Source organism: Anser cygnoides, chromosome 4 (genome assembly GCF_040182565.1).
Source record: "Anser cygnoides isolate HZ-2024a breed goose chromosome 4, Taihu_goose_T2T_genome, whole genome shotgun sequence".
NCBI lineage: Eukaryota > Metazoa > Chordata > Aves > Anseriformes > Anatidae > Anser > Anser cygnoides.
Genome location: NC_089876.1, coordinates 59,084,778 through 59,136,489, shown reverse-complemented (window position 1 = coordinate 59,136,489; position 51,712 = coordinate 59,084,778). Strand labels below are relative to the sequence as shown.

General features: G+C 37.8%; 2 protein-coding genes across 5 annotated transcripts; one reads left to right on the top strand and one right to left on the bottom strand.

Annotated features, from left to right (window-relative positions):
* Window positions 1–936: 936 nt before the first annotated feature.
* On the bottom strand, window positions 937–25,298 carry TRAPPC11 (trafficking protein particle complex subunit 11). 2 transcript variants are annotated; one of them, XM_048078241.2, is made up of 29 exons: window positions 24,958–25,296; window positions 24,338–24,507; window positions 23,859–23,929; window positions 22,798–22,912; window positions 20,632–20,731; window positions 19,796–19,869; window positions 19,490–19,586; window positions 18,587–18,720; window positions 18,098–18,245; window positions 17,437–17,530; window positions 16,183–16,262; window positions 16,019–16,097; window positions 15,867–15,921; window positions 14,267–14,412; window positions 13,052–13,113; window positions 12,815–12,947; window positions 12,002–12,132; window positions 11,321–11,476; window positions 10,639–10,826; window positions 9,824–9,972; window positions 8,191–8,312; window positions 7,621–7,740; window positions 7,188–7,253; window positions 6,948–7,104; window positions 5,311–5,419; window positions 4,539–4,630; window positions 3,513–3,646; window positions 2,965–3,132; window positions 937–1,908 (listed from the first exon to the last, which is right to left on the bottom strand). In XM_048078241.2, the coding sequence occupies exons 1-29, from the start codon at window positions 25,159–25,161 to the stop codon at window positions 1,864–1,866; spliced, it is 3,399 nt and encodes a 1,132-aa protein (XP_047934198.2). In that variant the 5' UTR covers window positions 25,162–25,296; the 3' UTR covers window positions 937–1,863. The 2 variants fall into 2 exon arrangements, 1 of the variants encoding a protein (XP_047934198.2); XR_007168823.2 differs by lacking the exons at window positions 937–1,908; window positions 2,965–3,132; window positions 3,513–3,646 and having other exon boundaries at window positions 5,311–5,408; window positions 24,958–25,298.
* A 91-nt stretch (window positions 25,299–25,389) lies between these two features.
* On the top strand, window positions 25,390–42,830 carry RWDD4 (RWD domain containing 4). Of its 3 annotated transcripts, none has more exons than XM_066996208.1 (7): window positions 25,390–25,515; window positions 25,697–25,777; window positions 27,871–27,980; window positions 28,091–28,235; window positions 29,064–29,178; window positions 30,016–30,065; window positions 32,227–35,862. In XM_066996208.1, exons 1-7 carry the CDS (start codon window positions 25,492–25,494, stop codon window positions 32,623–32,625), a joined length of 924 nt encoding a protein of 307 aa, XP_066852309.1. In that variant the 5' UTR covers window positions 25,390–25,491; the 3' UTR covers window positions 32,626–35,862. The 3 variants fall into 3 exon arrangements, with proteins under 3 accessions (XP_066852309.1, XP_066852310.1, XP_066852311.1); XM_066996209.1 differs by lacking the exon at window positions 32,227–35,862 and adding an exon at window positions 40,405–42,830 and having other exon boundaries at window positions 25,391–25,515; XM_066996210.1 differs by lacking the exon at window positions 32,227–35,862 and adding an exon at window positions 30,232–32,099 and having other exon boundaries at window positions 25,391–25,515.
* The last annotated feature ends 8,882 nt before the right edge of the window (window positions 42,831–51,712 follow it).

The following is a 51,712-nucleotide window of genomic DNA, read 5'->3' as shown; positions in this document are numbered from 1 at the left end:
GCATGTTTTCATTCACATCAGTCATTTACATAGCATAAAAGGCGTGCCTAGTACTTTACAGACAACTAAGAAAAATCTTTGCTTTGTAGTGTTCTCAGCTACACTAAGATCACAACAAAAACCAAGAAAAGATTATCTTCGCAAATGGAAAAAGAATAGGAATTACAATTATAGCAGAGTATTAATTTTTCCTCCATGGGGTAAGGTAAGTTTGCATTTCTGCGTTATTTTTATGCAGCTCCTATTTCTATTACTCATGATTTAAAATAAAAATCTATTTATGCAATTCACTCAAGGCTTTACTATCACTGTAACCATGAAAGCATTTATGCCCTCCCCTTTCTCGAAGGAATGCACATTACCGTTTTGCTGTTAAGCTGTTTCAGGAGGTGACGAAAAAGGCACCCTATTTCTCCACTAAGTTCTCTACTGTACACTGACATCACTTGCATCAACACGTCTTTTATGAAAGAGCAGCAAAGATTGCAGCAACTCTAGCACCTAATTGGTTACCTGAAACCAAAAAAAACACTTCTGGAAATGAAATACTTTTTCCATTCTTGTCTTTTCAATAGAGATAAGATGCCTATTCCACGACCGCCACTTCAGCAAAGAATAAGGAAGGTTTCGTATGTTCTTCCCAGCACGGTTTGTCAGTCTTCTTTTCCTCTTCTACACTAATGCTTAACCACCTCATAACACAGCTACATCTGTACTCTACAGAAAAGCTATATATGCTCGTGCATATTTTCTCAGGACTGCCAATGAGCCTGCAGTCTTTTCACTGTGTGTCCTGTGTCCACACTTCTCCCATGCTTTTGTCTTAGAGCTGTTATTTTAGACTTCAGTGCCATAAATGTATGTCAGCGCACAAGACAGATCAAAGTTATGACGACAGCTGTGGAAACAATACAGTTAAGGACACTGTTTCAGAAGTACTCTGTTACAAGCTGTTTATTAGAACTTCGCTTTGACAATAAATAAGGTATTTTCCAAGCAATCAAAATGTAATTATTCAGAAAGTTAAACAACTGAAGTTTTCTGTTTATTTTTAAATATATACATGATTTACTCTATTTTAAACACCAGTTCATCTGCAACTGTACAACAGTAGGACTTTTATTTTTAATTTTTTAAATTCACACACCAGGAGACTATCAAAACACATCTTTAATCTGGAAGCTGTGTGGGTAAAAATAATCCCAAACCACATCAAGTCGAGGTTGGATAGTCCACCTGTTATGAATGAATCTGTTCATCAGACTAGCTGTTGCTGAGTTCAAATCCAGATGTATGGCTTACCCAGAAGAAACAGTGCCTTTTAGATTTATGGTTTTAAATGACCAGTAAGCCACTCAATTCCAACAGTACGAGTTAATCATTTGTAGTTTACTATGCTACTGCATAACCTGCGTTCTGTCCTCAACACAAGTGGCACAGAACACATTTCTGTAAAGGATAATAATTTTCAATGTTGTAAATCTCAGTAAAAAGTGCAAACTTAGCACTTCAACTTACTGTTAATAATGAAGATGTATTTTGGTTTTGGTCAAATAAATTTGCCTTTCTCCACTTAAACATTCAAGACATTTAATACGCTTATAAAATAATACCTTTAAGAGTTTGACGTACAGTTAACTTCAAAAGAATGTTCCTGTTAAATAAAGCACCAATTTTTCTCTATGTTTCTTCCTTAGAGACAGCCTATGAAAGACTAGATTTTTTTAAACATTAGTTCTGTTAGGAGGTGTAATTTAAAAATAAAATTCTTACGGTTTGATCAAAGCCATGTTACCAAAGCAAGTTTTACATATTCTGTGCAGCTTCTCCTTTTCTTTAAGTGCAGAGGTACAAGTCTCGAAGTTACGCAGCTGCAATTGAGTTATCATCTGCTTGACGACCCTGAGGCTTTAAGAAAATAACGATAGAGATTTTTAGACTATGCAGAAGACTAAGGCTGTCATGAAACTCACTTTTCAATATATCACGTGGCTCCAATCTTTTACTTCTAATGCTTTCGAGTAGTAGTACAAACATGGAGGATACCCAACTGAAATATGAGTTTGGCCTAGTGAGTACCTGGTAAAGGGCTCAGCTCCTTACAGCTGTGCCGTTATATATCAAGAACTTCTCCATACACATTTGAGTTACTCAGCACAAGGCCTGGCTGATCAGAGTTCTGAGTATTATTGCAGTACAAAGAAGTTGTTAATCAATGCACAAAACAGGAATGAGACTGAAAGCTTCTTGTAAGAATTTTGAACAGAATCACTAGAGATGGGAGAGAGCAAGGAAGAAGTTTTAAAGAAAAAACATCATCCTTACAGAAAGGTTCTTTGAGGTCCTGACAATTTTAAGGCAAAAAAGCAAAGTATTCTGAATCCTGAGAGGTTCAACAGAAGCATTGAGAACACTACGCTTTTGCGGAAAAAAGCCTTTTGTATTGACTTATGAGGACATCTTGACAACCAATCTAGAAGAGCCACTGATTGACAGCATACATAAAAACTAAGTTCTGCCTATCTCTTCTGGCTGAAATAAAACTGAAAGAATGCCAGGCCTGTGTCCTGGAAGCAGGATTAAATGCGTCTGAACAAGTCCAATTCAAGTCATATAAACAAACTCTTCAGGTTCCTTGCTTGCTCAGAGTCTGACTAAGAAGTGAATGAAATATTCTGGAGACAGCAGCAGAAGAACAATAAAGCACTGTTTTGGTCAACTGGATTTAAATTATTCTAAAAAAAATTTAAAAAGGCACAAGATCTATTCATTGTGATATGATTGAACTGTCTTCAGATCCACACTACTTAAAAAAATCTAGACAGAGTGATTCACAGAGAGCATGTTTTTAGAAGTTATTTAGGGAGTTGTGGGATATTACAGTGTTTCTGAACCTAAACTCAAGAGATGTTCCTCAACCCCTATGACTTCAGCCTTTAAACACAAGACACTTCTCAGTCTTACCTTTACAAAAATGTGTGTAGGTATGAATCTTCTGAGCAGCTGATTAGTGAAGTTTGGGAATCGCAGCAAGTTAATATGAAGAGATGGTAACTGCTGATATCCAGCCATCAGAGGATAGAAGTTGTATAACACTTCCTGCTGTGTGCCAGGAAGGATTCTTAATCGGATCTTAGAAAAGAAAGTAAAAAAAAAAAGCCACAATCACAGACAAGTTCTGTGACCAACTGCAGATTCCTATTTACTTTCTATTTATATTCTTTTTACTTTGAGAAGTTGGAAATAATGTAACTACATTTTCTCTACTGGTTAAAACTATTAATTTATACTGAAACAGTGTGTTACCTACAAACAACATGACACATAGCTCCTAGGCAGGCTTCCATCTGACCCTTCTTCAAAGGGAATCTGCACGCATGTGTCCTTCCAGACAGAAATTACCATACATTTGCAAACAGTGAATTTGTCATCACTGCACATCAGTGCAAGTCTAATCAATACATTCTTCACTACCAGAGAAGCCAGGATTAGAAAATGTGACATTTTTGTACCTGCTTAAGGCCAGAGAACATGAAGGCATCACTGGGTTCCACTGACATCTCCACATCTTGGACTAAATTAGTCTTATTTTGCAGGTGATATCTGACAGGGAGGGATTCTCGGACTCGACCAAATGAGGGCAGATCTTTGGAAAGAAAGTAAGCCATCTCAAATAAATTGTGTTTTAAAGTTTCATAAATAAAGAAGCAAGTTCAACAAAGAGCACTAAAAAGTTTCAAGAAAAAAGTGACTACGTATTTAAAGCATTTCTGATGAGATTAAAAAGAGACTAAGGAACAGAACATAACTTCATTAAAGTTTTACAATTGTTTCCCTCCCTTTCCAGTTTTTCACTCATTCAATACCTAGTTACAAAACCCCTTGACTGTTCACAGTATGCAGGAAGCTACGAAATCACTTTGTTGCTGGGTATTCTCAGCTTGCCAGCATTTTCAGATATTGTGAGGAAGCTCCTCCAAAATATAACAGGAAAGGATGATGGAAGAATCTCAGTACAAGTGAAAACAAACTGAAGAAAGCATAGGAATTGTGTGTTCAGTGAGCTCTGCACTCCTACTCTGCTCTCGTGCAGGTGAAATGCTAGAAGAGAAACAGTTCACCTGCCCGCGAGCAGCTCCAGTTCTCCAGGCTGTTTCTTTCCTGGGATGTGGCCAGGGCGTGGGTGGATGGAACAATTCTTGCCATAGGCATCTAGAGAAACCTACTGGGAAGGCTGTGTCAGTAGAGGTAACCGTGGTCTCCATGCTGCCACACGCTAACACAGCTCAGTTGCTTTTAAGAGAACACATTCACATACCTACCTTCCAATTCTTTCTAGATCAGGGGAGTGGGAAGAGGGGCAAGGCAGTTTAAGTGATAATGCAGTTTCTTTCACTACCTCCATAATATCCAGCATTAATTTCCTGTCTTTTGTGACAGTAAATGTAAGATCCAGATGCTATAAAATTTATCAGCTATTTACTTTGGAAGATTTAAAAATTCTAGGCAGCACATACATGTAGCCTAACTAACATTACCTGTGTTAACGTGGAGGGGAATGGTCTCTACAACCACATGAGGCAGAGTGATGACTGTACTAACAACAGGTACACTTTCCACAGGTGAGCTTCTGCAGAAAAATATCATAAACATAGCACATTGAGAGTTGCACAGCATTAAGTGAGCATGCCAGAAGAACACCACTTATACGTGACTAAAATAAGATTACAGTAATTTCAATGGTGGGAAAAATTCCCTTATGTTTTTTGTTTGAAGTGAGCACAAAAAGTGTCATAGCACGGAGATAAAGCAGCAATAGGCATGTAAGAACATTAAACAGCTCTACATCACAATAAAAATAATTAAAAAAACGACACATCTGAGCATTTATTTTTGAAAACTGAGTGAATACATAAACCCGTAGCCTAGGGTGATAAAACATTAAGTTTTCCCCATTTTAAAAGTTTTTGTTTGTTTGTTTTTTGCTATCCTAAACTATTCCTTTGACTTGGCTTCAAGGGAAATGTTTTGTGGTTGGAGGAAACAAGAAGAAGGTAAGAGGACAGCTTTGTAACTGACCAAAGATCTTACAAAAAAGAAAGCTTCATGGAATGTTAAGACCATAGCCACATAACATTTACTAAGTAAAATATGTATTTGCTCAAAAGTCTAACCAAGTAATGACTATGATCCAAAGTCTAGACAGTCGTTGTTACAGGAAAACCCAACACCAAAAAAGTCAAAAAACACCATCAGCCCGAAACCAAACCAACTTATTTCCTCTCCCTCTTCAGGCCAAGAGCTGCCTACCTCTTCCATGAAATGACGTAACATCCAGTTGCCACTCCACTAGCATTAGTGACTGGAGGACATCGAAGGCAAAAGCACTCACTGGCACTCTCACCTGTCTGTAAAACAACTATCAGCAAAATTTTGTTTAAAATCAAAGCATAATCGTTACTGCAGAAGCCACCAAGTCTAAAAAGCCAATATTACACAGACACAAATGTTCCAACAGAAAGGTCTTGAAGTACTTTGCAAACTGTATCTACGTAGCACATGAATTCAATACAGACTGTGCGATATCCCAGTACTTGAAAATACAGTTTACTTTCTGAACAGCATTGTGAGGATCTTTCTTGTCTATATAGAACAAGCCATTGCAAATTTAGAGTTTGTATGCAAAAAAGGGCAAAATAACACCAAATCAAATTCTATACTTCTCTTCCACAGAAGATTCCAACACATCAGCACGTTTTAAATTTAAAATAAAATAAAAATTAAAGCCACCACCATGGACATTCCTCCTTTCCCACCCGAGTGGATGAGAGATGGGGAAGAGGGGGAACACAAGAAAGATCTACCATCTTTGAATTCTCACTTTTTATTTAAAGTTATTTCAGGTTTTAAAAAAAGCTAGTATTTTTTTTGATTAAAGAAGGATTTTTGAAGAAAACAGCACTAAGAAAATAATTGCTCAGTCATTCAAAATTAAAGTATCTTTAAGTCTTACAAGGAAAAAAAATTAAATTGACAAAAAAATGGGCAGCTGAATAGCTTGTATTTGAAGTGGTTCATACCTCCTGGCTGTTAGCTCTTTAGAAATAGCAACTGGAAGTCAAGAAGCACAAGGTGCTAAAGATGAAATCTCATACTTTGATGAAAGGACCTGGGAAATCATTGCTTTCTAGAACTATAGCCTTGCAATTCCTTGAATACATAAGGTGGACAGCTGCCCCACAGTCAGGGAGGCATGTCGGCTGCCTTCTTTATATTTCAAGTCTGAATAGAACACTTGTTTTCCTGTCTCTTAACTCAGCAAATACAAAGACAACATTTTGTTCAAAGATTTTGAATCAGATCTACTGTGAAGTACTCCATTTGACTTCAAAGCTGAAGTACTGAATGCAAAGTTTGAGACTTGTAAAATATATCTATTTTTTACATAAGTAATAACCTATTAAGCTTTGTTAATGTTTTAAAAAAACATGTTTACTTTTAATTGATCTTTTTAGCCTACTCTGTCTAGCTTCATATCTTTCAGTTTCATGAACGTGCTATCATGGACGTTCCTTCCATAAAGTGATAACTTGTTTGCAATCAACAAAATATACATAGTTCATAAATACTGGAAATATTGAGTAACTATTCACATGGATACCTAAAAAGCTGTAGGTCAGAAGTACTCTCAGCTGCTTTCCCTTACATCTGTTACATTTAGCATTTTGGTTACCACCTATCAGTCAAGTCTATTTGTTTGATATAGCAAAGCACAACTACATTTGTAGCCTGTTGTTCTAAATTCTGTTCTGGCAAGCAAATAAGGTGTCAAGCAGCTTGCTTCTACAGTTTGATAAGCAAATACCATTTAAAATGTCACCTGCTCTTACTCCCAAATTACACAAAAAGTATCCTCATGATAGAAAGCATAATGTAAGAAAACTCACCGTTCTCCACATAAGATTCCAGCTGATCTACTGGAGTCATGGAAGCCGACAGCTGTAGCTGGCTGGTTACAATAGTGAGGGGCCAAGGAGAGGCACTGAGGATGTCTGTCATCAGTAAAAACGGTATATCTACAAAGACTCTGTCCAAGTGCTCCAGCTGTCAAGACAGAGACAAAATCTGACTATTTCTAACTAAACAGGGTAAGATTATTGAAAGTAATAACTTTTCAAAACACATACCTTTGTGGAGACAAATTTGACAGCAACATCAAAAGGAAACACTGTTTCTATAGTCACAGTTTCATCCTGTATAGGTAATGAAAGGGGTGGGAGGAAGAGGGGAAAAAATTATATTCAGTTTCAGACCTGTCTACTGATGTCAAAGGTTACTAACATAACATTACTCTTAGTCATCATTTTAACTAAGTTCTTCCGAGAGCAGAATATATCTGTGGTTATTGTGTTTTTAAAAGAATAAATATTGAAAACTTTTCTTCCAATTATACTTATGAAGCTGCTCACCCAATATTAGACTATTGTACTGCTGATTTTGCATTTTTTTCTACCTACTAGAAATGCTTTTAAGAGACTTGAAATTACATTAATGAAATGCAAGAAATATTTTCAATCTAAAGGCTGCACCTCCAGCAATTGGTGCATCTTAGTATCTTACCCGGTGGCACTTGCAGAGAATTTCTTTCCCCTCAACAGTAGTGTTGATTAAGTAAGAAACATAGACCAGAAACATTCTTGCGCCAACCGTTCCACAACGAATGTATATTGGTTTTTCCATCTGCAAGATAAAGGAAACAATATGAATCAAGATAGACCTAGAATATATTAATTAGGTCTAGGACTGTCCAAAATCTTGTAGATAATCATCTTACTTGGACCAAGAAAGCGATAGTAGAATGGATATTATTTTGACCATAAACAATCTCCTGAACTGCATGATCTTAATCAAATAGTATAAGATTTTAACGAGAGTAGCACAGCCTTCTTATTTTATGTTTTCTGTCAGCTCTGTCATCAATACCAGAACGTGTCCTATTCCCTTGGCCAAAAAGGGGATCTAGCTGAAGGAATGCTAAACTTCAAGTAAACATTAGGCAAACTATACACCAAGCATTTCATTTAACAGTTCAGATACTGGAAACTAAATATAGGCCCTACTATGAGAGTCTTGTTAGTTGATCCCCATTTTCTTGACTGTGATACAGAAAGAAGGTTGTTAAGCTATTACCTTTTCCCCTGGTTGCAAGTCCCCTACAGGGATATCAGGAAGCAATGCAGGAAAGGAGTCATCACATGTGTCTGTTCCATGAAGAGTCACCTGAGTTTTCTGAGTCAGGTTGGCATCTTGCCCTAGGATTAAAGACAGTCTTTGTATCCACATAGGCTTATACTACCAAAGCATGTAAGCAATAACTAAAAATAATAAAATATTCATCTCAGAAAGCTATACGCTAGGAATTAACATTGTCATTTGGTTGAGAGATGCTTTCAAAAGCATAAGCAAGAAAACAGATTAAATAGCACCTGAAGTTTTCTAAACTGTAGGGGTCACGTGCTGCAGCTTTTTCACTTAATCTATTTAGGCCACAAGAATCTCAACAAGATTAGAAGTCCTATCTAGATATTCCCTACCATATAAAAAACACAATATTGATACACGATTCAAGTTTTTCTTGCTATTCTATGTGAAATAAAATGCAAATTTTACACTTCTGTGATTCTTATGTTCTCAAAAGCACAACTTAATGATTTTAAATCCTTTAAAAATTGTTCTTCCAATTTTCCAATCTTTGTGTTGAAAACAGGTGGAAAAAAAACGTGTAGATGTTAAATGACACTATTCTACAGTCAGGGGTTGACTAGGATAATGACTTTACTGCAATCGCATGGGATAGTTTTCAAAGGAAAACAAGTCACATCTTGCCAAAAAGTTGCAACTGTGGAAAATATATCATCTTTGCTATAAATGAAATGTCAAATTTCAATTGTTTTTACTGTAAAATCAGCAAGCCCAGAATGACCTTGCATATCAAGTGTTAGGACTCATGATCAAGTGGGAGAGGGAAAAAACAAAAACAAACCAACAAACCAAGACCAATTATTCCACACTACTTTAGGAGCTAAGCCCAAACATCCAACTAAAGTTTAAAGAACACTCAACTGACTTTAAATTAGCTGTACAACTGTATAAGAAATGTTGTTCTATTTCAGAGTACATGGCAAACATTGCATCCGATATGCTAGTCGCTTAAAAATATTTTTGCCTTTTAGGGTAATTGCTCCAAATATTATATTCAGTATGCCTATTTGTACTTCACATATGAAAACTGCTATTAATAGCTACATACAGTTAGTTAAAACATAAACTATGTATTTTCATTGTTTCCTTTTCATTCAAAGGAATGTTCTCTGTTCTTCATTGCTCTCCAAATTTCAAGCGGGGAAAATGGGGGGGAGGGGGGGGGAAGAGGGAGAAAACCCACATAAGATTATCCTTAGAACATGTTTATCAAGATCTGACTGATGCTTACAGTAAGAAAAGTAAATAGGTATATCTTTCGGGAAAAAAGTTTAGTTAATGTGCAAATTAAATAAAAGGTTAAGAAAGAATACAAAAGCTTCCAAGTTTTTTTTCACACTTGTAAACATAAATGTTACTGACAAACAGTGGCTAAGATGACAATAACTAAATGAGACTGTTAATTTCTGTTCTGATCACTACTATCCCATTATTCCCAACCTTCAGCCTTAGTTTGTCTCTTAACTACTGCAGCACAGCCATTTACTATAGTTTTCCTCATTGCATCAAAAACAAAGTCAATTAGGATACTGCTGGATTAAAAGAAAATAACCCCAAATACCTGGCTTTAAACCTGCTGTAAGCTTAACATCTTTGGCCACTGTCTCCTCATGTGACTCGACTGTCACAATCAAACAATACATTTCATTAGTCAGGGCAGGAGGTTCATGACGGAGCTGAACAGAAATGTTTGGCACTCTAGAAATAATCCTTTAAGAAAAAAAGACTCTGTTATTTTATGTTTCTTAATTAATGAGTTTAAATCTCCTTTAAACTGGACTTAGCTTACTGTTCAAAGAGTTCTGACAACAGCTGGGCCATTCAACTAGGAGAGGTGATATTCTTGAAAAGCAGCATGATGGCAACAACTCCAAAACTACTGTTTGGAAACCCACCAGTAAGCATTAACAGTTCAGATTTTCTGCCAGGAAAGAAAAAAGTGCCCCCACCAACAGCAATCGGATGTAATAATTTTGAATAGATCTAGTTAGCGTTAACCTACTTATTAATGATTATTTTCCAATACAGTTTCTTGGAGGGCGGGGGAGGGGGGGGGAAGTGGGGAGAGGTGGCTTTAACGAAAGAACAATAATACCTCCTAGTTTGCACAAAAATCTGGGAAAACTCTAACAGAGTTAGGTGAAGGGAAAAACTAAGGCATATTTGGCGTGTTTAGAGATCAGTGCAAGGATTTTCTGTACTTCTAGCTATCTGGAAGCTCAGAGGTCACAAAGAATTAAGAAAGGTAACATCTTACCCCAGTTATGGAAAGATATATAAAAACGTTCCTATTAAAGTAGTCCTAACATTGTTGTCTTTTAGACAGAGTGTTCAGGAGACTCAATACATCATACACATTTTCAAGTTTTTACTTACATAGTGCTTGCCTGAATAGCCAAGCTATCCCAATGAACTTCATTATCTGGAAGCTTAGGTCTTCGCCTGAAGGAACGTGAGGCCTGCAATGCTTCCTGAGACGAAGCAGCATCTCCACCTCCTCCACGCCAGTTCAGAATCACGCAACGGCCAGATTCACTTCCCAGGACCAAATCCACAGATGTGATCTGACAAAAAAATAATTTGAACACATACTGAGAACTTCTCATCTTGTGTCTTCAGATCACTCACAGTAAGAGCATAGCTTTCCAACATAAACATCTTTATTGTGCCTGTATATCACCCAAAACCCTCTGGCAGCTTCACAGACAGAAGTCACAACAACTCACTGCCACAGAATTTCATTTAAAACTGCACTGGAAAAAGGATCCAAGCTCGAGAGCATGCAATGCACTATTTTCTAGTTTTCTACTCTCCCATAGTGTTACACCATTTTTTAAAAATGTATCTCACATTTTAAAAAATTGAAGTAATGCAAGTTTTTGTGATAATTCTGAGCTTTGTTATTTTCAATGAAATTTTATGCTCGTTTTTGACATTGTTTCAAAAGTTCAAACATTTGGAACCACACTGTCATAACTGGTGCCAGATCAGAGGTAGCTTTGTAGTTTCAAGTTCTTCATAAACGTCAGTAAGAACGGCGTGAAACAAACTGACAAACCTCAATCTTCTTTCCTACATCTTCAGTTTTTGCAACAAATTTGAAAGTGAACTTTCTTGTTTTACCAGGGACTAAGCACATTGTTCCTTGTGATGACTGTTCTAGAATATCACTTTGTTGATAGGCTTCTTCTACCACACAGTATTGGTTGTAATCCTACAGTGGAAGAGTAGGGAAAAACATTGATAATTTCAGACTTAAGACATCTGTAGAGAGTAATTCTAGTATAACAAACGTTAAGGCTCTATGCTACTGGATCAAACTACATTGGTTCTTAATGCTTTTCACAGTAATGAAGCTAGACTTAGCTACATTACAATGAAATTTCTTCATAAAAATATCCATTATATTCACTAACATAACTTTATGCAAAAACATCCAGAGAAATAAGACATTAAAGTTTCAGAACATTTTCAGAACATTTCAGTGTACGGTATCTTTGTTCTTCTGTGGAGATCTCTGACTAATCAAACTGGATTTGGGAAGTTATCATAATATCAATACAGTTGTCAAAAGTGATAGATAATTCAAAAAGAAAGAACACCTTTCCAACTGAACTATTCACATAGTTTTTGGAAAAGAACTTTTGAACTATTTTTTTTTTTTGTTTGGAAAGGCTAACAGATACTATTCTACTCTTATTATAATCTTGTCACTACATCAGAAATAGAATGTGGTTACCTGATTATTGAAACTGATGCACAGCTTAGAAAACCTGATAGGATGAGGACAATCAGCTCTCAAGTATATATCAAATTGCACAGGAACATCAACATGAAAACTTGGAGAAAGAAATTTTGCTTTGCACTGCACTACAATTAAAAAAAAGTTAAATTACAATACTAAATTCCAGAAGCATTCTTCTCTAATAAGAACTATAAAAAAGAATTGTTCTGTGTATACACGCAAACACAAGTTAAAGAGTACGTGGGACACATTTGGCTACTGGCACTGTCACAGAAAGTTACTTTTCAGCACTTGGTTGAAACCTTTGCAAAGAGGATGAGAGGCAGACATTCAGCAGAGAAATAAAACCTGGACACTTAACTACACTTCTTCTGTAAGTAATGCTCACTTGTGCCCCCTTTCCAAGGGAGGTACTCCTTTGCATGCTCTGCCTTCTTTCCTCAGAGTTCTATTTCAAAGCACACCAGAGAAGAAGTTTGTCAAAAAACAAAAGTTTACTACTTCTACCATATTTAAAGGCACAGGTGGCCTCAGTAGAAGCCAGGAGGGATTTTTTTTTTTCCCTCAGATATAATGCTCAAATGATTCTTTTCCAGTAATCCACATTGGGGATAAGAGATCACTGGCTTCTCCCATGATTTCTTAGCAACTTAGATGAAGAACAGAGCTGTGCTTACACAACAGTTTGTGTTGCTGGCATTAACATATTCTACATTATATAATGTATATTTTCTCCTAATTATTTATTTGAAAGATACATCAAAATGTTTAGTTTTGTGTAAGTTTGCTTGAAGCTTTATTACTTACCAAATGGTATAAAATCTTGGACTTCTATTGTAAACACATTACTGCCTGCTAAGGAAACACGGTCAGCCCACAATTTTTGTGAAGCTTTCATAGCAGTAGCATCACAATCAGGCTCAGGATCAGGGCTCTCATTCTGTATCCAGATAGAAGGTTACAAACAAAAATAAGAAATAGATTATCAGACAACAACTCCTTCTGAAAAATATTTAAAGGGTAATAGGAGTTTTAGCCACTTACCATTAGAACTTTTATCAGATTTTTTTCTATTCGAGACTTCTGATCATCTTTAAGAGTAGATGCTAGCAAGCAGAAAAAAAGGATTACAACACAGAAACAAATCATTTTACTATTTCTTTTAAACTTAAAAATAGACCTTTCCTTTAGCTTGTATCTTTGAAAAAAACATTCTGACAAAAAACCACCTGATTTAACATCCCTCCGCCAATGAGAAAGTACTTCAACTTTTAGAAGTTCCTCCATTCTGTGTGTTCCCTCTTACTTTCACTGGAACCAAGTAAAATATTGTTTGGATAAGCAAGCATTTCATAACTTATCAGAGGAAAACCCTAAAAGAATGATGTCTCTAGCTTCTTGTTATTGCTGTTTAGAAACAGAAGAAACAGTAGAGAACAGAAAAAGTCTGGAACATGCAAAGAGGCAAACTTGGATAAGATTAGAAACAGCAGCTCAAAATGGTGAAAAGAAAAAAAAAAGACCAATTAAAATAAGAAGTCTTCTCTTGACAATGAAAGGCAGTTTTGTCTCATTGACTATTCCTTAACATAAAGCAGGATAGCCTGGTTAGCTAACAGAAGATGAGAAACCATTTTTACCACGCCTACCCTGAAAGAGGTATTATTTAGCAAATTAGGGTGTATAAGGATTATTTCTGCAACGTCAAGTAACAACCATTATGTAAACCAGAGTATTTGCATTTCTACTGTGCAGCTACCTTAAGTCACACTTTGTCTTTAAAAGATACTACTACATGTATATTTCATCAGCAGAGTTCTGGTAAGAAGTTTGAGCTAAGCATATTTGCTATTATAAAGCCTAGGAAAATAGGCATAGCTTAGTTACTTACTAGGAAAAACATCTTTCCTTTTAACTATACTAGATTTCTTCCCCCATCCCCAAAGCTCAAGAAATTGTTATATTATTTGAATATTATTATATGCATATTATTATATGCAACTTTCAGTCTGAAATGAAGCTCTGTGCCTCACATATTCTGACCCAGTCTATTTGAATTCAATGAATATTATAATAGGAGAGCATGAAAATTCAACTTCCTGCATGCAATAAGAACTCAGCACAGGCATACAGGGTCTTTTGTAGTCAACTCATACGCGGTACCATAAGCACCGTGGCTGATAATGGTATGTCACACTTCCAAATACACATTAATTTTTTCTACATAGGTTAACTGAGTATGTTTCCTGAAAAGAATACCTCTACCCAGTAGCTCTAAAGAATATGTTATATAATCCTTTATCTGGGCCATCAGATATGAACACTTGAGAGCTGTCGTCAATATGGAAGTGAGAAGAGTCCACCATCCTTCACTCCGATATTCACACATAACGTAATCCAACAGCCTGCAAAGTATGAAAATTGAGAGGAAAAACAAGTTACACACCCCAGTATTTTAAGAAGTTCACATTTTTTTGGTATCGTTAACACAAAAATTTATCTCAACTAAAACAAACACTAGATTAAAACCAAGTCAACTGCTTGTATGCATGTGCCCTATATTGGAATCACCAAGAAATTATTGTAAAGAAACATATTTATTCCATTAATTTGCTATTTCAGGCTAGAGAAACTTTCACAAGAAATCAGGGAAACTCACCTGTCTTTAGAGAAGTAAAACAACTGGACAGAAAAGTCTTAGTCCAGCACTTAATTAGAAATACGCTTTAGTGTTGAGTATGCTGCAAACTTCAAGGAAAAACTAGAAACCCACAAAAAAAGCCCCTTTCCAAAGTGAAGAATCTTAAGCATCTCAGAAGGGAAAAATGATGTTTTTTATGCTATCTCCTACCTCCTTTTCCCTTCAAGGGTTTCCAAGATCTACATCCAACATATGCAACCACCTATATCAGGGAAACCTGGGCACCTTATTGTGCTTTTTTACACTGAGCAATTTTCACTTAGTAGTAACAATGCACAGAATAATTTTTTCTTTTAAAGACAGCCTACCTAAATATAAGCAAGAAGCGCTTTTTTAAACTCATGCTTGTTCACATAAAAATTAGGCTTGATACGAATCGATCTGCTTATTCTACCCTATTTTCTTCTCTTTGTAGCTTCCAGTCAGATAACAGTAAATCTCTCTCCCAGCTCAAACATGCTGCCTTTAGAACATGTGATCATGGAAACCTAATTAAGCAGTAGTTCCACAATGTTTTCATTAACATGACCTTGACTCTGTTTCCCCTTAAAAAGACAAACTTAAAAAACTAAACACAGGACACCTCCTTCAGAGGAGACAGTAGCTGTACCTCAGGGCTAAACTTTCACAGCTCTGTAGCCATTAGTCATAGAAAACTGTATCAACGGAAGTAATTCCTTTCGCTAATTCCCTTGCAACATAAGTAAAAATTAATTCAGCTACATTTTTTTCCTTCTTTTCTGTCTGCTGCATTTATTTATTTATTTATTTATTTTAAGTTTTGTAACTTCAAAGTCTTTAATTCAATGTAATTATATTCTTACTGCAGTAGCAGGGAAGTTTCAGAAATCAATCTTGGGGAAGAGAGACAACACTCCACCAGTGAGCTAAAAATAAACAGTAAAGATCTGCCCAATAAAGTAATTTCCCACCATGACTTACATTGTAAAGTCTTCTTACTCTAATAACTGACTCATCATATCTGCTTTGCTTTCTTTAATAGAAATTGAATTGATACACTCCAGAGCTTGTACTTTGATTAAATCCAGGTACTAGGAGCACCTTAGATAAGCTTCCAACAGTATTCCATATCAGTAAGACAAGTGGTCTCAGTGAGAACAGTAGTGTGCAAAGGAAACAATCAGGGATGGCACTCACTTCAAAGCTTTGGCGTAATCCTTCGCAAAGTAATATTCTTCACCCATCTGAACCACTGATTTAACAAAAAATAACAAGAAAGATGTATCAGATTAATATTGAAAGTATTTGCAAAGTTAATTTTAAAGATGCATCTCATTATCCGTACTCACTCAGATGACTTTTCATTCTTGGACATTTGTATTTCTTGAACTGTGCAACAGCATTACTCAACAAAGTGATTATCAGCTCCTAACAGAAAAACAGTATTGATTTCATTATACATATAACATTAGGGCAATGTCAGAAAAGATTTTTTGTAGAAAAAAATACTTACTGAGTGAAGAACATTCTTCTCTTTCAACTGAAGGGATAAAATCCCCATCTTCTCCTTTTCAGGATCAGAAAGATCAAAGCCTGCATAAGACAGTGAAAAATCCATGACATTGGAATTTTGTCCATGCCCAAAGGGAACTAATTCTGTGCTGAAATACTGTAATACAAGCTCCAACTCAAGCACACTCAAATTCTTAAACATTCTGTTTCCTAGGAGATGGATACAACCCTTCAAAAACTCATCGGTCTGTTCTGGAAGACAAACTCTGGAACAAATGTTTCTCTAGCAGTTGAGAACACCAACATACGACGAACTGCATACAACTCTAAAAGATTATCTACTCTTGTCTGAACCCAGCTTCATAAACATCGTGACAGGCAGTTTTGCCTCTTTTTAAACTGTTCAACCTCGGGAGTAGATTCTAACTTATTTTAAAACTGTAACACTTGAAGATAAAACAGATGACTCCTGTATTTACAGCAAATGAAAGGAAGTCTTTAGAAGAGGACAGAGAGAAAGTTACAATGCTCAAAGGATATACAGAGAATAAAAAATGGGAGACCACATGGAGAGAGGGAAAGGGAAGAAAGTAAAAAAATCAGTCATCCACAAAGATCTCAGATCTCTATGCATATTCATATATATATTCTACAGCTCAGAGCTGTAGATTTTAAGTTCAAATTCCTGATAAAACATCTTTAACAGGAAAAACACAAAACTCCCTTCTTAGAAGAAAATCTAGTCATGGAAACCTCTCAAACCATTTCAAAATCCAAAAAGTTTTCTCAGAAAAATATCATGAGTTCCCATCTATAGCTGACAGGTATGGATGGAAGGATGAATGTATAGCAATTGCATTCAGGGACACTGTTACTTTTGCTGTGTCCAGTTCTCCAACCTCTCTTCCCAGGAATGCATTCACTGCAGCACAATGATTATAGGTAGCTCAGGCAGAAATAGAAATGAAGCAGCAGCAGCAGCGCTTCAGTATGGCCCGTGCACTTTGCTGAAGACCCGATTCTGCGTAGGCCAGATATTCCCTTTTCTATTTGTTATATAAGGACCAAACACACTTCCTGAGCTTCCGGCTGACACCTGTTCAAGTCCTATCACCAACTAACAACAGAGTAAGGTCTCAGCCCTGCATCTGGCTCTGGAAGACTGATTATATGCTTGTGCCTATGAAGTCAGCTGGCAGGGTCAGCAACTAAAAAATTTGTTCAAGCTCCACAAATACAAGACTCAGAAACATACTTAATGTTCCCTGCCGCCATGGTCTTTGCCCATAGAAGTCAAGCACTCCAGTCTGGGTTTCCAGGGGATCCGGATTGGGATATACCACAGAGGACTGTAAATTCAGCAAATATGGTCATAAAAAAGAGTTTATGTTTTATTTTAAACCATTAAAGTGATCTGATGCTCCAATATGCATGCACTCAAAAGAATGAATTTGCTTTAAATTTATAGCCTTTCAGGCCACCTGTATAAAAATAGTATAGTGCAAGTACAGAGAAACATAATGGAAAAATAAAACAGTAAGTTTTCAAGTACCCAGAGGCATAGAAAGTATGCTATTTTAAGAATTTTAAAAACATGTCAGAATTATTTGTAATAAAAAAGCGTTTGTTCAGGGCTAATCTTTTCAATATAAAGTATTACTTTGATTACTTTCAATATAAAGTATTACTTTTATTTCAATATAAAGTATCACTTAATATTGAAATTGTATTTAATATATATTTGAAATTATATTTAATATTTAATTATTAGCAAGCATCAAAAGACACATACTCTTTCCTTATTAATTATTATTTTTAAACATGTAGTAGGGATTTTTACACTACAATTTGAGAATGAAACATCAGCTAATGGTAACCTGGTAACCTGTAAAGCATTTTTTCCCCTCCCAACTTACATCATGGTTACAAAGCATACTTGCTAGTTGTTTCCGCTCCTGTGCGTAGTAGGCTGCTTGCTGGTAATAGAAACCTGGATTCTGAGTTTGAATTGCTGTCAAACCCAGCTTAATTGCTTCATCAAACAAGTCACCAAAAGCCTGAAACCTATAAAACAGGAAAACTTTTTCTGTAATTAAGATTAGATACAGAACAGCAATATGAACTGAAAGGGGCATTTCAGCTAAAATTTCTGATTATTCTTAAGACAGAAAATACTTTTACATTTAAGTTCTATGGCTGCATTTCTGTCATACCTTGTTCTTTCCGAGGGAAAAGGTAACAAAAAATCAACTTAAAACAGAATGACAGCATGCAGCTTTTAGGATCAAGTGCATCTTTTTCTCAAATAAAGAGCTCAAAATTTATCTTACTCAGATAAACAAAATAATGAGCTTCATAAAGCCATATGGGAGGTAAAACAGAAACAATACTAAGTAAAAACATACTGTTTAGACATCCAGGCAGCATGCTCAAAAGCCAGTTCTGCACTTCCTATTTTTTTCTTGCATAAGTCTATATGTTTCCTGAACTGAGCAATTGCATCCAGTGGAGTATTATGTTGAAAACAGAGGCGACAGATCTAGAATGAATCAAAAATAAAAGAAAACCCTCACTAACTTTACATACTTCTGAAAAGCTCAAATAGCATAGAAAATAGAAAAAAGGTGTAAAATGTTAATGCACTACCCTTGAAACCACGTGGTCCTCTGTTTCATCTAATGTTATTTTTCTTTTTTTCTCCCTCAAATAATTAATGCAAGAGTGTAACTCACAGCCAAATTCAGGTTGGAGCCGGAGAGCCACTAGACAGACCATTAACTTTGAAGCCTGCAGTCACTTCAAGAAGGACAATGGAATTTGATGAAGTCCAACTCTGGGATTATTTTAAATGGTACAATAGTATTGTCTCACCTGAAATCCCCCAGAACACCACAAAAGTATGGCCTCATTTTTGAAGCGTTACTTTTCTCCTCCAAACAAGCAGTAATTAAACTATTGTGACACACATTTATGACAAAAATATTCAAGGAACAAGCAACGCTTCTTTTCATTCCCCCTGCACAGAGCAAGAGTTAATGTGTTTAGTCTTCAAGATGACTGCATCTCAAGTTAACTCTAAACCTTCAAGATACACCTGAACTTCAGCTAAGGATCTTTGTGTGGAATTCAGAAGTCTTTTCAAGTCTGAGTGTAACTCGACCCCCATTGATGGCTGTACTAATCTATTTCCTTGAAAGCAAGGCAAAACAGAACATTTAAAACCTTCACACATTAAATATGCGTCAACTAATACATTTATTTACTTATTTTAAGTATATGCTGTCAAAGATAAGGAGCACACTTGTTACCTTGTAGTTTATAAATCCTGCCATTGTCTTGATTTCCAGCATGTTTGTTTCATGAGCCCTCAATTCATGTACAAGATTATACGCAGTTCTGTAATTTCTAGGTATAAACACTTAGAGTTAATACATACAAGATAAAATTTAAGAACAGAATTACTGACAGCAGAAAACAGTCTTCTAACTAGTGTACTTCCCAATTAGGAACACAACCCTTCCATATTCAAATAATTTTGCTTTCAGGAAAATATAATATTCTATGGCTTAGCAATAAATTGGGGTCAAGATGGTGGAAGTTTACACAAGTCTTACTTGAGAGCATTCTGCGTGTCCTGTTTCAGCTCACTGAAGAATGCTATTTTGAACTGGTGTCTAACAAATAAAAGCTGGAAAACAAAATCAGTACACATCATTTACAAACACCTGAACATGCCTGTTACCCTACAAAGCAGATACAGGTGATAATTTCAGAGCTTTACAGAACAGAGCAGTTGGCTTGTAAGACTGACTATGCAACTATTCTCTCCTAGTTCTCTCTGCCACCGTGACACAGCAGTGATCTTTGACAGACTGAATCTATTCCAAGCCCCTATGACAGGGGAAAGCCTTCGAAATACCCAAGAATTCCTACACCAACAGTGTTGGTTGCTGGTTCAGAGCTTGCCAGTTGGATTCCAGCTTCCAAAAGAGAGGGAAACTGGCAACTGCAACAGAATGTTGTGTGTCTGAGTAAATATTTAATAAATTGAAAAGCAAAAGCTAAGAGTCAAATCAAGTTCAAGTTCAAAGCTTGTAAAAGAAGAACTTCTCATAGCCTATTAACATATTACATTCAAATAGGTCAATACATACAGATAAATAAATAAGAACTTCATTTTTGGGAGCTGTGGTTCTTCCTTCAAGATGTGAAGAAGGCAAACAAACTTTGATTGGTTTTGTTCTAAGTTACAGAAAATAAAAACAGATTTACTTTCTATAACAAGACAGAAGGAATCTCAAGTTGGATGGGGGCAGCAATAAAATTATAAAATAAATAAGACAAATATATATAAATAAATGGAATAAATTTAAGCAACAAACAACCCTTATTTTCATGTTTCAACGTGAACTGTAACTTGCAAAGTATTTCAAAAATGAAGTAACATTACCTGATGAGTGGTTTTGTTCAAAAATTCCTTGTGAGATTTGACTCTTCGTATTTCTGTATAATAGTACGTCTGTGCATGCTCATAGAATGCATTTTCCAACCTGCAACAAAGTTTAACCAAGTTTCCCTCAAACAAGGAATCTGAATAACTTCAGAATAAGTTACTTTTAATCATGCTTATTTTAAGGTTGGCAAAAATAGCTTGAAATATTACTGAAGTCTTCTGTAAGCTACTATACATGGCAAGAGCATGCAGATGAAAACACACAAAGCCTGATGTAGGGGTAGCACAAAGTAGGTTCAAGAGCATTAAGCATTGATTTCTCATACAGCAAACTAATATTTAACTTGAAGTCCAAGGATAAGCTGTCAGAATTTTGCAAGGCAATAGAAAATGCAGGTGCCTCAGTCAAAGCAAGCAAACCTTGCAGAGGCTCCTGGGATGAGTCTGAACAGGTCAAAATTTTATTTGCCAGGGCTAGGCCGGGGAGGGAGGAGTAGAAAGGAAACAGTTGTAATAAGTAAGATGCAAGATTACAAGAGCACAGACTAGGTTTCATCATTCTGCCCAAATATCAACAGCTACCTGGGTTATAGAAGTGACAGTCAAATTTGTGTTTGCAAGATAAATAGCCCAATGGCAAGTCACAGGAGAAGAAGAGAAAGAAAGAGGCCCAGAACACTGATTGCAGCATGAGGCTGAGGAGGATTTAAGTATATGCTGTACAATCAAGTTACAAAGAGTAAAATCAATTAGAGCAAGAAAAGACCAGAGAACAGGAGAGAAATGCATTCAACAGCACAGATGCACACAAAATAAAGGGTGAAGTACCAGTTCCGTGATTTGGCCAAGAAGGGATGACTACAGACTGACTAAGGGAGATCACAACTTGTGTCCTACTTACCCCACAACAGAGAGAATGGGGATAAAAACAAAGGAACAGAGCACTGAACAGCAGTTTTTAACTATGAGCTCAGACAGAGAAGGAAAACATGAGAAGTTCAATGTCCCTAGCATACTTATTTTAGCACTGTATCGCAACTGTATAAGAAAAGAGAAGCCAGTCCATTGAGGATAGGGGAGTGTTTAAAAATATATATATATTTTACTACTATGAAGTCTCAATTAAAAATGTCAAGACTAATATAAGAAATTCTGTACTTGAATATATGCTCAAACTTTTTTCTTTTAAGTGTGCATGAGCAGCTGTAAATCCCTAATGACACAGCCTTATCTACACAAAGTTGGAGACAGTCACAAAACCCATGCCACAATGCAACTATATGTGGTCTGCAAAGGCTTACAGCTGTTAATGTGCAGCAAACACTCTTCAGCATTAAGCATAAGATGAAAAACTGGAAGTAACAATTTATTTTGATCAATTCCAGTAGCTGTTTATGAGCAGCATGGACACAGTAACAGCACTGATTTTATCTTAAGATTTTTACTGTTTACATATAAATACAAGAGCAAGAGAAGGAAGAACTAGGCTCTCAGACCACGACACCCTCCTCCCCATGTTCAGTATGTCTGGAAAAATCAAAATTTATTTTAGTAAACCATGATTTGCCTTAGTTTGAGCCTGTCTTTTTAGCTCTGCACAAGACAGTCTCCCTCTGCTGTTTTTGAAAAGCCTTGCTAATTTATTTGAAGCTGTACTCCCTGTTACATATTAAAACAGAAATAACGTAAAAAGTGACAAGGACAGTATTTGCATCCAGATAAATGCCACTTAGCATAAATAGAAAGACATATCTCTACAGCCAGGAAGCGGAAGGAAAAAATAAGCAAAGACTTGCTAATACAGAGTTGCAGCACCTAACAAAACTTGCAGGGAAAAAATTAGAACCAGCACTGACAAAACCACTGTAGAGGTAGAAAAGCCCACTTTGCCCTTATCCGACTTGAGGAGGGGAACATCTTGGGATACCTAACACGTCTTAGAAAGCCCACATAGCAACATCTGTTATTGTAACTCAACCTCACACAGAACGGGCAGACGTAGGATTGCATCTGGTTGCCGAATAACCTGAAGAATTTCAGCCAACAGATGAAACATTCACTGTTGATCTACAGTGAGCATGCCGGACAGCTGTCATCTCAACCTACCAAATCTCACTATCTCCATTGGCACACAGAGCAAAACAGCGTTTTATGGTCACTTACCTTATAATATAACCAACAAGATGATCCGTGTGTGGAAGCACAAAGAGAGATTTTCCAGAAAGGTCACAAGCATTACATAAAGCTGCTGCCCTCTCCGATGCAATAACATCTTCCCCTAGCGAAGGCGAGAAAAGCACAAGTAAGCACTATGTGGTGCTGCAATGTCAAGCTAACTCCAACAGCTGGATCAGTAGGAGGTATGGACAAACTTAATACAAATAAAATTGAGACCACACTCCTTTTTCTTTCTGAATACTACACACTTCATCCAGCTGAACACAAAAGCAGAAAATAGGAGTGGTTTACCTGCCAGCAATGTGTTAGCATGACAATTTTTTTTTCTTTAAATTTCTGATTTCACACAGAATTAAATATCCTCCCATCTTGAAAAATAATACAGCATTCTGAAAAGACATATGTACACCCAATATGCAGAAAATAATAGTAAAAAAAATGGTTTGCCAGACACTAGAAAGTATGTACCTAGAGCTGACGCAGTGGTTCTAGAGAAAGGTAAGGTTAAAACAGATCACATTTCACAGCTCCACTTGACTCGTGTTTTTCCTCTACATTTCCTAATGAGGATCTTGCCACTAAAAGGTTTCTTCATTCCTTTATAAAGCATTTGCTTTATATAGCAAATATATATATAGCTTTATAAACATAAATTTTTTATTTATTAAAATAGAGTTAAGCTAAACAGTAAGTACAGGTACCCTTCCCTTTAAGTTCTTATTTCTTTTACAGTTTTTCTTCATCTCAACTAAGCTTTAAAATATAACTCACAAAAGGCGCATTATGGGTATTACACTAAGGTACCATTTGTGATGCACAGTATCAAAAAAAAAAAAGGACTGGACCCACGAGTATTTAGTTAAGGGTAAGTTTTAGATACTTAGGGTCGACTGCCCTTAGCACTCTTCTTGTGCAGCTATGACGTACTTTGTGTATGTAGATGACATTGTATTAAGAACTGCAGATAATGAGACAAAAAATAATCAGCTCAATCAGGTTTTCTGAAAAATGAGATCATCACAACTGCATACAAAGATTTCTAGTACCTGGAGGTAATGGTGTTTTTTTCTGAATCAAAACCACCGCGACTTTTGTATTTCTTCCCTGCAAACTTTGCCTAGAATAAAGATAACATGACACAGTGTAAAGATTTCACTTTGTGAATAATCAGAAGAAAATGACACTTCCGTGGAGATGGAAGCGATTAAAGTATAAGAAAATAAACTGAACACAACAATATGCTGTATCATCTACAGAATGCTGTGCTGTCTTTTTTAAAATGGGACTGAATTGTGTTGAGTTTGGCAACACCTCACAAGTGGTTTTCATTAAATGACTTTTCCAAATAAAGTATTCAAAAAAAGTTCCTCTACTGTCAGTTTTATGTTAAAAAACAAAATTCAAGTTCCCCTTTCATTTGTGTCTAAGATACACGTTTACTTATTTTATATGGCAGAAATGCCTCTACAACTTACATTTAACCATTAGCTTGGAGCCCCTAACAAAGCAAAGGGAACAAGGCTACCTGACAATCTCCACCCGAGTGGCACATTCCGACTGTTTCTCTTTCCACTGAGGCTCATCCCAGTCTAGTTCGTAGAACACCACCACAAGCGCGGGAACCAAGTTCAGGTGTTTGTTCATCCAACCAGTCTTCAGGATCCCTTTCGGAATATACCATTCATAGGAGGTCCTCTGAAAATATTGAAGTTGTTAAAGCAAGCTACTGCATCAGCTCACAGTCCTCTCGTGACAAAGGCTGCACGAAGGCGAACTGGCTGCCATGGGCAGGGACACCTCCCCCCAGCCCAGGCTGCCCACAGCCCCATCCAGCCTGGCCTTGAGCACCTCCAGGCATGGGGCATCCACAGCTTCTCTGGGCAGCCTGTGCCAGTGCCTCACCGCCCTCTGAGCGAAGAATTTCTTCCTTATGCCTAAATTAAACCTACCCTCTCAGTTTAAAGCCATTCCCTGTTGTCCTGCCACCACACCCCCTCACAGGGTCCCTCCCCATCACTCCCGCAGCCCCCATCAGGCACTGGAAGGCCACCATAAGGTGTCCCCGGAGCCTCCTCTTCCCCAGGCCGACCAGCCCCAGCCCCCCCAGCCTGCCCTCACCGCCCCGCAGCTGAAGCCCCCCGGTACCTTGGTGCGGCACTTGGGGTACTCGTGGTCGCCGGGCAGCACCTTGAAGGAGATGGGCACGCGGTCGGCGCGGCGGTTGGCGCAGAAGGCGTCCCACACGGCGCGGTGCACGGCGTTGTACACCACGTCCAGGCCCGTCAGCGTGACGAAGGCCATGGGGCGGCAGCACAGCTCCACCGGGAAGTCCCACTGGCTGGGGGTCATCCTGCGGGGCGGCTCAGCTCGGCGCGGCTCAGCTCGGCGCGGCTCCGCTCCCCCTCCCCCCCACCTGAGGCGCGGCACAGGCACCGGTGGGCACGGAGAACTGAAAGGGAGGGGCAGGAGCCGCCCCGGGTAAGAGGTGCCGGCCCTCCCTCTGACGGACGGCGGGAGGAGCCAATCGGCCGCCACGCTGCTGCCCGGCGGGCCAATCAGAGAGAGGCCCGCCCCCCGAGTCAGAGGGGTAGGGGGTCGGGCGGCGCGTGCGTGGCAGCCCCGGCTGAGGCAGGGGCGGGAGGGAGGCGGGGCGGGAGAGGTGCGCGCGTGGTACGCGCCATGGCGGCCAACGAGGACCAGGAGGTGAGGGAGATGGGGGGGGGGGAGGCTGCCCGCATGCCCCCAGCCGCCATCTTAGGGCCGGGGCACCCCCGTCCCGCCGGTCACCCTGAGGCGGGTGTGGGGAGATGGAGGAGGAGGAGGAGGAGGAAAGGGGGTTTGGGGGTGCTGTGGTCGGTAACGCCGTGCTCTGCCCGCCCCGCAGATGGAGCTGGAGGCGCTGCGCTCCATCTACGAAGGAGACGGCTGCTTCAGGGAGCTCAGCCCCGTGTCCTTCCAGTACCGGGTAAGGCAGCGCGGGGCTCGGGGTCTCCTCACAGCGCTTGTACTAGCGGGGCCGCGGGTGCGGCGGTGCTGGGGGCCGTGACAAGCAGCGGGCGGGTTACCGGTGTCCGCGGGAGCCGGCCCAAAGTGGCGGTAAGGCTCCCAGCCCAGCCCGGTGCTCCCTTACCAGGTGTCTGTCCCCTGCCCAGAGGTGGCTGACGTGCCTCGTCAAGCCACTACGGAGAAAACGCACTGAAAGCTTTGGGTGTCTGCTCAGGAGAGACGTACCGGGGGCTCTGAGCTTGAGATTTGCAGTTAGGTTCTGGCCAGCTTAGAATCATAGAACCATAGAATATCCTGAGCCGGAAGGGACCCATAAGGCTCATCGAGTCCAACTCCTGGACCCACACAGGACCGTTCAAAAATCAGTCCATGTGTCGGAGAGCATTGTCCAAATGCTCCTTGAACCCTGACAGGCTCAGTGCCATGACTGCTTCCCTGGGAAGCCTGCCCCACTGCCCAGCCACCCTCCCGGTGAAGAACCTCCTTCCAGCATCCAGCCTGAACCTCCCCTGTTGCAGCTTCATGCTGTTTAAAAATAGAAAACAGAAGTGCTAGATACCAAAATAAAAACTTAAAAATAATTGGACTTCATTTAGAGGAAATGTAGAACAATCTATTCCTATCTTAGAATTCTTCCTTACTAAAATCTCATGAGCTGTAAGGAAAAACCTTGGCATTATGTTGGTCAGGTATTCTGTTGATCAGATATTTACTGTTAGATGCCCTGGAGTACAAAACTCAAGTCCACGTAAATTGCCTTATGAGTATAAACTAATCTCTGGAAGACAACTCTAAAACAGCTTCTGTTTTAAAACAAATTATGTACTCAACTTTCTCAAATTTGAAAACCTGGAAGTTGTTCCGGGCAAGGACAGAGGCAGGTCTTTGTGCTGCCATGGAGCTTTACAGAGATGCCTGAAAATGCTCTGCATTTGTGCTTCCCACTGTAGGGGGGGAGAAAGCATCTAAAGTCACCTTTTTGCAACTCTCAAGTAAATTCAGAATGAAATTGGTAACTGTAGCAAGTTAGGTCGATCTAGTAAACAGCACCTGAATCCCGTTTTGTATAACTGCAGCATTCCTTCACTGATAGGACTGGTCTAAGTAAACTTAATTTTCTCAAAAGAGTGATTGTGACCTGCCTGCAAGTTTACAGGGTATCATTCTACATTTTGCTAGATTTATTTGTTAGTAATTTTTTTAAAAATGTCAAAAATTAGGAGAACTCAATTGAAATACCATAAAGCTTAGTGTCAGGTGAAGGCAGTAGCACATTCCCGTGAAAGAAAACTTGTGTTATGAAAAGGCATAGTGCAAGTAAATGCATGACAAGGTCAAAGAATTAATATGCCATTTTTCTGATCCTTATCTGTCTCAGATATGTCTCACACATAAAGGTGTTTTGTAATCAGTGTGCTAAGAAATTGAGATTAAAGAAAGACTTTTTCAAATACTGGGAAAATGTAGTTACATCATTTGAAGTAAGGCTACTCCGTTTTTAGGTTGTGTTGGCAGGAGGAGCATGAACATGCAGCTTTCTGCATGGATTTGCTCAGTGCGCAGACAGACCTTTCCTGAGAAAGGGAGAACTCTGTAAACCATACTACCGGTTTTCTTCTTGATACCAGTGGGAACTGGACAGCAACAGTGTAGGTGATGTCGTGATAAATGTTGCAGATGCCTGACTTAAAGTTTTATTTATTTCACCTCTAAAGTAGGTGCTGCAAAATGTCAATTTAGTTCATTCTGCTGGCACATACATGCGACTGAAATAACTTTAAAATACAGAGAGAGAGAGAGAGAGCGCGCACGCGCTAATTTGCTTTTCCTAGGGTAAAAACTGTAGGTTAGAGACTAATGTTCAAATCGTAAGTGTAATACTTTTTCTGGATGAAAGTTTTATTTTCTGACTGGTAACTTTATGAAAAGAGTTGTTACCTTAAATAATTCGGTTGGTCTTAGAGAAGTGAGAGACTTGTGTATTGGCATTGCAGTCTTTAATGAGTGACTGGAAACTGTTGATTTCTGAATTTTTTTTTCTTTTTCTTTCAGATAGGTGAAAATGGAGATCCGAAAGCCTTTCTAATAGAAGTTTCTTGGCCAGAAACATATCCACAAACAGCACCAATCTTATCAATGGATGCTTTTTTCAACAACACAATGTAAGTACTTACGACAGCTCCACTCCCTAGTCTTTTATGTGAGGGCTCTTTGGTTGATGAGCTTTTCTTCTTCTTTCTAGATCATCATTGAGTTTTATGATTTCTTTCAGATCTTCAGCTATTAAACAAAGCATATTGGATAAATTGATGGTAGAAGTTGAAGCTAATCTTGGAACTGCTATGACTTACACACTTTTTGAATATGCCAAAGATAATAAAGAGCTGTTCATGGAAAATCAGCCTGTTAACACTGTGGTGAGTAAATTTAGATTTTAATCTCTTGCTTTTAAAACTGCAAAAATGGTTATTCGAACTCTGAATGCTTCATTGCACTATCTTTTAAGGTGTTAGTACATCAGGTATAAACATGTTAGGGGATAAACAGTGGCACATAGTGTGGTACGGTGCCACAGTGCTCAGTGGTCATAATTGTTATGCTTAATTGTTACTTTGCTGTCGCAGCAAATGTGTATGAGCTGTAGTTCTGTCTTACAAAGTGACATAAAAATGGAGGCATGGAGCAGAAGGAAATCTAAAGAGAGCTGGAGCAGATGAAAGGTGTCCGCCTGGGGGCAAATTATTGAAAGCTTCCTGGGAAGTCATGGATTGCATAAAAGCACCTCTAGGGTCTTCAGTGAGTCAGGCTGAGTCTATTTGTGGCTTCTGTGTTTTCCTTCTCATATTGCTTCCTGATGTGTAAGGACATTATTTGCCATTGTGGTGCTGCAGACTTGCTTTGAGGAAGAAGGAATGGTTTTCCTATTTTGGAAATCTGAATCCATTCATATCAAGCTCCATCATCAAATTTACAAAGTGTAAGAAGTGCCCCTTGCAGCTGTGAAAGGGAATAATTCCAGTCTCCTCCACGTGGTTCTGACTGTCATGATTGTGTGTTGATTAAAAGCTGCTGACAGCGGATGGCATTGCTTCTTTTTTGACAGTCAAGACATTTCAGTATGTCAGATTCAGTAATTGCACACACACAGAGGAATCTGTGTTCTTACTCTGTATTATTACTGGCTTCTGAAGTATGATAAGTGAACTAACGTACAGAATACTAACAACAATTTTCATCCTTCTCAGACTTCAGTAAGCAATAGTATTGCAATTGGAACTCCCGATGTGCCAGCAAGTAAGAAAAAGGACAAAAAGGAGCAGTTGTCCAAAACACAGAAACGAAAGCTAGCTGACAAAACAGGTTTGTCTGCTATAGTATTGTTTTGTTTGAGCAGTATGAGAGTCCAAATTTTATAGCAGTGGCATCTTTGTAGAGTCAGAATCGGTATTTATTTGCATATAGGATTAACTGCTTTAAATCTGTGGTCTCTGTTTTGTTTGTTTTAGATTAATTATTCTTGCCCAAGATGTTTGTTCTGGGTAAAGCAACTTCCTCTACAGTAGGGACTTGAAGATGTTGTTGATTAATTTTATTTTTTATTTCAATTTGTGACAAAAGTGAAATTTTCAAATGTTTGCTTTGTAACTCAATATCTTTAGCTTGTTATCTTCAAAATAGAGGTGTTTTCTGCTTTCAGTGAAACTTTGCATTTCTGACAGAAAAATGTTTGGTATTTTGACAAGTCCTGCTGATGACTTTTATGTGTTCAAACTTAATTTTTGATAATGATTGGGATAATGTTATATTACTGCAGCAATAAATTATACCCCATGATAGTCATTTCTGTGTATCATTTACCTAATGTGAATGCATAATTGGCATTTTAAAAATTGACCTTATAAGGGAAGATCTTTGTAAAATTTTGTTCTTTTTCAGAACGTATCACCGGTAGTTAACCCAGCTCATTTTAGAGTTGCCTTATAAATCAGGTGGACTGCCTTGAGTCATTTTTATTTAAACAGAATTACTTTGAAAAGCAAGATATGTTCAAGACATTAACATGTTTTTTTTTGTCTTCATGGCTTTGTAATGGAGAAATTAAGATTTCTGGCTCTTTAGAATTTTGTGTTGATTTTAAAGAAAGACGAAGATTATCTTTAGCTTGTGTGTTGAAAATAAAACCTTCTTGTTCTGCAGATCACAAAGGGGAGCTTCCTCGAGGATGGAACTGGGTGGATGTAATTAAGGTAATGTGACTTTATGGTATGCAGTATTATGAAAATACTGCCTATGTATATTAAAAATTATGTATACTTATATCTGAAGAAAACTTATCTGATTTTTTTCTTGCTTTTCTTCATAACTTTGTTGGGATTTGACTGTGGTGTCTGATTTGTTTCTATATACATCCAGCATGTAAGTATTTTCAAGTTATCTTTTTAATATTAAAAAGATTTACAAGAAACAGTAAGAACTACTGCCCGTTTTAGGTTCTAATTCATGTATTTCTCATGCTCTATATTGGTTTTCCTTGTTCATTGGAAACCAGTGTAGCTTCTTGACAATTTTGATAACAAACTATTTTATTTCGTACAATTATAATTAATTGTCAGCATAAAGGCCTAACACCACTTCTAGTTGTTAAATAACATCGAGCAAATGATGATGGTGGTTTTAGGTAGAGTTCTCCCAAGTTAAAAGAGGCTATTTGTAGTGAGTGTTTTGGATTCCAGATACATTTCTCGATAGGTGCACTACATTTAGTAATTATAAACTTTGATTTAAAAAAAAAAAAGAAAAGTTTGCGTTTGTATTGTGCAAATCACCATATGGAATCTCTTCTGGAGATGCGTGGAGATACTTTTTCAGTTACTGCATCTGTTGTATTTTGGAGAAGAGATGACCAAGTCTTCAAAGTAAATAGATACAGTGCCCTAAAGCTTTTGTGTTGTGGTTTAGATTTTTTTTTTGTTTGGTGTGTGTTGGGTTTGTTTTTGTTTGTTTTTCTTTTAAATCACTTGCAGCACTTCATTTTGTATTTTTGGAAGTAATTTGCAAAATACACGAAGATAGTTTCAGGTTCAGGAAATAAGCTTATTTGGTGCTTAAGCTTAAGAAATAATTCGATGCATTTCAATCTCTTAATACAGTAGCACAATCAGTCTGTATTATTAATTAAAAATACATGTGGTCTATGTAAGGTGGAAATGTTCTTGTTTCCTAATAAATGGAATGGCAATCTAAACTTTGAACACTTTCTTTTTGTGTCTCTTTTATAGTTAAGCAAAACTGGTTCTAAAGATGATGAATAAAGGACTTTGGTACAAGGAAACTCCACCTTTTAATACAGTGCAATTTTGGGTCACCATCTTTCTCTTAATAACTTTCTTATTTGTTGAAGTAAATATTTTATAAAGCTCAATTTCCTAACTCGTAAACCTAGTCATATAAGTTTATCTAGAGACTGTGGTCGTCTTTGAAAACAAAACTTGCCTTAAACAAAGGTAAAAATGTGACAAAGGATATAGAGAATGAATGTGCTGAAGTGAATAGTGCTATATGCAGTGTTTAATAACTTATATTTTACTCTGTAGTAAAATCCTGTTATAGTGAACCCAGAGATACTGTAAACATTTCCTGATGTTCTTATTCCAATGGAAGAAAAAAGCACTATAACAGTTAGTTGCTTGACAGCATAATTCGTCAAAATAAATTATTCCATGGAAAGAAAACCTTTGTCATTTGTTTATCTAACACAAATGTAGAAGGAGAACATAAAAATCGTTGCATCGCAATACTAACTAGAATTTGCAGTTCTGTTTTCACTAGTTATTAGCTGAAATAGCAAATACTATTGAAAGCAAAGACAAATACTCTAATCCACTCAAAAATGAGTGGTTACAACATGAATGTTTTATCCTCTGCAGCATGCATCTGTAAGTCTTTCTCCAGTGTGCATTGTTATAGAAGGTCGTGTGTCTTAGGGGAGGGAAGAGTGCTATCTTGTGTGTGTCTCAGTGAGTGTTGGGATTTTGTAGCTCTTTCGTTGGAGAAGTGATTATTCTTTGAAGAGGTTTGCTGACAGAATGGTAAAACAGTGGGTCAAGTCAGCACTCTGACAAATGTGTTAGGAAAACTTTTTTTTTCCTAGTCTGCTCTCTTGTATCAGAAAGAGACGTCATCTTTACCATATGAATGGTTATTGAATACAAGATGCCTTAATGTTCTTTATTATTTTTGTTTGATTTGAGATGAACTTTAATAAATACCTATTTATCTGCTGTGGTATGTGTTTATTTTTTCCTGCTGTACATATTGTACTTCTAAGGCTGCACTTGAATTTGCAAAGGATTTTCTCTTACCAAGAAAGTGTTCCTAACAATTGACAGAACATTTTCCCTCTTACAGGATATGTTTGTGTTCTTCAGGGCAGCTGTGTTTGTTACTAATAAGAGAATAGTTATTCCACTGAGAAACACAGGAAAACAGCCATCACACCAAGTCCAGCGGCTTTTTGAAATAGTGCAATCCACTGCATGCGCTGTGTTACAGCACTTCGTGAAAGGAATGTCGGGCTGGATGCTCCGATCAGTGGTGCTGAGACAAGAGCCTGTGCAGCCAATACAGGATAGTTTACACAGCTGTCAAGTTAGGACTTCAGCTGATGGAGAGGAAGTGTTTTTCCTCCTGCTTAGGTCAAGAGAGCTTATACACAACATACACTCCTACAGCTCTCTTATTCTCTTAAATTCCTTCCTTTTATCAGAGGAGGATAGAGTAAATATAGTGCAAAATTACCGCTTGTAATTTATATATGATATAAAGAAAAATTCTATGAGATGTTGTGACTGCAGATGAAGGAAAAAAAATTAATTTCTTATATGTTTTCACTCTTCTGAAGAAACCGTGAAGAGGTCTGGAAGAAATATGGTCTGCGCTGCTATTGTCCAATAAGAAAGGGTAGTTTTTACTGAAACTGTAGAGTTACAGTGAGATGTGTGCTTTTTTTAATAAAGAAAACTATTGATTCTTAAAAAATGCTTGATTTTTGGAATATCTGGTTACTTTTTGAACTCCAAGCACATTTAGTAAAGCCTAGTAGGCTTTTTACACAAAGTAGGACTTTTTCCAAATGTTGTGGTTTTGTGTTTGACCTAGACCGGAGGCTCATGGCTGCAACCCAAACAAGAGTGTTTGGGAGTAACACTGCAGGGAGAAGTTGGTGTGGCTTGTGATCAGGTAACAGGGAAGGGCGTGTAGGTTTTGTCTCCACCAGCATCAGAATGGGTACGGCTTTCGCTATTCAAATTCTCTCCAAGGGGAATTGACTTGTCTTTGCTAGTATCCTTGGTGTCTAAATGGAGTTGCCATGACAATTTGTCTGAATAGATTAGTTAGGGAGCATGGGGGAAGGACAAAACAAGAACCATATCTTGCTTTTACAAAGCTACTGTGTGTATCAGTAAACTTGTTAACCTTGTGGAATGCCTGATATTTCAGCTTTTTCTCTGCTTTTAAATCACGTGCTCTTAGGAAGATGCCATAGCAATCTCCTTTGGTTCTGTTAGCAGGGATTTAGAACGTGTGTTCGGAAGTCTACTTTCAGGCCAGTCATTTTGCATTGGGAATATTTGTATCAGTTCTTCCTTTCTGTGTAAAATTTGAAAGGTAATTTTTGTTTAACTGTTTTATATTACGACATGATAGCTGGAAGTGGGCCACAAAAAAATCTAGGTACTTGGTGTTATGGAGAAGCGTGTGCACTGGAAACTGAGGGGAGGGAAAATGATGATTTTTATCAAGAAAGACACATCAGTGTCTCTTAAAGTGAGACACCTATAAATAGAGAACGTGACTAGGGAGTGACCGAGTTTTAAACACTGTTGGAAAATACCTTGTTCCCCTTTTTAAAGTAAACTAATGTCGCTGGCAGTGGAAAAACAGTGATTTGTACTTCATTTCTGTAGGGCAAGAGTTGCTTAGGTTATAGGGTTACACCATTTATTTAAATTTTTTGGTTTTGTAGTAGAGCTTTGGTTGGAGTGGGAAAATGAATGTCAATACTAGTAGCAGTAAAGTAGAAGTAGTAGGGTCCAAGGCACAGGATGATTAAAAAGGAATTTGTCAGTTTGGAAATTTTCCATAACGCACGTACACTACTTGTTTTACTGACGCGTTAGAGGCGTTAGTTGAAGGGACTTCAAAAATAATAGTAATTCTTATGCGTGGTGGTATTGCAGTAAGCACTTGGCAAAGCCCTTCTGCTTAAGCAAAGGAAAAAAAAAAGTAAGCTTCTCACCCCTTTCTCAAATAAATCTCAAAGTTTTTCCTCAGAAAGACTTGGTGCAGAAAATGGAGATGGTGCTTAAATGAAGTTTTTAATCTTTTAAACTGAAATTTAACTTAAAATATCGCTTTCCCTCTCAAGCCTTTCAGCATATATTTGAATTGGCTAATATTCCTAATGCTTTGGAAAGCTGTTGTTTTGTGATCAATTCATTCCCTGTTGAACAAGGATTATATTTTAAGAATTTACTGTTATAGTTCTGTCTTAACACCTAAAATGATTTAAATGAATTTGCTAAGTTTTCCAACTCAAATGTTCTGGTTCTTAGAGTTCAAACTACGTATACTTCTAAAACCTTTCAAACCCCATCATTTTGTGGTTTGTTTGCTTGTTATTTAGAAGGGGGATGTCCCTTCTTAAATGTCATTTCCCCCCACCCATTTCTTTTTGTTTTTCTGTCAGTTCCTACAGAAGGTAGTGCATGTAGCAGTCTCAAGTTGAAGGAGCTGTTAGCATAGGGCGTTATGCAGTTTTTGTTATAGTATGATCAGTGCCTCTGAAACACGGTGACCGCTTTTCTAAAATTTCACCAGCTTTTCCTGTTTATGGTTAAGGGCATTTGAAAAACAAGAAGTCCACGGTAGGGATACAAGAGCTGTCACTGTCACACTGGAACCTTATCTTTGTCTCTTTGGGTGAAACTTCAAAGTGATCTTTAGTCTTACTTGTGTGATGTTAAATATAAGTTCATTCAGTGCTGCCAGTACCAAAACCAAAGCATGCACTGTAATGCATGCACTGTAATGCAAATCCCCTGTAATAATGCAGGCTGCCTTTAAGTAGGTTGGGTGGAATGCTGACAGCTGTGGTTAATCATCAGGATGTAGCCAGCAAATCCTGCTCACCCCTGTAGGCTTACAGAGCTGGTAGTGAGATCAAGGCTGCTGCCGTCTGCGGTACCACTGCAGGGATGTGGGGTGGGTAGTTAGAGCATACCCAGCTGATGAGCGGTGAGATTTTGGTGACTAAAAGAAGGATAAGGGGAAAAAATAATAAAAAATAATATATAAAAAAAAAAAACACGATTTCGTGATGCCCAATGTTTGGTAGAAAAGCAGAGGGAGGAGGCTATCCTCCTTTTAGCTGAGGCAACACAAGTGGTTCCAGATTGTTCGGTGAACTTCGTGCAGTGAAAATCATGTGAGCTGGTTTGCACCAAGAGTAGTTCTCTTCTGGAAATTGTTTCCTTCAGCTACGCTCCGTGGCTTATGGTATGGCACCCTCAGCGCTTGTGCTTAGCGGTAGGATGAAGGGGGAAGGAGATGTTGATTCAACAGATAAAATAACAGAGGTGTGAGAACTCTGGAAGGATTAGAGGAGGAAATGGAGAAGGAAGCAAGCACACAGGAGATAAATCTTTTTAGTGCTGCAGGGCAATAAAACACAACAAAAGCAAAGCTTACAGTTGTGGAGCTATACACTTCAGAAGTTTGGGATATGGCAGAAGACAAGAGGTTCATAGATTTTCTATTATTGTCACCTATTCTTTCACCAACGTAGCTTTGGCTTTGTCTCAGAATGGGGCTGTTAAATGGTTGCGAGAAGAATTTCTCTTCATCTCACTGCTACGCTTCCTGTTACTCTTTCAAGACCATCGAAGTAACCTCTGAAAATCTGTTGTGCTCTTAGTTAAGACAAAACATGTTGACCAGCACTGTAAAAACATGTTAGAATGTTTGACAAGAATGAAAGAATTAACTGTTTTCTCTCTCGTTTTCATTAAGAGCAAAGTGAGGAGTGACTCCAAATAGCTGAATTACACAAGACACATGAGAATGCAAATGCTGATACCAGCGTCCTATGTTAGACTGAAAGTTCATCCATCTACTTTGAAGTTTTATGTAGGTATTCCTTGCCACGGTGTCTGAGTGTTCATGCCAGTTGTTCGTAGTATGTGTTTTAAGTATTCACACTTACAATATGGCAGAAATTTGAAAACCCTGTGATTGCATACTGCAAGTTGCTAGCTGTGGGATCTGATAAAGTCACACCAGTGACAGACACAGCCGAACTCTATCTGCACAACCTTAGTGGAGAGCATTGGGGTTGTGTGGGTATCTCTGAGGGCATAATTTCACCCCCAGTATCTTTATTACTGGTAATGACCAGTAAAAGGAGTCATTCTGGGATGAGTTTGGAAGATATCTTTCAAGAAAAGATAATCTTTCCTTCTAAAACAAGTGCCTGTTATAGTGCCACCAAAAGGCAATAACCATAGTCTTGTATGGAGTCAATGTTCAGAGCAGGATCTTACTTTAAGTCATATAAGTGTCGTCAGTAATGCATTTTATGATTTCCTGGAGTAAAAACAAGTGCAATGAAAGCATTACTATCTAAAGAGCTGCTCTCTCCACCACAGGGAACCATTTGATCTCTACTTACAGAAAAGTATGGTTCAGTTGACCTTGAAGAGAGATTTTTATAATAGTATGGGGAAATTGTAGCTTCCCGTTCATAAAAGTCTAATGGAAAGTATACAGCTTCAGTAGATGGGTAATACATTTTCACAGCATTATCAGTTTTATATTCTTCTCTGAAGATCAGCGCTAGACTATTACCAAGTTTCAGTTAACTGGCATACAGCATACGGTGATTTTTTCCCCTCATTCCATGTCTTTAGATGATAAAAGTATAGCATGTAGTATAGAAGTTTACTTCCTAGATTAAAATAGTGCTAAAGTTACAAATTCACTCAAAGCGAGGAAATCAGTTTCATTCAGAGGTAAGGACATGCCAAAATTAAAGCTACCTTCGTGACATTTATGTGAAAAAGAATGGACAGAAAGATTTCCTTATGTGACTACGTGCTTCCCACTGCCAGTAGTTTCCAAGCAGATGCTTCATGCTTTGCTTCCTAGTGTTCCTGCTAGTAGGAAAGTATTGCAAAGACCTGAGGTATTTTATGCTTCTACATTGGAAAAGGAAACAAGACTTTCACTTTGCAGAAGTAAATAAATTAGCAAAACTGTCCCTGGAAGAAAGTGGACATTTGAAAAAGGATGACCAGGTACAGAGGCAAATAAGTCTGATTTAATAAATCTGAGTGGACCTGAACAGCATTAGTGTCTGCTTCAGTCCACGTCCATGCAGTGAATCTGTGGCATATAAATGCTTATGGATAATTTTAGGTTGCTAAATAGGTAGCTATAATCCATGTGATTAAGCATTGCTTTCAGTAAAATTCATGTTACAGCAGTCAGTGTGGATTCAGTATATTCTGTTAATGAGCTCTAGTGGTATCCTTTACTTTTCATCGGGTGGAAGGAAATACACTGCTTACCTCTGCAAAGAAAGAAAGGTATATGTAAGCTGTCCACAAAGGCTACCTGGACGTGGTTAACAGCCATTGCAATCAGTATGAAAAAGTTAAAAGGGAGAAATTCTACAAGATGATTGTGGATCCACTATTTTTGGATGTTCCCTTCTTGCTTATTTTGATATTTTAAATGTTTTGGGTACAAGCAGACATATTAGCCTATTAGCCAATGTGCATGCATGTGTTGAGTACCTGTTCAGTCAGATGATTTGAAGAGCTGATGAGGAAGAACTTTTCTTCCTTTCCTTTGGTTTCTAGCCTACATTTTTCTATCCTACAGTAGCAAGACTTGTAGAGATTGTATACACTCTTCCTCATGGTTCAAAAGTCTTCTCCCTCTTTGGGAGCAGAGTAGCATTAATGAGATATATGAATATTTGAATCTCTTCTATAATTCACAGTGATATACATACACTTGGGCTTTATTTCAGGTTCTGCTCAATGTTTTTTTTTTTAGTTTCGTATTAATTGGTTCTTTCACCTCCTTGTTTTCTTAGTGAGAATTTACTCAGCCTGGAGGACAGACAGTTTTACGGTACTGCCTTCTTCAAACACCTATAGGCAAAGCACTGCTGGACAATATTTAAACCACAGCAGCCTTTGATAAGCATGTGATAACCTGTAACCTCGCTGATGTTTTTTAAATGTGTTGACAGCTGGTAAGGACAGAGTCTGGTTCAACCCACCCGCCTCAGGCTGCTTTCACCGCCTCTCAGCAGAATACCTGTGTCTGTGGAAGTTGCACAAATTTTGGTGAGAGTTAGCAGAGGCCCTTGGGTGGATGCCTCCCTCCTTCGCTAACAGCAGCCATTACTGGAGCAGAATGCCTGTTATTGGTGTCAGCAAAGAGACAATGTCTATAAACCACCAATAGTGGAATCTGTGCGGGTCGTCGTTCCAAGAAAAAGCAATGGTTGCTTATCTGTATACGACTGGTGGATTTTGTTTGTTTTCACAGCAACTGTTCCTTTTGGCAGAGAACCTCAGAAGTCTGCACATAACACAGAGCGCTGCTGTGTACGGATCTCAGTTAGCTCTGGGCATTTAGTGTCTGGATTTTTGAGCCCAGACGTATGTGTAGCTACCTGGGGAGTGGATGAATAGAATAGACGTGTTCTTTGGTGCAGGCATTTCGTAGAGTGCTCTGGGATGTATCTACAGTGATTAGCAAACCACGTACTGGGTAACTGTGCTCTGTACAGCTCTCAGGTGCTGGACAGACAAAGCTGGGGGAAGGCTGAGGAAGGTCAGCCCTTCTTAGTTACTGGGGGAGGTTAAAAGTTGGAGTATCCAGAATGCAAGCACAGCCACAACATACACCATTGCCCAAAATATGCCAGTCTGTGCAGTATGGAGGACCAAAAGTGTATGTAATTGATGTGGATAGCATCTTTTTCACAAAACATTGTTGGAGAGTATACAACCATCATTTATACCTTCTTTGCTTGATTGTCATAACCAGAGGCATCGAGTTCAACTCCTTGAACTTTTGATCTCCCCTGTGAGCTCTCCGTATGCTGGAAGAGATTCAAAGCTGCCTGATGTGAGAGAAACTGTCAGTAGCCAGAAAATTTGCTCCCGTTGATGTGTGCAATTAGTTGTACACATTAGTTGTCCTTGTCCTACAAGTAGGGGCTCCAACCTGAAGTGAAATTAGGATTAAAAACCAAATTATTTCCAAAAGGTGGGAAACGGTTAATGGTTGTTAACCACAAATGAAGGGTAAAATTTTGCATATGATTTTTATTTTTTTTTTTTTTTCGGTGAATAGCCTAGTAACTGCATACTGAATCACAGAGGTGCAGGCTGGAAAGAACCTCTGGAAGTCACCTGGTTCGACCTTCCTTTTACAGCAGGGCTGGGGGCAGTGCTGCAGCAGGTCACCAGTGCCTTTTCTTTGCCATGTGTTGACATCCTCAAAGAACAGAGATTGCACAACTGCTCAGGGCAGCTTGTTTCCTTGTTGCTGCTGCCAGGTGGTACTATTAGGAAGTGAACAGCAACACTGCAGGGAACTCCCAGGGCAGGAACCAATCTTGCATTTTCAGTACCACTCCCTAAGAGCGTGAAAGTATTTTGAAAAAAACAGTTACTGTTTTTCTGCTTAATCTGAACAAATGTGCCAAGACCCATTAAACCAAACAATTACTTTCCTGCTTTGAGGTACAGCCTGTTACAAAATAGACGGTAATGTCTATAAATGCAAAGTTCATTTGGGGTAATACAATCTTTGCTGAGTAGAATTTAGTTATCTTTAGAACCCTGCTCATCAAGAAGTTACAATTAAGAATTAAAGAAATTATATTTTGGGTACTATGTTTCAGTCATGTCCCCCAAGCCGCCTCCCCCCAAAGCACTGTAAGCTTCTAGCTGCCTTGTTGCTGCAAAACTGATGTAATAAGCTGGTATAACAGCATGTTGCTAATGAAGATAGTTTCCCTCTAGAAATACAAGACTTGAAAACAGTTTAGACCAGAGAAAAAGATGATGTGCTGGAAAACAAAATACTTCTTTTCTATTCTGCTCCCTCCTGTAGGAAAAAATAAATATATATATATATATTTTTCCTGCTGTACTTCTAATTTTTTTTTTGCTTTTTTCAAATATTGGTTGCAATAATTCTTGCTTTTGAGCTCAGTATGTTGAAATCTGGTGTATATTTACCAGAGAAGCCCATGTGTATCAGTGGAGGTGAGAGAGGAAGTGTGAAGGAAATGCTGCAACCTAAGCAAGCGGAGCAAATGAATGTTGCAATGGTATGGAGGTGTTTGAGAACCATTAATTGCAAAATTCAAGAATCACAACTAAATAGCGGGTGTGTAGATACTTTTCTTTGCTGTTTGAAGATTGTTGAGAAGCCAGCATAAATATGCCCTCATCTCATGGACTCTATATAAATATTTTTCTTCTGTTTTCTGCACAGAATTCAGGACTCTGCATCCTTGGAAGGCTGTAACTAGCTGATACCCACAGAAGAGTAACTTGCATATTTGTGAACAACCCCTACTGTTGTCATTCTATTGATTTATTTTTAATCTTTTTTTCTAAAAAGTGCTGCAAGAAATTGTAGAGAGTGTCTCACGTGGAATTTTGTGGTTTCACAGTGACAAAAGGGAAAGCAGTAACATAGGGGAAAACAATGTCAATTAAAAGAAAATGGAAGATTCGAAACTTCTACGTAATTCATCTGCATTGTCATTAAACTCTTCCACAAAAGAAAAAAGTGGGCAGCTTATGGAGAAGTAATTTTTACTCAGAAACTTCTAAGCATGGTAAGAATCTTTAATCTGAGCATTGGAATCACATATGATAATATTTGTAAATTCTAGTATACAAAACCGCTCATTCTTAGCTTGGTTACAGGATAGCGTCTGTATGTATACTCATTGTATAAAGTAGGTCATATTGCAGTCACAAAACAGTCAAAATAATTTTTAAGTAGGTGGAGTGCTGTCAAAGAGAATTATAGACTTTACTATGAAGAAAGTTGTTTACCTGATATGAATATAATTTTAGAGTATTATGATATTCTGTACTCTAGTCTTGTTCTTCAAGAATATAGAGGAACAGCTTTGACTTCAATTTCCAGAAAGTTTCTGGAAAATCTAGTCATAGTAAGGATTCAAACGACATATTAATGAGGCTTTTGCCAAAAGCTATTTGTCATTTATATATATATATATAAGTACATATATAAATATATATATTTGTAACTAAAAATAAACTATGCAACGCACAGTGAGAAATGGAGTGATTAACGTGGTTCAAAACCTGTGTTGTTGTGTTCTTCCTTTATTTCAGTTCCGTAGGCTGAAATTGTCTCTGCAGTGCTGTCTGCATAACAAATCCACAGCATAATATCAAGGTTGCTCATCAAGTTCTAATATGTGTTTTCACAGTCCAGTTCTATTATACACCCATTTTATGGATGGCATTTCTTAGGGGAGTGAAATCTGCTTGCTTACTGCTATGCAAACAACATTGTCTGTCATCTCTAAGGCTGCTGTACTGCTCACTAGAGCAGACCACTAACAAATTTGATCTTTTTATGTAACAACGTATTAGCCAGCACCTGAAAGCTGCTTTTAAATTCATCGTGATACATCGAACATGATTGAAATAACCATTTTCAACTATATTTCTGTTATTATACAAAGTGCAGCAACTGGCCAGGTACATAAAATATATCATGATTTTATTACAAATTGGTCATGTTGGAAATAGATTTGAGCTCCAGATGTCAACCTGAAATAAATTTTTTAAGAGTCTCCAGAACAATTTTTTTTTGGATGTGGCAAGACATGTATTCTCTTTTGATGGAAGAAAGTTTAATGCGGATAAATAGGGATTTATTTTCTATGTGGGAGCTGTGAGTGCTGCAGTTTTTAAAAACATGCAGCTTTTTTAATAGCAAAATATATAGGGGAATTATTTATGTTCCTGTATAGAGGAATATAAATATATTTATATTCCTTTTTTTAAAATAAGTGGCAATAAATTAAAGAATTCAAATCGTATATTGTGGGACACAATTCCATTGCAGGAGTAGTAGTATCCTCAAGAAATTGTGATCTACAGCCTATATAGAACTCTGGCGCATGGTTTGATATTTATGCACCATAGGGTAATAAAGAAGAAAATATACATCATTTTTAAGTCATCACTTCGTACTAAATTTACAGTAGCATGCTTTCAGGACATTCACAGACTAATAGACAATGAGCATCAGAAGAGTAGTGAGAGCCATTCTTGATTGCTTTATTCCTCTTTCATTTCCTGTTGATCAAGGGAATAGTGAACTGTTGGAACATTTTGTTCATTCATGCTAATGATTGTATTTATGCCAATCAGATTATGCATGAAGGGAACAATCAGGAGTTAGTTAACCAATACAAATTCACAGTAGGGGCACCTATTTGGGCAATGGGTTTCTGTAGAACAGTTCAATTTTTATGATTTCAGGATTAAATGTCAGCATTAATGTCTTCAGTCTTCATGAGGATACAATGCACATATCTTCAGAAATTATAATTAGACTTCAGATTAGAGTGAATTTAGTTCAGTTAGAATTTTTGTAGGTTTGTTATTAATATATTACTTGCAGAAAATATGACCAGCAACTCCTTGAGTAGCATAAATGAGGGAGTTTCTGACTTTTGTTGATTATCACTACCTCTACAGACATAATTGCTATTGGCATGTGCCCTGCTATAAATGACAAGACAGATGCATATATGAACACCTATTAAATGTATTTACATATTTATTTAAATGTATTATTTAATGTTTATTCAATTTATTTATTTATTTAAATATCTATTCAATAAAATAAATATATTTTAATATAAATTAATGTTTTATATATTTATTTAAATACCTATTTAAATATATATATATTATCCACAATAAGCAACAGTTGTATATTTATCTCCTGTGCATTTTTAAACATCAGATGCAACATTGTCTTGGTCAAAGATTGAACTAACTGATTGAAATGCAAAAATTTCTGGGGTATAAAAATCAGTCAGTGCTGAGACGTAAACTACTACAAAGGTAAGAAATCAGCCCTAAAAAATCATCCTGCAGCTCAAATTTAGTAGAGCCATTCATTAATTGTTTGCAAATAATGTTTAACATGAAATTTGAATTTATCAGGTGGATTAATTATAAAAGCTCAAAAATTGAGCTTTTATATATATATAAAAGCTTTTAACTATGGTTATCTTCTTTATCCTAATTTCATGGCGTGATGAAAGTTCTCCAACTCCAAAAGTTGTAAGGTTTGGGGAATCTTTTTTATTTAATGTAGGGGTTCCATTTTTTTCTTTTTTGTGTGAGGGTACAGTAAGTGCTGGCTTTACTGTATAAAGAAAGTAAATGTTTTAAACCTAGAATATGAAAGAAGAAGGGGGTAATGAAATAAATTCTTAACTGATACACACTCTAAGAAACCTGTTGGATTGGCTTTTGTACTGTATGAAAATCAGGGTTGTATTTGTTCCCTTTGCATATGCGTTCCTTTTTTTTTCATTACTCAAATTTTTTTGTTGGGCAAAAACCTGATGATCCTGTCATCACAGGGAGATCATAAAAGGATAATTTATATTAAAGGTATAATTGAAAGAATACAACTAACTGAAATAAAGAGAATAAAGTGCTAAGTGTTACATCTCGTGGGGAGTCAAAAGAGGCACTTTTGACTGAAGAAGCAGTACAGATGGATGACTAGCAGGCAGATGTTGCTTAACACTTTTTGGGAACTGGCAAATCCTCAAAAGAAAATATAACTGAAATGTACTCTAACAAAGAATCAAACTCCAACAGATCCTGCTCACATGAAATGTTTAATGTGTCATCCTCATTCCTCGAGCATAAACCTGCTCGAATATGATAAATAGCTGCAGCTTCTCAACCACCTGTACAGACTGGATAAAACTTTGTTTCAAGTATTTATAAGCTGCAGTACTTAGTTCCTTTAGTTCTGAAGTTGTTTGGTAGAGGAATAAATGCTTTTCCTTCCAATCCATTAAGGAGATTATTTTTCATTAGTCTGAAATTGCTTCACTCCTTTAATCATTGGAAGCTTTATTGCTAAGCCCTTGCATGAAAGAAATACTAAGTCTGAAAACTTTCTTTCAACATTACTGCCTGCAAATGAATAGTGACTTTATTTAAATGAGAAGTAGCACTTTTCTCTTTATATTATGAAGTGCAGTATTAGAAGGTATCATTTAAAGGAAAACTTCTCTTGAATCTTTATTAATAACACCCATAACAAGATCATGAAATAGCCATGTGAGATTTTATCTCACATTTTAGAGATGAGGCCCAGGTGAGATATATACTTATTAAAACAGAGGCAGTAGGACTCTATTGCCTATCTGCCAAACTGTGCAGCACCTACCTGAAGTAACTGCGTTCTTTAATTATGTTTTATGACTAGAGCAGCTTCTTAATTTTCTGGTATGTTCTCCAGCTTGTCTTTTACTCATCTTCATGGCACTTTTTACAGGGATGTTTTCAGCAATGATCCTACACACAGGCAGCAAGCTTAGAGCAATCTCAGACAGGAAGCATCCACTGAACTTCTTACACAGGTGAGACTAGAAACCCAAAATGAGGAGAAGGTCACAGCTGGAATGTTTAGCAATAGATTATTTCCTAAAAGGTGGAGAAATTTTAATTTCAGTGATAAAATGAATTAGGGACATAACTTGTTTTGGCACTCTGCAGAAACTTGTGATGGGATAAGCAATACCTAAGTGAGCGTGTTACTGCTGTAATAAATACGTAAAGTAGAACTTCAAAGATGTTAATTCTCCATAACCCTAAATGCCTTTTCCTGTTCAATGTACTGTTCAGTCTATTAAGCGTATGTAACTCCTACAATCTGCAGGCTTCTATTTAGGCCCTACTGGGGGAGCAAAGTGCCTGGACTTTGGCCAAGCAAAATAAAATACATGCTGTGAAATTCTGTTTAACTGCAGAGAATGAAATTACTGCATTATTAAGCTTATTCTGCAGTAGTAATAATCTACCAGCAAAAGCTACACTGGGGAGAATCGATGTCATTTTAAATCCTTGAGGAGGCATGATGAGTTAGAGTGATGTTGAAGGCTGAAATCATGTCAACCCTAATTTGTGCTGGATACCCCACTTCACCAGCGATTTCATCAGAAACAGTGGCACTGGCATGAAATTAAGACAATACGAATCGAGAATCAAAATCATGTAAGCAGTTGTTCATTTCTGTTTAATTAAGATCTGTTTCTGATCATTTATTGCTATTAATTCTTTGCATTAGTAACAAACTCAGCTATGTCTGACAAATCTGAAGAAACCAAGGAAAGTATTAGGTATGGCCTAGAGCAACTTATAACTGCAGAATGAGATCTGAGTGGACTCATTGGGGTTTCAGGCATGATTTTCTATTATCTGAACTCACAGACAAAACACTATATTAATCTGTTGAGAAAAGGTGTAACACAAGATACCATGCATCTAGTTTTGGCTTCGCTTTACGTTAATTCTTTCCTTCAATCTTCATCTTAGATCAACTTTCTTGTCTGTGTTATGTGCTCCGGACTTCACAACATAATTTGTAAAACAATATTATTGAGCACAAACCTGCTCTGTGCTTCTGCCTATCCCACCCCCTTCATCTCCTCTATCTCAGTGAAATGGGTTTGCTCATTACTTGTCTCATCCTTCAACTTATTCAAAGTATGTGTGAAGAGATGTTATTTTCTTTTCTTGTTGCAAACCTAAAGCTGTCTGGTAGAAACAGCAATACTCAAGGTATTGTCTAGGGTTGTTAGAAATTAATTTAGTACAACTTGTGCAGAAAGTCTTATTTATCAGTGTACTGGATATAATGCTGACGTTACTTTGTTGTAGCAAGAGTTATCACTGGTTGCCTTTCAGTATATGGTGATTCAGCTAATTTCCATGCATGAAAGGTTTGTTCTCTCATTGTATCTTCATTGCACCGGTGTCTATAAGAAAAATGTAAGCTAGAGCAAAGATGGAATCGACCCTATCAACAGCAGATTCCATTCCTCCTACCTTGAATGCCTTTGCAGTGACTTTCTGGCAAAATTGAAATCACACGATTCCTCTGGTCAGCTCTTGCCAAGAACCTTATTTGAGGGAAAGTAGCAAAGATCAGAAGATACAGGAGCTGCAGACAAACGGCTATGCTATAAAGTACTGAAGTACTTCAAAAGTACTGAAAAGTTATACTGGAAAAAAACCCTTTGTATTTAAGTGCATCTAAAAATGGTCTTGAGGCTACCAAAAGCATGAGCAATTTGCCTAGTATCAGGTGAGGGGGGTCGACTCAGCTGGCACAGACAGCAAACTGCTTACTGCTGAGCGAGGATAGCATTTACGACATTTTTTTTTAATTAATAAAGAATTGGAGAAGAATTAGAAAATCAGATTGGTAGATTCTGGGAATAATAAACCTTTGTATTGAATTTTGCCCTTTCTATTAATTTTGATGTTCCTTTGTCCACACATGATACCTTATACAAGAATTACAAGAATATTTTTTGATTTGCACCTACACAGGTCTGTTGGGACCTCCACTAAGTTTGAGACTTTGACCTCTATCTTTGAAAGTGGTTAATGTTAACTAATGCAGTTGAAGATAATGGCATTTTTTCTGCATATTTATGAAGGCCTCTGTCTGCAATTTTATGAAAAATTTGCACATAAAGCAGCTGGTTTAAGAACTTAGTTCGCATTTTAGGTAACTTTCATGTGTACTTCCAGTGTCATTATGAAATAATGGTGTTTGGTTTGCTGCTCACAAGTCATGAAGTGCTATGTATTTACTTGTAAGACTGCTGATAATTTTGCAAATAATGAAAAGGAAAATGTGTTTAGCTAAGTCTTTCTCTCTTTCTGTTTACCTAGAAATATCAGTTCCAAGTTTTTCTCCCAGAAACTCTACGTGTCAGGAGGAAAAGGCAAGTGTTTACAACTGGGATGGGGAAATTCTGGCACATTTGGCAGTGTCAAGCTCTGTGAGTTCAGCAGCAAGCTGCTGTTTATTTTATGTTTGTCAGCATGAACCTATGTAGAACATGGCATGGTAGAGAGAACTTGGGATGTCTCACCTGTCTGTAAAACTGATGTGTTCTTTTCCTTTTGAGTAATGGTTTCCTGTAATGTTTTAGATCAAGTGCAAATTCCCTTCCCCACTCAGCCCCTACTGTCATCATAACTGTTTTTCTGGATCAGGCAGAGTTATACCAGTGTGCTGCTTAATTGGAAGTGATCAGTTCAGACAAGCTCTGGGGCCATAAGTGACATCTGAGCCTGAATGAGGCTTTAACATGGCTTCATTTCACCACGGATATTTGTTTACCTTTACTGTCCTTAGCTTTACTAATTTTGCTTCCTTTTTTGTGCACCCAGCTAAAACCTAGCTGTCCTTCCAGGCACAAAGACCTGCAAATCAGCTGTCCTATTAAACTGATATTGTCAAATATATTGTGAGCAAACGAGTCACACTCTTCTTATCAGACAGGGATGCTGATCACTATGCTAGTGCTGTTCCCAGGCAAAGGAAGGGGCAGGCATTGTTGCCTGTAGAGCTTTGTGGTTTTTTTATCTGCTAGTCAGGGCTCCAAACCAGACTTCTGGGACCAAAGGAAATCAATATTCATATTATTTCAGCTTTTGCAGCTATCATATCTGAGAGACATTCTTCATGTAGGAATTCTGGCTACAGTGTATTGTGTGCTGTGCCTCCGAGAAACCCACACAAGCACGTATTTCCAATCTGCCATGTTTTGCACGTGATATGCACAGCCAACAGTGCTGAAAGCAGTCTCAGGTCAAGAGTGCAGGAGTTGTCAGAAAGCACTATTTTTCTGTCAAGTGAGCAAGGACGTTTTGTGGAAAGCAAATGAAACCACGGTATTTTTTTCATTTGTAAGCGTCCTTTCCAGTGTTCTTCCATGCGGCTGACCCGAAGGAACCAGGTGGTCTCTCAGATCCCATGCGTGGGAAATGGATGAAAATTGCAAAAGTAATGTACTGCATTTATTCACCAGGAAAACCTCAAAACTTTAAATGTAAAGAGATGCCATTTCGCAGCTGCTCTGTATTATCACTGGAGTAAGGGTTTTGGTTAGTTTGGTTCAGCAACAATTAGTCAAAATCAGTTGCGTAGAAAGGTAGTTATATGAACCTACAATTAACGGGCTAGCCTAGAAAAATGTTCATCCCACTTGGCATAGTTTTTCGTGGGGGATTAAACCCCCCAATACATTTGAAGTGAAGTTACAACAAAGAAAGGATATAAAGGGAAATTATGAAGAAGCCTTATTTCAGTGCATGTGGAGCTCTTTCTCTAATTACTCCCTATATTATTTTGGCTCTGTTGTGTCAGATATTTAGAGCAAGTTTAACTCTGTTTGATGGCAGATTAATCTTTGTTTTTTGACAGAGGAATGACATTTTTCACAATGTGAAAATAAACTAATTTGGATTTCTTTATACCCTGAGTATGACAGCCTTGTTTCTCAAAGTAGCAGAGGACTTCCCCAAAGACTTGTGACACTCATTCCCGGCCACATCAATTTTCACTCTTCTGCATGTTTCCCCTTTTTCCTTTCTCATACAGGATTAAATGTTTCATTGGAAGAAAAAAAAAAATTGGATGACCTAAATAATCAGATAAAAGGTTGATTGTAGAGTAAGCAGAGGTAGTATGGAGTTTACAAATTACTTGGAAAAAGTGGCAAAGGCAACCTCTCTCTAGCTTGTGATTGGATTCCTAGGTAAGTTAATTCAGATAAGTTGAAACAGAAATGTTTAAAAGAAAAAAAAATTACATTGTTGTAACACTTTTTTTTTTTTTAAATTATTGTTTACCCAGTCAATTTTGCACTTGTCTTGGTTTTGGCTGGGGTAGAGATAATTTTCTTAATAGTGGCTGGTATGGTGCCATGTTTTGGATTTAGGACAATAATAATATTGATAACACACGGATGTTTTAGTTGTTACAGGGCAGTGTGAGTCAAGGACTTTTCAGCTTCTTGTGCTTCCCTGCCAGCGAGGAGGCTGGGGGTGCTCAAGGAGCTGGGAGGGGACACAGCCAGGGCAGCTGGCCCAGAGGGATGTCCATCTTGTCCTATGGTGTCACCCTGAACAATGAAACAGGGGGGGTTGGCAGGGAGGGTGGGCAACTGCTCAGGGGCAGGCTGGGCATCAGTTGGCTGACGGTAAGCAGTTGCATTATGCGTCACTTTTAAAAAAGTATTATTATTACTGTTTTCTTCCTCTCCTTAGTAAACTCTCCTTATATTAACCTGTGAGTTCCCACACTTTTACCTTTTTTTGATTGTATCCCCCACCCCACTGGGGACGAGTGGGCAAACGGCTGTGTGGTGCTGAGCTGCCTGCTGGGCTAAACCACAACAGCACTCCTAACATTAAATTATTAGTGCTGGGGGTTTGAGGCATGGATAGTGAAGTTAGCAAGGACCACTAGATATATCAGATTGTATGACCCCCCATTTATTATGGGACACTACATTCACAAGGAGACCCGATGTTAAATTTAGTAAGATAAGAGCATTTCCATCCTTGAGAGACTGCGCTGTGTGCTGGCAGGAAGAGATACCCGGTGTCACCTGTAGCACCTTATGGCCAAGAGGTGCAGAGATAATCCTGGCCTGGTCTCACAGCTGGCCCTCCTTCCAGCAGGAGGTTGGACTAGAGACTTTCTGAGGTCCTTGCCAACCTGAGGTTACCTATGATCATAAGAAGGGACGCTGTTTTCAGTGCTGCAGGAGCAAAGGAAAATCCTCCAAAATAATATCCAGTCTGACATGGGAGAATGATTTCCTAATATCTAATATTTGTCCCTATAGACAAACGTTGTCTATATGCACAAATTCATTGATGGAGTCAGTTATGTACGTGAAGGAGAAGCAGCTTTCTCCTCACCTCTGTAGATGAATGCCAGGACCATGAGTTTTGTGTGTCTTATTACAGTACTATGAGTGTTATAAGCAGGTTAATAACAATTCCATTCAGTCTCCAGTCCACCCACAAGCAGAGGATTCATAAATTCACTGATTAATTAGCCTGCAGAGACCACAAGGAGGATGCAGTCCCACATGCCTACAAACAAGCCAGTCTGTACTGTACATAACTCACACCCTAAGAACCTTATGCTAGTTAATGTAAGAGGCAAACGTGAAGCACCATAAGGGGAGAGGGAAGTAATTAAATTAACTCTAGGGGAGGTTTCTAGTGTATTTTATTCATTGCTTTGAATTCCAATTAAAACTGTGTATCTAGTGAAGAGCTTCTGAGGACAAGTTCTTTATTTGGATCTGGCAGTTGGATGTTTTCCTTTTCTTAAAAGGAGAAAATAATAGGATTGTCTTTTATAGATTCTGCAAGGTTTTTTTTGTTTTTGTTTTTTAATCCAGAATGAAAGTTGATGTAAAAGGTATGCCTACAGCTTAGGTTTTTTTAGGTATGATGCAACTCCATAACTAATTTAATGAACAGACTTTGCAGTTGATTCAATTGGTACTATGCCTGAACAAAACAGGCTTGGTCAATTGAAGACCATCAGTGTACATTGACAGTCATGAGTTCATGTGACTGTTCTTACTCCAAATGCTCTCATGCTTGATTACTGTTTTCTGATGGGAATGTTGTTTTTCTCCCAGCAAAACATCTGTTAATAACAAAACATCTGAACTTGTTTCAGATCAACAAGTAAGCTTCTGAAAGGAAAAAAATGTATATGTGTTTTAACATAGGGGTGCAAAAGTTATTTGATTTATTGATGCCAGTGGTGTGAGCAGAAACGTGCAATTAATTCCGTTAAGCCTCTGCTACCAGATTGCTGATATCTGTAAAATCTCCATGCATTTTTCTGAGGTAACCAAAATTTCAGTACTGTTTTGTAGCACAGGGGTTACTCGTGTTTATTTTAATATTACAGTTATTACAAATAACCATTATCATAACCCAAGTATTGAACAAAATGCAATACAGTGTTTGCATCATTCTTGTAGAATGACTTAGAATTGCATCCAAGAATATAAATGATAAAATTTGCTTTAATTTTCAGTTGATTCACCTTGTAAATGTGTAGATATGTCTGTTGCAGGTAAAATATCTCAGACTTAAAAAGATATTTTCCTTTTCCACTGGAGCTAAGTCTTTTGTAACAAATAAAGAATGTTTGTGGTATGAAATTCATGAAACAATTAGTATTTTCTGAATCCTGAGAACAAAGTGTTTTTAAGAAAGGACATCAAACTTTAGCCTTCAAAATATCGGTCAGGAATGGAAATCCATGAAAATGTTCTTGTCAGAAAATAAGTGCTTAACAAGCTTCTTATTTTATTTTAATGGACATTAGATGCTGAAAACAGATTTCCACCTGGGACAAACCTTCAATCTCTGTGTTTTTTTCCTCTGAATTTGAAGAGAGTTCAATGCTAACAAGAATCTTGCATCTCCTCTTTTCAACGCAAATGTCTTGAGTCATAGTTTAAAGCTCAGATCTCAGATCATTGCTCTGTTGGTGTATTTCTGTGTATTTGAAGACGACTTTGGCAACCTGAATGTTACTTTGTTCTGTTTCAGGGCTGTCACCTGGACCAGTACTACTATGCTGTTCTCTGCAGTAAGCATTACCCACCAGAGGGAGCCGAAGCCAAGAACTGTCAGATTTTGATCTGCCTTCC

Bases quoted from the DNA above. Each gene is read 5' to 3' on its own strand.
- TRAPPC11 (XM_048078241.2), bottom strand. From the start codon at position 25,161: ATGACCCCCAGCCAGTGGGACTTCCCGGTGGAGCTGTGCTGCCGCCCC. The intron at 19,870-20,631 runs GTAATGTTACTT...TTTGTTTTCCAG, and splicing joins TGAACAAAACCACTCATCAG to CTTTTATTTGTTAGACACCA. The intron at 13,114-14,266 runs GTATTCTTTTCA...TCTGCTTGCTAG, and splicing joins TTTAGAGCTACTGGGTAGAG to CATCTACTCTTAAAGATGAT.
- RWDD4 (XM_066996208.1), top strand. From the start codon at position 25,492: ATGGCGGCCAACGAGGACCAGGAG. The intron at 25,516-25,696 runs GTGAGGGAGATG...CCCGCCCCGCAG, and splicing joins CGGCCAACGAGGACCAGGAG to ATGGAGCTGGAGGCGCTGCG. The intron at 28,236-29,063 runs GTGAGTAAATTT...CATCCTTCTCAG, and splicing joins ATCAGCCTGTTAACACTGTG to ACTTCAGTAAGCAATAGTAT.